The sequence below is a fragment of the Rutidosis leptorrhynchoides genome, chromosome 5 (genome assembly GCF_046630445.1).
Source record: "Rutidosis leptorrhynchoides isolate AG116_Rl617_1_P2 chromosome 5, CSIRO_AGI_Rlap_v1, whole genome shotgun sequence".
Lineage (NCBI taxonomy): Eukaryota > Viridiplantae > Streptophyta > Magnoliopsida > Asterales > Asteraceae > Rutidosis > Rutidosis leptorrhynchoides.
In genome coordinates, this window is record NC_092337.1 from 275,113,981 (window position 1) to 275,186,069 (window position 72,089).

Genomic DNA, 72,089 nt, shown 5'->3' on the forward strand with positions numbered 1-72,089 from the left:
TCAAAGATTATAGCTTGCAAGATACAATGTGTATGGATATATGGGATGAATACATATGGGAATCGTAAGTGTGAACTACGTTAATACATAGCAATGTTGATACAAACAGTTCACTCACCAACGTATAAACTTGTTTATTTGATATATTTTTTAACTTTCATGGTTTTGTGGATCGTTATATTTTGTACCCACTTATCGAATTTCCATCACTTTTAGGTGTCTGCCATGTTGTAACCAAGTATCTTGAGATTCCATAAAGATATATTTCAAAGTGGGCAGCTCCATATTTTTAGAGTTGAAGTTCAGTTTTACAAAAAACTTGCATCTCATACGGTCAATATTGAAGGGGAAAAGGTACATGCCTAAATATTTTGAAGTTGTGACCTAACATACCAAATTTCATTAACGCTTATGCAAATATAGTTAGAAGCATGATGTGTTGAACGATAATATTTGGTTCAGGGCTTTTAGTGTATAGGTTTGAGACAATCAAACTCACAAGACAATGGTAGTATCCAAAATTTTTGCAAAAAGCTAAAAGTTTAACCTTGTGTTCCTACATGTAGTATCTTTGATCGCGTTTTAGAAAATAAGGGTGTAGCTGTTGTTCTGGGTGGGTTAATGTTGAGTCCCCAAAATAATTAAGGATTTAATCATGACAAAACAGCAATTCTTTAAAGATTTGAGTTGATTAGCTTGTGTATAGAAACATGATTATTGTTGATCATATACATAGCGTTGTATATGTATATTTTATTTGCTACAGGCCAAGAGCAGAATTACGCGGACCCTAAAGCCAAGATATGCAATATTCGCTGAAAATAAAGTATAGCAGTTATGTTTCCGCGTTAATAAGAGACTGCGGTTTAATCTGCTGAGTTTCCGCGGATGGTTAGGTAATTCGCAGACCGCGGATATCTCGAACACTATAAATAGGGAGCATGGCCTCTCATTTATAGGTTGTTGATTCTCTACTATTTTTGCCCAGACCTTTGTAATTTCCACTTGTGATCTTGCCCAAGGGATTTTTACATCGCGCAAAGGTGAATTATGCTAAATAACAATCAAGACCGGGTCGGGGTGGTTGATCACTTGATAGTTAAAGTGAAAGACGATCATCGGGGCCCAAAATAATCATCAAACATTCCGTCCTCCATTATAATCTTATTGCACTCAATCCGTAATTAAGTAACATCGCTAATTAAGGATTGATCAATTGGCGCCATCCGTGGGACTCGTTTTACAAATTAAACTGAAATTTTTTTGTTTCGAGCCATCAAACAACTAATTCGTCGGTTTAATTTCAATCGTGTTTTTGTTGTGACGATTTACAGGTAATTTTTGAATACGCAATCAGTTGATCTGCTTGACAGTCACGATGACAAATGCAAAGCAAACTGGCATTTCTGCGAATGCTGATGAATTGCCCGGCGATTCGCAGAACGTCGTGATATTTCCGTTGCAAACAAATGCTAGTATAACAGCGGAAAAATCGGTTCAGGAACCGATTGCTAAAACATCCACTGTAAACAACGCTAGTGATTCGCAGCCAGAAATCGCTGCTGAGAAAATGATTGCGCGCAGAACTTTGCTGCAAAATCGCGATGAAACAATTACTGAAGGAAAGCGAATGAGGGATTTGGCTAGAAAATCTAGTCTGCGAACTGAAAAAATTGGTGGCACCGCCATTGAACAAGCTAAGAAAGATGCTAAATGTAGTCGCGAGTCCCGCATACCGCGAACTTACCTATGGCCGCTAAATGATTCAGGATCACAGGTCGATCGCCTAGTTATTGAGCGAAACGATAGTGATAGTGATAATGCAGAAGAGCGCGTTAATTTGAATTCTGCATATAACTCAAAAATGGCTAAGGCGCCAAGAGAGGAAAGCGAATTTTCTGATGATTCGGATAGTGTGGAAGAATTTGTTAAAGTTCCACATATTAAGCGAAAACGCCCACCAACACCTTTCCCTCGTTATGGAGAAGAAGGTGAAGCATATGATGCTGCCCGCAGAGAAAATGCTCAAAATTTTTTGGCGGATGCTTTCAGAAGTATTGCGCCAAAATCAACGCAACATAAGTTTGATCAGCCAAATTTTTTGCAAGACATGATTACCAAGTATTGTGCGGAGAACACAGATACTCGCACAAAGAAGGCAACAGAAATCACTACTGCTACGGACAAGTTTGCCCAGCATATTTCTGACTATCCAATTGTTTCTCCGCCGATCGTGCCGGCAACTCTGGGAGTTTATTTAGGTTTAACCGATCCCTTAGATTTTCTGCAACGCTTTGAAGGGGTGGTAAGCACCTATAATTGGGATGAACCAGTTGCATGTAGAGTGTTCCCCATGGCTTTGCAAGGGTCAGCAAGGGAGTGGTTTCATAGTCTGCAATCTCGCAGTATTATTGGCTTTGTTGATCTTCGCAAAAAAAATTTGTTACAATTCCAGAATCTACTACCGCAGAAAAAGACACATATCGAATGTCACGATATTAAACAAGGCAACAAGGAAACCTTGAATGCGTTACTTACGCGGTACATCTACGAATGTCAAAAGATTCCAAGCCTGCATGAAGATCAAAAAATCTCTGGATTTTTGCATGCTATTAATCCGCAGCGACATCCAACTCTGGTGCGAAGGCTGCGAAGAGATGTCCCGCACACTTTTGCTAAAGTTCAACAGGAAACATATGATTATCTCCGCGGAGGAGAGGATAGCACTATAACCCCTGCATGTGGGTGGGGTAGAGACAAAAGTTGGCGAGATGACAATGAGTCTTTTCGTGATGGTAACAGTGACAATTATCGTGGACCAAGTTTTCAGCGAAAAAACAGCTGCGGTGCATACCCGCGAAATGACAGGTTTCAAGGGCAAAATGATAACCATGGGTATGGCCGTCGTGATCGCTATTCTACGCGAAAGTGGAACAATGAATCTTTCAATATCATTCAGATGCTAACAAAAACGCCTAAGGAAATTTTGTTACAAGAAAGAGTCGATAAGTCTTTCCCTGATCCGCAGCCTTTGGGAGAGAATAGCAGGCGCGATCGGTCAAAGTTTTGTGTTTTTCATGATGATTATGGTCATGACACTAATCGCTGTAGAGATTTGGAGGAATTCATTGCAGAAGCATACGAGCAAGGCAAGCTGGACCATTTAATCGCACAGAACACTGCAAATGCGATTATAATGCCTACAGAAGCTAACACCTCAAATGCATCAAATGCGGTTGAGCGAAAGGCTCCCGCAGTGAGAAATCTGGGGGTAAAGATGGTGAATAAGAAAGAAAATCAGCGCGGAATTCAAGTAATTAATGTGGTGGAAGTGCAGGGCGAACTGTCAGTACTTCAAATTTCTGAGCAGATTGTAAGTTGGAGGTGCCCCTCCATTACTTTTCCTCCTAAAAGCTTAACCGTGGATGTTGATAAACCTGTGGTGGTTTCATGCCGCATTGCGAACACTGGTATAATGATAATGAAGGTACATGTGGATACTGGTAGCAGTGTCGATGTCATGTGAAATGTCCCGTTCTTATTGATTAAAAACGTTCCATATTAATTGATTTCGTTGCGAGGTTTTGACCTCTATATGAGACGTTTTTCAAAGACTGCATTCATTTTTAAAACAAACCATAACCTTTATTTCATAGATAAAGGTTTTAAAAAGCTTTACGTAGATTATCAAATAATGATAATCTAAAATATCCTGTTTACACACGACCATTACATAATGGTTTACAATACAAATATGTTACAACAAAATAAGTTTCTTGAATGCAGTTTTTACACAATATCATACAAGTATGGACTCCAAATCTCGTCCTTATTTAAGTATGCGACAGCGGAAGCTCTTAATAATCACCTGAGAATAAACATGCTTAAAACGTCAACAAAAATGTTGGTGAGTTATAGGTTTAACCTATATATATCAAATCATAATAATAGACCACAAGATTTCATATTTCAATACACATCCCATACATAGAGATAAAAATCATTCATATGGTGAACACCTGGTAACCGACATTAACAAGATGCATATATAAGAATATCCCCATCATTCCGGGACACCCTTCGGATATGATATAAATTTCGAAGTACTAAAGCATCCGGTTCTTTGGATGGGGTTTGTTAGGCCCAATAGATCTATCTTTAGGATTCGCGTCAATTAGGGTGTCTGTTCCCTAATTCTTAGATTACCAGACTTAATAAAAAGGGGCATATTCGATTTCGATAATTCAACCATAGAATGTAGTTTCACGTACTTGTGTCTATTTTGTAAATCATTTATAAAACCTGCATGTATTCTCATCCCAAAAATATTAGATTTTAAAAGTGGGACTATAACTCACTTTCACAGATTTTTACTTCGTCGGGAAGTAAGACTTGGCCACTGGTTGATTCACGAACCTATAACAATATATACATATATATCAAAGTATGTTCAAAATATATTTACAACACTTTTAATATATTTTGATGTTTTAAGTTTATTAAGTCAGCTGTCCTCGTTAGTAACCTACAACTAGTTGTCCACAGTTAGATGTACAGAAATAAATCGATAAATATTATCTTGAATCAATCCACGACCCAGTGTATACGTATCTCAGTATTGATCACAACTCAAACTATATATATTTTGGAATCAACCTCAACCCTGTATAGCTAACTCCAACATTCACATCTAGAGTGTCTATGGTTGTTCCGAAATATATATAGATGTGTCGACATGATAGGTCGAAACATTGTATACGTGTCTATGGTATCTCAAGATTACATAATATACAATACAAGTTGATTAAGTTTTGGTTGGAATAGATTTGTTACCAATTTTCACGTAGCTAAAATGAGAAAAATTATCCAATCTTGTTTTACCCATAACTTCTTCATTTTAAATCCGTTTTGAGTGAATCAAATTGCTATGGTTTCATATTGAACTCTATTTTATGAATCTAAACAGAAAAAGTATAGGTTTATAGTCGGAAAAATAAGTTACAAGTCGTTTTTGTAAAGGTAGTCATTTCAGTCGAAAGAACGACGTCTAGATGACCATTTTAGAAAACATACTTCCACTTTGAGTTTAACCATAATTTTTGGATATAGTTTCATGTTCATAATAAAAATCATTTTCTCAGAATAACAACTTTTAAATCAAAGTTTATCATAGTTTTTAATTAACTAACCCAAAACAGCCCGCGGTGTTACTACGACGGCGTAAACCGATTTTACTGTGTTTTTCGTGTTTCCAGGTTTTAAATCATTAAGTTAGCATATCATATAGATATAGAACATGTGTTTAGTTGATTTTAAAAGTCAAGTTAGAAGGATTAACTTTTGTTTGCGAACAAGTTTAGAATTAACTAAACTATGTTCTAGTGATTACAAGTTTAAACCTTCGAATAAGATAGCTTTATATGTATGAATCGAATGATGTTATGAACATCATTACTACCTTAAGTTCCTTGGATAAACCTACTGGAAAAGAGAAAAATGGATCTAGCTTCAACGGATCCTTGGATGGCTCGAAGTTCTTGAAGCAGAATCATGACACGAAAACAAGTTCAAGTAAGATCATCACTTGAAATAAGATTGTTATAGTTATAGAAATTGAACCAAAGTTTGAATATGATTATTACCTTGTATTAGAATGATAACCTACTGTAAGAAACAAAGATTTCTTGAGGTTGGATGATCACCTTACAAGATTGGAAGTGAGCTAGCAAACTTGAAAGTATTCTTGATTTTATGTAACTAGAACTTGTAAAATATATGAAGAACACTTAGAACTTGAAGATAGAACTTGAGAGAGATCAATTAGATAAAGAAAATTGAAGAATGAAAGTGTTTGTAGGTGTTTTTGGTCGTTGGTGTATGGATTAGATATAAAGGATATGTAATTTTGTTTTCATGTAAATAAGTCATGAATGATTACTCATATTTTTGTAATTTTATGAGATATTTCATGCTAGTTGCCAAATGATGGTTCCCACATGTGTTAGGTGACTCACATGGGCTGCTAAGAGCTGATCATTGGAGTGTATATACCAATAGTACATACATCTAAAAGCTGTGTATTGTACGAGTACGAATAACGGTTCATACGAGTAGAATTGTTGATGAAACTGAACGAGGATGTAATTGTAAGCATTTTTGTTAAGTAGAAGTATTTTGATAAGTGTCTTGAAGTCTTTCAAAAGTGTATGAATACATATTAAAACACTACATGTATATACATTTTAACTGAGTCGTTAAGTCATCGTTAGTCGTTACATGTAAATGTTGTTTTGAAACCTTTAGGTTAATGATCTTGTTGAATGTTGTTAACCCATTGTTTATTATAACAAATGAGATGTTAAATTGTTATATTATCATGATATTATGATATATAATATATCTCAGTATGATGTATATACAGTTAAATGTCGTTACAACGATAATCGTTACATATATGTCTCGTTTCGAAATCATTAAGTTAGTAGTCTTATTTTTACATATGTATTTCATTGTTAATACACTTAATAATATATTTACTTATCATTTAACATAATTAACCAAGTGTATCAATATCTTAATATGATTCATATGTACCTAGTAAGACGTTGTTATAACGATAATCGTTATATATATCGTTTTCGAGTTTCTTAAATTAATAGTCTCATTTTTATGTATATAACTCATTGTTAAAATACCTAATGAGATACATACTTATAATAAAAACATGTTAACTATATATATAACCATATATATTTCATCGTATAGTTTTTACAAGTTTTAACGTTCGTGAATCACCGGTCAACTTGGGTGGTCAATTGTCTATATGAAACATATTTCAATTAATCAAGTCTTAACAAGTTTGATTGCTTAACATGTTGGAAACATTTAATCATGTAAATATCAATCTCAATTAATATATATAAACATGGAAAAGTTCGGGTCACTACAGTACCTACCCGTTAAATAAATTTCGTCCCGAAATTTTAAGCTGTTGAAGGTGTTGACGAATCTTCTGGAAATAGATGCGGGTATTTCTTCTTCATCTGATCTTCACGCTCCCAGGTGAACTCGGGTCCTCTACGAGCATTCCATCGAACCTTAACAATTGGTATCTTGTTTTGCTTAAGTCTTTTAACCTCACGATCCATTATTTCGACGGGTTCTTCGATGAATTGAAGTTTTTCGTTGATTTGGATTTCATCTAACGGAATAGTGAGATCTTCTTTAGCAAAACATTTCTTCAAATTCGAGACGTGGAAAGTGTTATGTACAGCCGCGAGTTGTTGAGGTAACTCAAGTCGGTAAGCTACTGGTCCGACACGATCAATAATCTTGAATGGTCCAATATACCTTGGATTTAATTTTCCTCGTTTACCAAATCGAACAACGCCTTTCCAAGGTGCAACTTTAAGCATGACCATCTCTCCAATTTCAAATTCTATATCTTTTCTTTTAATGTCAGCGTAGCTCTTTTGTCGACTTTGGGCGGTTTTCAACCGTTGTTGAATTTGGATGATCTTCTCAGTAGTTTCTTGTATAATCTCCGGACCCGTAATCTGTCTATCCCCCACTTCACTCCAACAAATCGGAGACCTGCACTTTCTACCATAAAGTGCTTCAAACGGCGCCATCTCAATGCTTGAATGGTAGCTGTTGTTGTAGGAAAATTCTGCTAACGGTAGATGTCGATCCCAACTGTTTCCGAAATCAATAACACATGCTCGTAGCATGTCTTCAAGCGTTTGTATCGTCCTTTCACTCTGCCCATCAGTTTGTGGATGATAGGCAGTACTCATGTCTAGACGAGTTCCTAATGCTTGCTGTAATGTCTGCCAGAATCTTGAAATAAATCTACCATCCCTATCAGAGATAATAGAGATTGGTATTCCATGTCTGGAGACGACTTCCTTCAAATACAGTCGTGCTAACTTCTCCATCTTGTCATCTTCTCTTATTGGCAGGAAGTGTGCTGATTTGGTGAGACGATCAACTATTACCCAAATAGTATCAAAACCACTTGCAGTCCTTGGCAATTTAGTGATGAAATCCATGGTAATGTTTTCCCATTTCCATTCCGGGATTTCGGGTTGTTGAAGTAGACCTGATGGTTTCTGATGCTCAGCTTTGACCTTAGAACACGTCAAACATTCTCCTACGTATTTAGCAACATCGGCTTTCATACCCGGCCACCAAAAATGTTTCTTGAGATCCTTGTACATCTTCCCCGTTCCAGGATGTATTGAGTATCTGGTTTTATGAGCTTCTCTAAGTACCATTTCTCTCATATCTCCAAATTTTGGTACCCAAATCCTTTCAGCCCTATACCGGGTTCCGTCTTCTCGAATATTAAGATGCTTCTCCGATCCTTTGGGTATTTCATCCTTTAAATTTTCCTCTTTTAAAACTCCTTGTTGCGCCTCCTTTATTTGAGTAGTAAGGTTATTATGAATCATTATATTCATAGATTTTACTCGAATGGGTTCTCTGTCCTTCCTGCTCAAGGCATCGGCTACCACATTTGCCTTCCCCGGGTGGTAACGAATCTCAAAGTCGTAATCATTCATTAATTCAATCCACCTACGCTGCCTCATATTCAGTTGTTTCTGATTAAATATGTGTTGAAGACTTTTGTGGTCGGTATATATAATACTTTTGACCCCATATAAGTAGTGCCTCCAAGTCTTTAATGCAAAAACAACCGCGCCTAATTCCAAATCATGCGTCGTATAATTTTGTTCGTGAATCTTCAATTGTCTAGACGCATAAGCAATCACCTTCGTTCGTTGCATTAATACACAACCGAGACCTTGCTTTGATGCGTCACAATAAATCACAAAATCATCATTCCCTTCAGGCAATGACAATATAGGTGCCGTAGTTAGCTTTTTCTTCAATAACTGAAACGCTTTCTCTTGTTCATCATTCCATTCAAATTTCTTCCCTTTATGCGTTAATACAGTCAAGGGTTTTGCTATTCTGGAAAAGTCTTGGATGAACCTTCTGTAGTAACCAGCTAGTCCTAAAAACTGGCGTATGTGTTTCGGAGTTTTCGGGGTTTCCCACTTTTCAACAGTTTCTATCTTTGCCGGATCCACCTTAATACCTTCTTTGTTCACTATGTGACCGAGGAATTGAACTTCTTCCAATCAAAATGCACACTTTGAAAACTTAGCATACAATTCTTCCTTCCTCAATACTTCTAACACCTTTCTCAAATGTTCACAGTGTTCTTGGTCATTCTTTGATTAAATAAGTATGTCATCAATGAAAACAATGACAAACTTGTCAAGGTATGGTCCACACACTCGGTTCATAAGGTCCATGAACACAGCTGGTGCATTAGTTAAACCAAACGGCATGACCATAAACTCGTAATGACCGTAACGTGTTCTGAAAGCAGTCTTTGGAATATCATCTTCTTTCACCCGCATTTGATGATACCCGGAACGTAAGTCAATCTTTGAATAAACAGACGAGCCTTGTAGTTGATCAAATAAGTCGTCGATTCTCGGTAGTGGGTAGCGGTTCTTGATGGTAAGTTTGTTCAACTCTCGGTAGTCGATACACAACCTGAATGTACCATCTTTCTTCTTGACAAACAAAACAGGAGCTCCCCACGGTGATGTGCTTGGTCGAATGAAACCACGCTCTAAAAGTTCTTGTAATTGGCTTTGCAGTTCTTTCATCTCGTTGGGTGCGAGTCTGTAAGGAGCACGAGCTATTGGTGCAGCTCCTGGTACAAGATCTATTTGAAATTCAACGGATCGATGTGGGGGTAATCCCGGTAATTCTTTCGAAAATACATCGGGAAATTCTTTTGCAATGGGAACATCATTGATGCTCCTTTCTTCAGTTTGTACTTTCTCGACGTGTGCTAGAACAGCATAGCAACCTTTTCTTATTAGTTTTTGTGCCTTCAAATTACTAATAAGATGTAGCTTCGTGTTGCCCTTTTCTCCGTACACCATTAAGGGTTTTCCTTTTTCTCGTATAATGCGAATTGCATTTTTGTAACAAACGATCTCTGCTTTCACTTCTTTCAACCAGTCCATACCGATTATCACATCAAAACTCCCTAACTCTACTGGTATCAAATCAATCTTAAATGTTTCGCTAACCAGTTTAATTTCTCGATTCCGACATATATTATCTGCTGAAATTAATTTACCATTTGCTAATTCGAGTAAAAATTTACTATCCAAAGGCGTCAATGGACAACTTAATTTAGCACAAAAATCTCTACTCATATAGCTTCTATCCGCACCCGAATCAAATAAAACGTAAGCAGATTTATTGTCAATAAGAAACGTACCCGTAACAAGCTCCGGGTCTTCCTGTGCCTCTGCCGCATTAATATTGAAAACTCTTCCGCGGCCTTGTCCATTCGTGTTCTCCTGGTTCGGGCAATTTCTAATAATGTGGCCCAGTTTTCCACATTTATAACAAACTACATTGGCATAACTTGCTCCGACACTACTTGCTCCGCCATTACTCGTTCCGACACCATTTGTTCCTTTCGTTCTGTTAACCCCTGGTCCGTAGACATCACACTTCGCCGCGCTATGACCATTTCTTTTACACTTGTTGCAAAATTTGGTGCAGAACCCCGAGTGATACTTTTCACACCTTTGGCATAGCTGCTTCTGATTGTTGTTGTTGTTGCGGTTATTATTGTTGTTGGGATGATTGTTGTAGCTGCTGTTGTTGTTGTTGTTGTTGTTGTTGGGCCGTTTGTTGTAGTTGCGATTGATGTTGCGATTGTTGGGATAATTGTTGCGATTATTGTTGTAATTACTGTTGTTGTTGTATTGGTGATTCTTATCACCGTTTTCCTCCCACTTTCTTTTGACTTGCTTCACATTGGCCTCTTCAGCAGTCTGTTCTTTAATTCTTTCTTCAATCTGGTTCACTAGTTTGTGAGCCATTATACATGCCTGTTGTATGGAGGCGGGCTCGTGTGAACTTATATCTTCTTGGATTCTTTCCGGTAATCCTTTCACAAATGCGTCGATCTTCTCTTCCTCATCTTCGAATGCTCCCGGACACAATAGGCACAATTCTGTGAATCGTCTTTCGTACGTGGTAATATCAAATCCTTGGGTTCGTAACCCTCTAAGTTCTGTCTTGAGCTTATTGACCTCGGTTCTGGGACGGTACTTCTCGTTCATCAAGTGCTTGAATGCTGACCACGGTAGTGCGTACGCATCGTCTTGTCCCACTTGCTCTAGATAGGTATTCCACCATGTTAACGCAGAACCTGTGAAGGTATGCGTAGCGTACTTCACTTTGTCCTCTTCAGTACACTTACTTATGGCAAACACCGATTCGACCTTCTCGGTCCACCGTTTCAATCCGATCGGTCCTTCGGTTCCATCAAATTCCAAAGGTTTGCAGGCAGTGAATTCTTTGTAGGTGCATCCTACACGATTTCCTGTACTGCTAGATCCAAGGTTATTGTTGGTATGTAGCGCAGCCTGTACTGCGGCTATGTTTGAAGCTAGAAAAGTACGGAATTCCTCTTCATTCATATTCACGGTGTGTCGAGTAGTCGGTGCCATTTCCTTCAAAATAGTCAAATGGAACAAGTTAATCATACAGAATATTAAGAGTAGTTAATAGTATTTCGTAGCATAATATGAACTCATTTATAAAAGCTTTTTCTTCATATTAGCGTTTTATAAGTTTAAATTCGGGTAGTACCTACCCGTTAAGTTCATACTTAGTAGCTAATATACATTTCAACTACTACAATTCTATATGAAAAACTGATTATAATAATATTTCGCGTTCAAACTTTTATACAATATTTTACAAACTTACAATACCGCTTATTTTACATAAAGCTTGAAATATAGCACACAATAACTTTGATACAAGATAGTTGTGAAGATAATTCTAGCTAGTACACAAGTCGTTCAGCAAAAGCAATAAAGACACGTAATTCATACGTCCAGAAACAAGTCATGCATTCTGGTTTTACTAGGACTACTTCCCATCCTTGGTCTTGTGCAACATAACCGTTATGGCCGTTTATAAGACAGCGTGTTGTAACGTCGTCAAAGGGACGAGGGTTACGTAATGTCCAACAGTCCCGTAATAATCTAAAAACCTCATTTCTTACCCCAATTACCGACTCCGTCACTTGTGGAAACGTTTTGTTTAATAGTTGTAGCCCGATGTTCTTGTTCTCACTTTGGTGAGAAGCGAACATTACTAATCCGTAAGCATAACATGCTTCTTTATGTTGCATGTTAGCCGTTTTTTCTAAATCACGAAGTCCAATATTCGGATATATTGAGTCAAAATAATTTCTTAACCCGTTGCGTAAAATAGCATTTGGGTTCCCCGCAATATATGCGTCAAAGTAAACACATCGTAACTTATGGGTTTCCCAATGTGATATCCCCCATCTTTCAAATGAAAGTCTCTTATAAACCAAGACATTCTTGGAACGTTCTTCGAATGTCTTACAAACTGATCTCGCCTTAAATAGTTGTGCCGAAGAATTCTGACCGACTTTAGACAAGATTTCATCAATCATGTCTCCGGGTAGGTCTCTTAAAATATTGGGTTGTCTATCCATTTTGTGTTTTTATACTGTAAAATAGACAAGAGTTAGATTCATAAAAAAAAAATACTTATTAATACAAGCAATTTTTTTACATATATCATAAAGCATAAGCACACTATATTACATATATTACACCACACGAATACAACTATCTTATTCCGACTCGCTTGTTTCTTCTTCTTCGGTTTTGGTTCGTTTTGCCAAGTTTCTAGGGATATATGATGTTCCCCTAATACGAGCCGTCGTTATCCACATTGGTTTAGAAAAACCTGGTGGTTTAGAGGTTCCCGGGTCATTGTTACAACTTAAGGACTTCGGGGGTTGACGATACATATAAAGTTCATCGGGGTTGGAATTAGATTTCTCTATTTTTATGCCCTTTCCCTTATTATTTTCTTTTGCCTTTTTAAATTCAGTTGGGGTAATTTCTATAACATCATCGGAATTCTTGTCAGAATCCGATTCATCGGAGAATTGGTAATCCTCCCAATATTTTGCTTCCTTGGCGGAAACACCATTGACCATAATTAACCTTGGTCGGTTGGTAGAGGATTTTCTTTTACTTAACCGTTTTATTATTTCCCCCACCGGTTCTACTTCTTCATCCGGTTCCGATTCTTCTTCCGGTTCCGATTCTTCTTCCGGTTCCGACTCTTCTTCCGGTTCCTCTTCGGGAACTTGTGAATCAGTCCACGAATCATTCCAATTTACATTTGACTCTTCATTATTATTAGGTGAGTCAATGGGACTTGTTCTAGAGGTAGACATCTATCACATAATATCAAACGCTTTAAGAGATTAATATATCACATAATATTCACATGTTAAAAATATATAGTTTCCAACAAAATTTGTTAAGCAATCATTTTTCAAGTAAACACGGTCGAAGTCCAGACTTACTAATGCATCCTAACAAACTCGATAAGACACACTAATGCAAAATTCTGGTTCTCTAAGACCAACGCTCTGATACCAACTGAAATGTCCCGTTCTTATTGATTAAAAACGTTCCATATTAATTGATTTCGTTGCGAGGTTTTGACCTCTATATGAGACGTTTTTCAAAGACTGCATTCATTTTTAAAACAAACCATAACCTTTATTTCATAGATAAAGGTTTTAAAAAGCTTTACGTAGATTATCAAATAATGATAATCTAAAATATCCTGTTTACACACGACCATTACATAATGGTTTACAATACAAATATGTTACAACAAAATAAGTTTCTTGAATGCAGTTTTTACACAATATCATACAAGTATGGACTCCAAATCTCGTCCTTATTTAAGTATGCGACAGCGGAAGCTCTTAATAATCACCTGAGAATAAACATGCTTAAAACGTCAACAAAAATGTTGGTGAGTTATAGGTTTAACCTATATATATCAAATCATAATAATAGACCACAAGATTTCATATTTCAATACACATCCCATACATAGAGATAAAAATCATTCATATGGTGAACACCTGGTAACCGACATTAACAAGATGCATATATAAGAATATCCCCATCATTCCGGGACACCCTTCGGATATGATATAAATTTCGAAGTACTAAAGCATCCGGTTCTTTGGATGGGGTTTGTTAGGCCCAATAGATCTATCTTTAGGATTCGCGTCAATTAGGGTGTCTGTTCCCTAATTCTTAGATTACCAGACTTAATAAAAAGGGGCATATTCGATTTCGATAATTCAACCATAGAATGTAGTTTCACGTACTTGTGTCTATTTTGTAAATCATTTATAAAACCTGCATGTATTCTCATCCCAAAAATATTAGATTTTAAAAGTGGGACTATAACTCACTTTCACAGATTTTTACTTCGTCGGGAAGTAAGACTTGGCCACTGGTTGATTCACGAACCTATAACAATATATACATATATATCAAAGTATGTTCAAAATATATTTACAACACTTTTAATATATTTTGATGTTTTAAGTTTATTAAGTCAGCTGTCCTCGTTAGTAACCTACAACTAGTTGTCCACAGTTAGATGTACAGAAATAAATCGATAAATATTATCTTGAATCAATCCACGACCCAGTGTATACGTATCTCAGTATTGATCACAACTCAAACTATATATATTTTGGAATCAACCTCAACCCTGTATAGCTAACTCCAACATTCACATATAGAGTGTCTATGGTTGTTCCGAAATATATATAGATGTGTCGACATGATAGGTCGAAACATTGTATACGTGTCTATGGTATCTCAAGATTACATAATATACAATACAAGTTGATTAAGTTTTGGTTGGAATAGATTTGTTACCAATTTTCACGTAGCTAAAATGAGAAAAATTATCCAATCTTGTTTTACCCATAACTTCTTCATTTTAAATCCGTTTTGAGTGAATCAAATTGCTATGGTTTCATATTGAACTCTATTTTATGAATCTAAACAGAAAAAGTATAGGTTTATAGTCGGAAAAATAAGTTACAAGTCGTTTTTGTAAAGGTAGTCATTTCAGTCGAAAGAACGACGTCTAGATGACCATTTTAGAAAACATACTTCCACTTTGAGTTTAACCATAATTTTTGGATATAGTTTCATGTTCATAATAAAAATCATTTTCTCAGAATAACAACTTTTAAATCAAAGTTTATCATAGTTTTTAATTAACTAACCCAAAACAGCCCGCGGTGTTACTACGACGGCGTAAACCGATTTTACGGTGTTTTTCGTGTTTCCAGGTTTTAAATCATTAAGTTAGCATATCATATAGATATAGAACATGTGTTTAGTTGATTTTAAAAGTCAAGTTAGAAGGATTAACTTTTGTTTGCGAACAAGTTTAGAATTAACTAAACTATGTTCTAGTGATTACAAGTTTAAACCTTCGAATAAGATAGCTTTATATGTATGAATCGAATGATGTTATGAACATCATTACTACCTTAAGTTCCTTGGATAAACCTACTGGAAAAGAGAAAAATGGATCTAGCTTCAACGGATCCTTGGATGGCTCGAAGTTCTTGAAGCAGAATCATGACACGAAAACAAGTTCAAGTAAGATCATCACTTGAAATAAGATTGTTATAGTTATAGAAATTGAACCAAAGTTTGAATATGATTATTACCTTGTATTAGAATGATAACCTACTGTAAGAAACAAAGATTTCTTGAGGTTGGATGATCACCTTACAAGATTGGAAGTGAGCTAGCAAACTTGAAAGTATTCTTGATTTTATGTAACTAGAACTTGTAAAATATATGAAGAACACTTAGAACTTGAAGATAGAACTTGAGAGAGATCAATTAGATAAAGAAAATTGAAGAATGAAAGTGTTTGTAGGTGTTTTTGGTCGTTGGTGTATGGATTAGATATAAAGGATATGTAATTTTGTTTTCATGTAAATAAGTCATGAATGATTACTCATATTTTTGTAATTTTATGAGATATTTCATGCTAGTTGCCAAATGATGGTTCCCACATGTGTTAGGTGACTCACATGGGCTGCTAAGAGCTGATCATTGGAGTGTATATACCAATAGTACATACATCTAAAAGCTGTGTATTGTACGAGTACGAATACGGGTGCATACGAGTAGAATTGTTGATGAAACTGAACGAGGATGTAATTGTAAGCATTTTTGTTAAGTAGAAGTATTTTGATAAGTGTCTTGAAGTCTTTCAAAAGTGTATGAATACATATTAAAACACTACATGTATATACATTTTAACTGAGTCGTTAAGTCATCGTTAGTCGTTACATGTAAATGTTGTTTTGAAACCTTTAGGTTAATGATCTTGTTGAATGTTGTTAACCCATTGTTTATTATAACAAATGAGATGTTAAATTGTTATATTATCATGATATTATGATATATAATATATCTCAGTATGATGTATATACAGTTAAATGTCGTTACAACGATAATCGTTACATATATGTCTCGTTTCGAAATCATTAAGTTAGTAGTCTTATTTTTACATATGTATTTCATTGTTAATACACTTAATAATATATTTACTTATCATTTAACATAATTAACCAAGTGTATCAATATCTTAATATGATTCATATGTACCTAGTAAGACGTTGTTATAACGATAATCGTTATATATATCGTTTTCGAGTTTCTTAAATTAATAGTCTCATTTTTATGTATATAACTCATTGTTAAAATACCTAATGAGATACATACTTATAATAAAAACATGTTAACTATATATATAACCATATATATTTCATCGTATAGTTTTTACAAGTTTTAACGTTCGTGAATCACCGGTCAACTTGGGTGGTCAATTGTCTATATGAAACATATTTCAATTAATCAAGTCTTAACAAGTTTGATTGCTTAACATGTTGGAAACATTTAATCATGTAAATATCAATCTCAATTAATATATATAAACATGGAAAAGTTCGGGTCACTACATCATGTACGAACAATGTTTTAGCAAGTTGCCCGCGAACATTCAAGCTTTGATGAAACCTACTGCGGTTTCACTTGCTGGGTTCTCAGGAGAGTCATCCTGGCATGTTGGCCAGTTGGAATTGCAAATGGAGCTAGTTGATGACAGCGATGAGTCGCTAAGGCGCCAAGCTTTATTGAATCTGTACATAATGCGAAATCAATCGCGATTCAATATGATACTGGGGCGCACTGCTCTGCGCATGTTTGGCGCTATTCCTTCTACTATACATGGCATGGTTAAATTTTCTGCAAATAAAGGAATTGGCACGCTAATTTCTGCGGAGATGGAGCCATTCTGCGCTATGATCATGGCAAATGCGAATATGGGTCTTGAAGGACATTCAGTTAATCCTGAATAAGTGCGAAATCTTAAAAAGTTATAATGAGATGCTAAGGCAAACTTCATTAATGTATGATATAATAATGCGAATATGGTTGATGCGTTTATTTTTGAACCTTGTAATGCGAAACAATAATGAATGAGGCAAAGTTAATTTCAGTGTTAGTAGTTGTTTCTTTAACAAAGCGAATGCATTGCGTGTGGCCACACGTAGTGATAATTTCGCAGAATACAATTACTTATCTTTTATAACACTAAGTTAATGTTTGTTCTGCGGATACTTTAAGTAAGGTAGCATGGTTTTCGCTAAACATGACCTACTTAAATGTTACTATAATGCAGAAATGCATTGCGAAATAATTTGTTAAAAACAAAGTGATGAAATTGCCCACTTGTGTTACTAATTGCGAAAGGATAAAATTTCCTAAGTATTTGATCTTGCCAATACTTAGATGCTTCGCAATGCTAAATTTGCCTAAGGATCGATTTGTCGGACTTAGAAGATTCATAATGATTAAAAGATTGTTTCGTATAAAGTACGCTTTGTTATGTGCACAAGAGCGAATGCGGAAATTACAAAGGGCAAGTCTGAATTATGAATATGTGATAATGTAAAGCGCTATATAAATAAAAGAAGTTGCAACTGCGAATTGTTAGTAAGTCATTAATATTAAGCGTGTAAACAACGCGGGTCGTTACAAAAAACGCAATTCAAGATTGCGAGAATACATTCAAAAGCTAGCTAAGCCAAATTTAAAGCTCTAATGCTTCAATATCTGCGAATGAAACGCCCTCGCGCTGACTAAGTTCCTCCAGGGCAGGTATGCTAACTTTCTCGACCTCCTTCTTCGCTCTCTCGGGTGCTTCGCGAGCATCATCTGTGGCGCATATTTCTTTCGCCATGTCAGAAGGTAGAGGTTGAGAAAGATCGCCAAGCTTGCATAATAAATCATACCACTCACAGCGGGTAGCAAGTTTTGCTGCTTGGGCATACGCTTGAAATTTTTCAGTGACTGGATTGGAATCCATCACTATATCTTCGAAAGTTGGGAGATACTTGACCAGCTGTGCAAAATTTTGTTCCGCAGTTTCCGCCCTCTTTTTGAGAATGGCGTTCTCTTCCGCAGCCTTCTTTAACCGCGCCTCCGCCCTTTGCGCTTTTCTCTCGCTAGCGTTGGCAATCTTCACAACATTATCATATTCATCAGACATTTCGGTGTAACGCTCCATAGTTGATTGGCCAGTTCTGCTGCTGCGGTTTCTTCCGCATCATCTTCTCCTTCCTCTTCTCGATTAGATGCTTCTGCATCCGAAGGAAGTGATAAATTTTCGCGATCAGGCTCTTCAAGAACATCTGTAGGAATGCTTCCTCTGATGTTGTAGAGCGGGGTGGTTTCAGCGGATGACTCTGAAAGAACAACTATTACCAGATAAACAAATGTAGTGAATCTATGCGAAAATAACAAAGCGCATAATGAATGAATACTGCGAACTTAGCAATCGCTTACTTGTTTCTTGTTCAGAAAGAGACCGTAGTCGTCTTTTGCGTGGAGTGGGGGCACCTTCCACAACTTTTCGTTTGCCGCGGTCCTTGCCACCAGTAATATAACATGTATTGATGATTGGCTCATCAATAAGTATAATCTCGCCGTCGCCATTTTTTAGGCGACGAGCAGGGCTGATCCTGCTGATATCGGCAGACCTCATGACAAGGTCAAGAGCAATCACTGCGAAAATATAAACATATAGTGTTATGTGAAGCAAAAATATACTGCGAAAAGTATGAAAAGTATTATGCGATAAGTTTAAGCGAAATACCATTTTTTGCCTGGTCAACCAAAAGCGCGTCATAGTCGCTCCATGCCATTGAATTGAAACTCTGCCGATGTACAGCGGTACATTCGAATAAGCTCGCAGAATTAGGCCTACGTTTTTGAGTGTCTTGAGAATATCATGCTCAAGATCATCAAGTACAGGTTTCTCATTAAGATTGGGATCAAGTTCTGTACACCATGTTTTTGGTATGTTGCTGTCCACATTCGCGGTGTCGTTAATATAAAAGAAAGACCGCGCCAGTTGCCGATTGAGTCTTTTGGCGAAATCATTGTACCCAGTTTGCTGCGGAATGAAAACCATCCCACATCGTATAAAATTAGACTGTTACACGTGCGAAACACGTTTAGCAGCGGTTGTACGTTGGTGGCATTGCAGTACATCTCGAACAACACAATTTTATTAACCGCATTCGGATGCAATTGTGGCACAGCAATCTTATAATACTCACATACACTGCGGAAGAATTGCGTCAGTGGAAATCGTAGGTTGCCCTGTGAGATGGCAGCCTCATAAACAGAAATCATCCCCTTAGGGGGAGTGTCAGCCCGTTGTTCAGCTGCGGGTGCGGTAGGAACAAATTGGGCAAGTGGCGGATACCACTCTTGTAGGGTTCGGAGTTTTGATTCCGTCATATAGGAAACATAACCCCCAGGAGTATGCATAGATGAAGACGACGCCATTTGTAATAAGGAAAATAAATTAGAAGTTGGAATTGAAGAAATTAAAGGTTGGATTCGTTAATTGCTTGGTACGATTGTGATTAGATGAATTTGATTGAAAATGAAATCGAGCGAGAAAGCGTAAAGTTTTTATGCGGATTATTCAGCTATTTATAATTGGAATTAGGGCGAGCAAGTGGAAAGGGTAATCATTACATTTAAACGGCTGAAATTACCGCAACGTGTAAACGGTAAATTTCTAACCGTTACAGCGTATTGATTTGACAGAATGGCGAAAGTTACCGTTGTAATTACGCGTTGGGCCTAATAAAAACAACGGTAATAAATGAACGGTAAAAATTATAAAATATTGCTTGTGAAATATTTTAATAAGCACTTCTTTATTTTTAGAGTTTATCATGATACATTCGCTTCGCGAAAATGTATCATAATAAATTGGGGGGACTTGATCATATACATAGCGTTGTATATGTATATTTTATTTGCTACAGGCCAAGAGCAGAATTACGCGGACCCTAAAGCCAAGATATGCAATATTTGCTGAAAATAAAGTACAGCAGTTATGTTTCCGCATTAATAAGAGACTGCGGTTTAATCCGCTGAGTTTCCGCGGATGGTTAGGTAATTCGCAGACCGCGGATATCTCGAACACTATAAATAGGGAGCATGGCCTCTCATTTATAGGTTGTTGATTCTTTGCCATTTTTGCCCAGGCCTCTGTAATTTTCACTTGTGATCTTGCCCAAGGGATTTTTACATCGCGCAAAGGTGAATTATGCTAATTAACAATCAAGACCGGGTCGGGGTGGTTGATCACTTGATAGTTAAAGTGAAAGACGATCATCGGGGCCCAAAATAATCATCAAACATTCCGTCCTCCATTATAATCTTATTGCACTCAATCCGTAATTAAGTAACATCGCTAATTAAGGATTGATCAATTGTTATGTACATAATAATACATAAAAGTAATTCGAATTTGCTTCTCAACAGTAGACACTACCTTAAAGTCCTTGTTAATGAGTTCATAGATGCTTGTATTTCTTCTAGAGTCAGGCCCTTGGTTTCCGGAACTAACTTTGCGACGAACCAAACAGTTAAGCAGCATATGCTTGCGAACATGAAAAAGGTTCCTGCAGGCGAAGTAAGATATCCGTCAATTCTCTAAGTCCCCTTAGTCGTGTTCATGTGTATATTGTTTTAATGGTAAGACACGGTTCAACTAAAAATGAATTCCACCAAAACATTTTGTGGATAATTTATTATTCCAATGAGTAAAATAAGTTCAAGGAAATTCAGCAAAATAAGTAATCTATTATTTATTTGTTCTACTACCATATTGGCTTGATGATGTAACGACCCGACCAAAACCGTTATTGACGGCGCCGTTAACTTAGGTCCCGTTGCGTGGTCGTAGTCCCTATATGAGACTTGTTTGACCAAAATTATGTCGCATTCATTTGAAAGGTGCAAGACTTGCAAGTTTAGTTTACAAAAGTCATAAAGTATAAATGAAATAACTTGCGACATAATTTGTTTAAAAACACAGTTGCTATAAATAGAGTAAGTATGTAAACAAAAGTTTGAATCCAAAAGTGCTATCCCTAGCGTATGTATGTATGTATCTTGACTCCAAGCAAATGATCAGAGTGTATGCATGTATGCTTGACCCCAAGCAAGTATGAGTGAACGCGGAAGCATATATCAAATAGCCAAGTATGAACCTGAGAAACATATAGAAAACTGTCAACGAAAAACGTTGGTGAAATCATAGGTGTTTGTAAACGTTGTTTTTGAACCACAAGATTTAGTATTCCCATAGTTGATTATCAAAATCGTTTGCATTCCAAAAGTATTGTTCGCGAGCACCCAATTATCAAGACTTAACGTTTCCTTCCTTAGAACCCCATCACAATAGTGTTAGAACATACACTGTTTCTCGAAAATATATTTCATCCGTAGACGGTAGCGAACCGTCCGTAATGAGGGTTTGTCAAACCCGTATGGCCACACAATATAAGTTCTCGCTTACACCCTGCAAGTGTAACTAATGATAATCGAATTGAGGATTTTTGTTCTAACTCGCTGTGGAATGTTTGTTTCCTTGTACTTGTGTTCAAAGTAATAAAGTATGTAGTATAAAACTGTATATGTTTCTCATCCCATAATTTAAAAGTATAAAAGTTGTTGAAAGATGGGACTATGATCTCACCTCGAGTGCACGAGTATAAAAGTACTTCACAAAGTAACGTATGCACGAAAGTTGCTTAGCCTTGACCTAAACAAGTAAGTTGTATCAATTAACCGGTTACGACACAAGGTCAGGTGAAATGTGTTCAATTAGTCCTATGGCTCGTTACGACTCGATTAGTATAGCATGTGAATCATGTTGTCAAGTTTCATGCAAGAATCACGTATAAAAGCATGTTAGAACATTTGCATAAAAGTTTGGTTAAGTTTGACTAAAAGTCAAACTTGGTCAAAGTCAAAGTCAACGGGGTCGGGTCGGGTATCCGACAATTTTCCCCTGATGAGAAATCATATATGAACACAATAGCCGATTTTCATGTTAATCGGGGTTACGGTTAAGCGAGAAACATTTTGAGAACATTTAAAAACACAAGAGCCTGGCCTGGGGGTTTTGCGCGGCGCGCACCCAAGTGTAAAACCAGGTCAGAACTTGACTAAAAGGGCCATTCATCTGGGTTTTTGGATTCGCGCGGCGCGCGGTGGTATGCGCGGCGCGCATACCTGGGAAAAATGCTGTTTGCAGAAAATAGACTAAGTCTCGAACCAAAACACAATTTAACACATTTCATCCACCGAAAACATTTAAAATGCATACCATATATCGTTGGAAAGGTAATTTGACAAGGAAAACAACTAAGCACATTTCATCAAGCAATTCATCACTAACAATAACCAAAAACCGCATTAAACGTTCATAATCAAGGTTTCAAGTTCATCAAATGCATTTTGGGTTCCGGGAATCCAATTTACACATATGATATGCCGTTTTGAAGGTAATGAAGCATACATTACCACTAAACACTAACAATTACCATTTCATGGCATTTAAGCATCAAAAAGTTCATGTCAAGAACTATCAAACCCTAGTCAAACATCACAAAATCATTAATCGGGTTTTTGAAGTTTTCTAAATCAACCTATACATCAAAACGAAGCTAGTGATACTAGTAACACAATTAAAACATGAACTTTAACAATCTAACAACATTAACTCATCCAAAATCAAGGATTAAGCAAACCCATTTCAAAAACTCAAACTAGTTACTCAAAACAACAAATCGAGCAAGTAAATCATATATTCATGCTAGACACGAGCCATAGACACTAACTAACACCATTTCAAATCAAAAAACACGAATTTAGAGAAATCTAGAGTTTTAGAAATGTTACCCAAACGAGATGAAGTTGGTATCAAATTGTAGAGGATGAAGAGAGGATCACGAATATGTAATTTGTTTTGAAGTTTGCTTCCCGATCCGAATTTAGATGATGAATGTTTGAATTGGGTGTTTGTGTGTGTTCTTGCTAGAGAGAAAGAGAGAGAGATGGAGGTGATTGAATGGTGAGGAAGGTGGGGAGGTGGTGACTAGTTGCCCCAATTTGGCCAAGTGACGAGATTGGTCCCTCAAGTTTCAAAGCGGGTGCGGTAATTAACCAAAAGAATATTTTAAAACGCTCGAGTAAACGGGTGATGTCAAAATTAAATAGCGGGAATATAATGAACGTTACTCACGGAAACTATTAATTTAAATACGAAAGATTATGTTTTAAAAAAAAAAAGACGGTGTTAAAATTAAATTTAACGGAAAAACGCGGGATGTTACATTATCCACGCCTCAAAAGAAATTTCGTCCCGAAATTTAGTTGGAAGTAGTAGTTGTTGAATCTTACTCGAGATCTTGCGTTGTAAATTCTACGAATAAGTGAAGGTACGTCCTTGAGCATTTCAACGAACTTGAAGGTCGGGGTCGTATGTTGTTTTAAGGTTTGGCTTCACGATTCATGGTTTCAACCGGTCCTCCTAGGAAGTGAGGGTTATCGTCGATGGTGAGTTCATCAAAGGAGATAACAAGTTCTCGTTTCGCAAAACACGTCTTTAAGTTGATACATCGAATGTAGGATAAACGGAGACTCGAAATGAGCCGGAAAATCTAAACGGCTAGCAACGGGTCTAAAACGCCCCAAGATTTCAAAAGGATAAAATATCACGGATTTAGCTTCCTACGTTTTCCCGAAATGGATTGCACCTTTCCAAGGTGCGACTCTTAACGTGACGCGGTTTCCCACGTGGAATTTGAAATGTTTACGTCTAACATCGGCGTAGCTCTTGGTGATTACGAGTCGCGTAGGGTTTTACCTGAATATGAATAAATTTTCTCGGTTGCTCATAAATAACCTCGGCCCCGGTGAATTGATCATCGTTTACTTGGTTCGACAAAGGAGAATGACGTTTCCGGTCACATGTGGTTTCAAAAGGAGTGACGTTAAAACTCGAATGAAAATCATTGTAGTACGAGGATTCGGTTAAAGGAAAATACTTTTCTCAAGTAAATTTGAAGTTGGTAATACAAATTCGTATTATGGTTTTCAAGACTTAAATCGTATGTTTGTTCGGTCCGTCGGGTTGTGGATGGTACGCGGTACCCATGTTTAAACGTGGTCCCGAGGCTTTTTGTAAGGTACTCCAAAATCTAGAAGTGAAACGAGGATCTCGATCCGAAACGGGGTACATTTCCCTAAGGCATATTGAACAAGTTTGCTAGGAATTGAAAACGTTAGCTAGGACAAGTTTCTCAAGAAAATTCGCGTCGCGGAAGATTTATCGGTTTTCAAAAACGTTCGTCGGGGCAAGTTCTTATCGGGTTTTGAAAACGATTGTTAAGACTATCCACCCTCGCGGCGAATACTTGTATGACGTGAAGAGTCGCTCTCCATTGAGAATTTAGAATAAGGACCTCCTGAACCGGAAGTACGAGGGTGATGCAAGAGAAGTTTCCGCCCCGATGTGAGCATAACGAGTAAATTGTAGTTAGTCAATAAGACTGCGCGAGGACGAGCTAGTATACCCGTGCGACATACGGTTGAAGTCGAATGGAATCGGTAATTCATTCGGAAGCATAAATATAATTTGACAATAATTGAAGGTGTGTCCCCGGTATGGTTGTTATAAATATTCTCGGAGTTTTCGGATGTCCAAACATGAAAGGATGAAGTCATGTACATGGCACATGGTGGTGATTAGGTTGATCGAGTCTAACCACCATCACGTGTCATTAGAACTTTGGTATGTCTTACCGTAATATAACCACGTTGATCGAGTGTCATTATATTACGCTAACTCATACCTCCATTCCCACATCACTCTATAGATTCAAGTTCGTGTAATCGTGAAGTTTAAAATAAACAAAGTGTAACGACGTCTCTAACGTGACTCGTATTGAATCGAAAGAATTAGTGCAACTATAAAGAAGCGTTCCCCGAGGGAAGTGTATAAATGATTGTTCACGTCAATGTGGTTCGAGTCAGACAATAAGGTATTCAGGTATGAAAAGAGTAACGAGTCATGATAACGAGTAGCACGCAACCGTAGTGATAAATGTTGATGACGATACTCACCTAGAGTAGTGATGGTAGTAACACCAAAAAGTAGATAGTAAGAAACACTAGTGGGAAACCGATAGTAAGTTGAAACGGTGGCAAATAACAATCCGGGAGACAGAGTTCCCGAACAAGTGTGACTAATGAAGTCGTCGTCATCCATACGTGTATGAATCATGAATTTACGTGTGTTACCAAAAAGTGGCGGAATACGAGTTCGTATGATGAAGGTTAGGTACCATTAAAAAGTTTGCATAAGAATGATTCAAGTATAATGCACAAGTAGTCAAGTAAGTGCTATCTATAGCAAATGTATGTCAGAATGCAAATGCTAACTATCCGGTTGTAGTCTAGACTCACTAATGCGTCCTAACGACTCTGTTAGACACACTAATGCACGTCCTAGTTCCCTACAACCAACGCTCTGATACCACTTGTAACGACCCGACCAAAACCGTTATTGACGGCGCCGTTAACTTAGGTCCCGTTGCGTGGTCGTAGTCCCTATATGAGACTTGTTTGACCAAAATTATGTCGCATTCATTTGAAAGGTGCAAGACTTGCAAGTTTAGTTTACAAAAGTCATAAAGTATAAATGAAATAACTTGCGACATAATTTGTTTAAAAACACAGTTGCTATAAATAGAGTAAGTATGTAAACAAAAGTTTGAATCCAAAAGTGCTATCCCTAGCGTATGTATGTATGTATCTTGACTCCAAGCAAATGATCAGAGTGTATGCATGTATGCTTGACCCCAAGCAAGTATGAGTGAACGCGGAAGCATATATCAAATAGCCAAGTATGAACCTGAGAAACATATAGAAAACTGTCAACGAAAAACGTTGGTGAAATCATAGGTGTTTGTAAACGTTGTTTTTGAACCACAAGATTTAGTATTCCCATAGTTGATTATCAAAATCGTTTGCATTCCAAAAGTATTGTTCGCGAGCACCCAATTATCAAGACTTAACGTTTCCTTCCTTAGAACCCCATCACAATAGTGTTAGAACATACACTGTTTCTCGAAAATATATTTCATCCGTAGACGGTAGCGAACCGTCCGTAATGAGGGTTTGTCAAACCCGTATGGCCACACAATATAAGTTCTCGCTTACACCCTGCAAGTGTAACTAATGATAATCGAATTGAGGATTTTTGTTCTAACTCGCTGTGGAATGTTTGTTTCCTTGTACTTGTGTTCAAAGTAATAAAGTATGTAGTATAAAACTGTATATGTTTCTCATCCCATAATTTAAAAGTATAAAAGTTGTTGAAAGATGGGACTATGATCTCACCTCGAGTGCACGAGTATAAAAGTACTTCACAAAGTAACGTATGCACGAAAGTTGCTTAGCCTTGACCTAAACAAGTAAGTTGTATCAATTAACCGGTTACGACACAAGGTCGGGTGAAATGTGTTCAATTAGTCCTATGGCTCGTTACGACTCGATTAGTATAGCATGTGAATCATGTTGTCAAGTTTCATGCAAGAATCACGTATAAAAGCATGTTAGAACATTTGCATAAAAGTTTGGTTAAGTTTGACTAAAAGTCAAACTTGGTCAAAGTCAAAGTCAACGGGGTCGGGTCGGGTATCCGACAATTTTCCCCTGATGAGAAATCATATATGAACACAATAGCCGATTTTCATGTTAATCGGGGTTACGGTTAAGCGAGAAACATTTTGAGAACATTTAAAAACACAAGAGCCTGGCCTGGGGGTTTTGCGCGGCGCGCAATGGGTTGCGCGGCGCGCACCCAAGTGTAAAACCAGGTCAGAACTTGACTAAAAGGGCCATTCATCTGGGTTTTTGGATTCGCGCGGCGCGCGGTGGTATGCGCGGCGCGCATACCTGGGAAAAATGATGTTTGCAGAAAATAGACTAAGTCTCGAACCAAAACACAATTTAACACATTTCATCCACCGAAAACATTTAAAATGCATACCATATATCGTTGGAAAGGTAATTTGACAAGGAAAACAACTAAGCACATTTCATCAAGCAATTCATCACTAACAATAACCAAAAACCGCATTAAACGTTCATAATCAAGGTTTCAAGTTCATCAAATGCATTTTGGGTTCCGGGAATCCAATTTACACATATGATATGCCGTTTTGAAGGTAATGAAGCATACATTACCACTAAACACTAACAATTACCATTTCATGGCATTTAAGCATCAAAAAGTTCATGTCAAGAACTATTAAACCCTAGTCAAACATCATAAAATCATTAATCGGGTTTTTGAAGTTTTCTAAATCAACCTATACATCAAAACGAAGCTAGTGATGCTAGTAACACAATTAAAACATGAACTTTAACAATCTAACAACATTAACTCATCCAAAATCAAGGATTAAGCAAACCCATTTCAAAAACTCAAACTAGTTACTCAAAACAACAAATCGAGCAAGTAAATCATATATTCATGCTAGACACGAACCATAGACACTAACTAACACCATTTCAAATCAAAAAACACGAATTTAGAGAAATCTAGAGTTTTAGAAATGTTACCCAAACGAGATGAAGTTGGTATCAAATTGTAGAGGATGAAGAGAGGATCACGAATATGTAATTTGTTTTGAAGTTTGCTTCCCGATCCGAATTTAGATGATGAATGTTTGAATTGGGTGTTTGTGTGTGTTCTTGCTAGAGAGAAAGAGAGAGAGATGGAGGTGATTGAATGGTGAGGAAGGTGGGGAGGTGGTGACTAGTTGCCCCAATTTGGCCAAGTGACGAGATTGGTCCCTCAAGTTTCAAAGCAGGTGCGGTAATTAACCAAAAGAATATTTTAAAACGCTCGAGTAAACGGGTGATGTCAAAATTAAATAGCGGGAATATAATGAACGTTACTCACGGAAACTATTAATTTAAATACGAAAGATTATGTTTTAAAAAAAAAAAAGACAGTGTTAAAATTAAATTTAACGGAAAAACGCGGGATGTTACAGATGACATGAAACCACTATTGGAACCAATTTTATCAGAAAGAAAGAAAAGAACCTTCAGTAGTGAGCTCCATCAGGAAGTTAAAAGAATATGAAACGACCCAAGAACCAAACCAGTTAACTACTGTCACGAGGCTTCCGGCTGAACTCTTAATGTTTATAGGAAAAATCTGGAAAAATAAAATAAATAAAAAAGATAAATTTCTTAAGGCTGTTTGTAGAAAATAAAACATAACAAGTGTCAAGTAATACGCTTAATGAAAACCATACCTCAGACATGATGACCCATGGAACCCCTCCCATGCCCAATGAATAAGATCCCTTAAAAACCTGCATACAACACATCTTATAATCAATAATTATGTAGTTTACTTGATAAACATTAAGAATTTGACCATGAATTTTGTATGATATACAGACTTTTGACTTTTTTGCATCATTAAGAAAATGACATGTTGAAAGTGGACTTCACGGGAAAAACATAACGAATATTCAGAAAGATTGAGAATGATCCCACTGTTTTGTGTTTCATGACTACTAGTTGAAAACTTCTTACAGCAAGAGAGTTATTTAAGAGCAATAAGTTGTCAAAATGCATTACCAGTACTCCAATGAGTGCCAAAATGGGGCTTAATCCCTTGTACAGCTGAAGATCCTGCAGTGGAAAACTAAAAATATAATATGATTTTCAAGAAGGTATAATATTGAAGTGGAAACTCAGATTTATATAAATTAATATACCTGTAGCAAGAATGATATCCCTAATAGCAAACAACCAAGGCAGGTTCCAACTGCAGAAATCTTAACAATTAAAAAATTAATGTTCGGGTTAATGTCACATTTAAGTAATGCGTAAAAACTAATCTGTGATAAATGATTGAATTTTGGTCCGTACCATTAGCAGTGGTCGTCTACCGGATACATCCATCAAAACTACACCTAACATGGTGGAGGGAATCTGCAGAATGCAATCAATTAATCATAAAATTAAAAAAAAAAAAAAATATATATATATATATATATATATATATATATATATATATATATATATATATATATATATACAAAAAATAAATATAGTGACGTTTAGGGAGCATGAATGACCTGAACAATAACCAGTGCTATTGATCCAACGGTACTTGAAAAACCTGTTAAAAACAACATTAATTGATTAAGATATTTCCATAATCATGAAGTCCTTCAAATCAACAAGGATATCGAACAATTATGATTTACAAATTACTAAGGTTTCATTTTTTACACAATATTCCTGCATTCTACATTTTGCTTGTCCCATCTCCAAATTAATTCACTTTTTATTTATTATTCTAATAATATCTAAATAATACTTACCAGCAGAAATGAAGATGGAATTCGCATAAAATGCAATAGCATTCACACCTCCAAATTGCTGAAGTACCATTAATCCAATTCCAACCTATACAGATGTCATTATATGAATAATAAAAGCCATGAAATACAATAATAGAACACGATACTATTAGAGAAAATTAAGACTCACAATGAGAGATTTGGCATATTCCTGTTGAAACATATCGATAACTCTACTTTCTGACAGTTGATCGAGGGCTTCTGTATACTCCTGTACCACAAGATTAACCTCCCAATTTCAGCATTACTTTAAGAACGTAATACGTATAGAAAAATGCATTTTGTATGAATGAAATTCCTATGCCATTCATATCATCCATTTTTCATCCAACTGTAATAATTTATCTAGAGGTGACACGACGGGCTACCATTGAAATACGCAATCTAGTGGAAAAATTTTTAGGCTTTTAACTAGCGACACTACTGGATAGTGTAAATTTTTTTGAGCTTTTAACTAATGACACCTGTGACTACGATTTCCTAGATCCGCCACGGGCAATTTCGGATACAGGCTGTGTTGACCCAAAACCCATTTTTTTTTTTTTTTTTTTAACTATAAATCATTATTGTGTTGATTATGATTACAAAAAACATTGTTACTATGACAATAACTTAGATATTCGATTTGATTTTTCTAGAGGTGGCATGATTGGCAATATGGGTAACAGGCTGTGTTGACCCAAAACCCATTTTTTTTTCATTTTTATCGAACAATAAACCAATATTGTATTAATTATGATTACAAAAACATTGTTACTAGAATACTAACTTAGATATTTGAATTTCTTTTTTATAGAAAAGAAAATACTCACACACCCCAACATCTATCACGAATATATCTGTTCATCCTAGGACTTGAACCCCGACCTCACCTTGATACGGCTAGGTTAATGCCCCTTTGGTACTTAGATATTCTAATTAAATAGGCTTCAACTCCCTTGACTAATTCTCCACATAGTTTTTTTTTTTTTTTTTTTTTTTTTTTTTTTTTTTTTTTTTTTTTTGCAAGGCAAAGTAAATTTTTATTAATAACAAAAAGAAACAGAACAGAAGCAATTGGGGACATGCTTGTAGAGACTAAACTATATTAACTGTACTTCTAAAACCATCACAATAGTCATTAAAAGCCTAAGCTATGAATCAACCATGATCATCATATGTGCCCGGATTTAGAAGCCATTGGCTCCACATGAAATTTGACTTCCTCGAGCGCCTAGTGATCCATTCGAATGCCTTAATTTGGACTTCGCATAACGCCACTGGCCCGTTACCTTTCTTTTTTTGAAACACAGTAAGGTTCCGATTTCTCCAAATTATGTAGCCACAAACCCATTCTATTGCCTTCCATAGCGTAGAAGTCTTATGCGGCTGAGAAGGGTCGATAACTCCTTGAAATAGCTCGCCCATGTTCGAGTAAGGTTGCCTACTTGAATTCCACCATCGGAATATCCGAGACCATAAATCTTTTGCAAATGAGCAGTGTATGAAAACATGTTCAACTGTTTCTAGGTCGTTGTTACATACGGGACAACGTACCGAATCCAAGTCAATGCCTCTTTTATCAAGTTCGACTCTAACCGGGATTCGATTTTGTTTTACTCGCCAAACAAACACACCAAGTTTTTGAGGGAGAAGATGAAGTCGATCAGTATAACTTGAGCTGCTATTTGGAGGAAGAAGCTTTTCGTTGATTAGCTTTGCTAATGTGTATGTTGTGAAGCTACCATTTTGCAGTAAGTTCCATGACCATTTGTCTTGCGCACCATCCGAGAAAACGAAGCTGTCGATTAGAGCCACTAGTTCATGCAATTCTGTCTGAGTTCTGCCTGTTGGAGTTCTCAACCAATTCCACGAAGTTACATTGCCATTATTGACTCGATTGCATCTATCCATGATCATCACATCCTTGTTGCTCTCAAGATTATAGAGCCTGCCAAATTTTTCTTTGAGTGTGAAGTTGCCAATCCACTTATCTAGCCAAAAAGATGTATTGTCACCTTTGCAAACAAGCTTCACAAAAGAGTTAGAAAAGGGTATGCCAAGATTGTCAATGTACGTTCCAACTTTACAAATGTTTTTCCAAACTATGCCCTTTCCCGAACCAAGATTTGAGAGACCACCCAACCCCCCGTCCCGCCCATATAAGCTCGAAATAACCTTTGCCCAAAGTGATTGCTTTTCATTGTAGAAACGCCACCACCATTTTCCCATCAAGGCCAAGTTTTTCGCTTTCAAGGAACCGATGTTTAACCCCCCTCCCTCATAAGGTAATAATATGTTTTCCCATTTAACCCATGACATTTTGGTATTATCCCCCGACCCGCCCCAAAAAAACATACGACGCAAACCTTCGAGCTTGTTGATGACACCTGAGGGAGCACGGAATAGGGAGAAGGCATATAACGGAAGGCTACTAAGTACCGATTTAACCAGGGTTAATCGACCACCAAATGACATCGATTTCGCTTTCCAATCCGCGAGCCTAGCATGTAATTTTTCAATATATGGTTCCCAATCACGACTAGTATTCATTTTCCTCCCAATCGGTAAACCAAGATACATGAGGGGTAGGCTCCCGACTTGACAACCAAAACGACGAGCCATATCTTCAACCTCCTGCGCTTGAACCCCGATACCGAATAGACCACTCTTTGAGAAGTTCACCTTAAGACCCGAGAAAATTTCGAAGCACTTAAGAACTTTAAATAAATTACCAACGTTCCTTCTATTCCATTCACCAAAAACAATAGTATCATCGGCATATTGAAGATGCGAGATTGTTACCCGGTCTTTTCCCACTTCTATTCCTTTAAAAAGGTTCTGTTGGAGTGCTCTTTTGATGAACACGTTTAGTCCTTCCGATACAATAATAAATAGGTAGGGAGAGAGCGGGTCTCCTTGGCGGACACCTTTCTGCAGGGAGAATTCCTTGGTCGGTGATCCATTGACGAGAACTGAGACCGATGCCGAAGATAAGCATGCTTTAATCCAATTTCTCCATTTCAAGCCAAAACCCATTCTTTCGAGAATCTTAAGAAGGAAATCCCAATTGATGCTATCGAACGCCTTTTCGAAGTCGGCCTTAAATATCATACATTTCTTCTTTCTCTTCTTTACCTCATCAGTCAATTCATTAGCCACGAGTATTCCGTCTAAAATAGATCTACCTTTCATAAAAGCACTTTGCTCCACACTAATAATCTTTTGGATCACCGTTTGAAGTCTTTTCGAGAGAATCTTAGCAATTATCTTGTAAAAACTTCCGATAAGACTAATGGGGCGATAATCTCCGAGACTCATCGGTGTAGTTTTCTTTGGGATCAAGGATATGAAACTTGCATTGCAACCTCGAGAAATCGATTCGTTTGTCCAAAACCAATCTAAAGCTTTCTTCAACTCGTCCTTTATTAGCCAAAAGAAATTTTTGTAAAATTTTAGATTGAAACCGTCGGGCCCCGGGGCTTTTGAAGATTCGCAATCTTTGATTGCTTCCCACATCTCCTCGTCTGTGAAGGCTGACTCTAGCCTTTTGGATTCGTCCACAGAGATGTGATTGAAGGAAAGTGAGTTTAGAGATTCAAAAGCAGGATTGTCATTCTGTTTCACCTCAAATAAATTACTGTAATAATCGTGGATTTCCTTTTTTATATCAGATGGTCGCTCGTTCCACACGCCTTGAATGTGCAGACCACGAATACTAGAGTTGTTATGCTTCCTTCGAATTGAGGCATGAAAGAAAGCAGTATTATCATCTCCTTCAGCGTACCACTTGATTCGAGCTTTTTGTTTGAGCATCTCGACCTTATCTTGTTCCTTTTTTAACCATCGAACCCTTGTTTCAATCCACTTTTCTTTTTCCAGCTCATTGATGCTTCCGGCATCAGCTTTTGCCTCCAAAACAACGGTATCCTTTTTCAGAATTTCTATTTCCTCGTCTAATGTGCCATATTTTGTTTTACTCCATAGTCTTAATGCCTCTTTTACGTGTTTGAGTTTGTCCCGAAACCTGCAATCGTCCCGATTCCCTGAAACTGGTTTACTCCAGGCTTCGATTATTTTCTTTTCAGCCTCTTCTGAGTCCAGCCATATGTCAAAAAGTTTGAAGGGTTTGGGACCGAAGTCCACGTTTGTATCCCTCATAATAATCGGACAATGGTCCGATGTATCTCGGTCAAGAGCTATGGCCGAGACTTCACCCCAGGTTTGTATGAAACGATCATTTACCAAAAAACGATCCAACTTACTGAATTTTAAACCGTTGTCACAAATTCGCGTAAACCTTTTACCTAGGAGAGGAATCTCGATCAGATGCGAATTATCGATGAAATTGTTGAAACGTTTTGCTCGACTTTCATTGAATTGACAATTTTGCCTCTCGTCTTGGGTTCTAACTTCGTTGAAGTCACCCCCGAGTACCCATTCAACGTCCGGATAATTCATTAGCTCCTCTAGATTTTCCCACAACTTCTTTTTGTCTTCGTCTTTGTGCGGGCCGTACACGTTGACGATGATAGATTCGTTTACCTTACCGATCCACTTTCCTTTGATGGCCAAGAAGTGTTGTTTCTCAACCGCGTTATTTACCTCGAAGACGTTTGGGTCCCAGATAGTTAGCATCCCACCGGATTTACCAACCTTTGGTTTTTGAATATATTTGAAGTTTGGTGAGCCCCATATTTTCTCGACCCATTCATCGTTAACATTGTTGCATTTGGTTTCCTGTATTAAGACTATATCTGGTAGTTCTTTTGTGCGAATCTTTCTAAACCATCCGACTCTACTTTTTCCTTTATCCTTACCACTGAAACTACGTATATTTAAGGACAGAATCTTCATGATTAAACTTAAATAAACGAAAGGTAAGATGGTTTGGGTTTACTTTGTTGGTTCGCTCCAGTGGACCCCCAACTTAGACCCAAAATCTCTTAACCCTACACTGCTAGACGATGTTCGTGAGTTGCTAGTTGTACTTGGTTTATCTTTTAAAGATGATGAACGTGGTTTTTTCTTGGTTTTCTTGGGGGTCATTCTGGCCAAATTTTTGAATTGCATAATCTTGGAACCACCGAGAGTATTCTTTGATTTGGTGCTTGGGGGTTTGTCTTTGAGGGTTATTGGATTGGTGTTTTGTGAATTTGCGTTATTGGATTGAGAGGTGTTATTGCATTGTGGTTTGATTTTACTTGGGATGGTAGATTTCGAAGCGTCTTTTGTCAGGTTATGGTTTGGGGAAACAGTAGCGCAATGGTTTTGTTGAAGCTTGTCATGAAGGTTTTCAATTTGGGTATCCGCCTGGAAAAGGTTGCGTTTTTGGATTGGGCTGGTACAGTTTGGTTTCGGTATGGATTTGACCCAGATGAGATAAAACACAACCCACTTAACAGTTACACGTGTAAATGGGGTTTAAAGTGACACCTTTGACTAAACCACTAAAATAGATGAATAATTTCTTACCAAAAAGTGAAATTAAATGAACAAGGTGCATGAGTATTGAGTAACTTACTCTGATTTCGGAAGCTTCTTTGGAAATATCTGCAAGTTCTCCTCTCAGTAATTGTAGAGCAGACTCAGTGTCTTTCCATCGACCTTTTTTCGCCTGCAAAAAGCTACTTACCATCTATCTATCTATCTCATAGAAAACAAAACAAATTGTCTAGTAATTCTTTCGTTATGTACAAACAAGAAGCCAAATGTTATTAAACAGTTAATAATAATGGTACTTCAGTTTATTATACACCGATATCTTATCATTTTAAAAAGCAACTCTCTTGTATTAAAAGAATTTACTTATTTGGTCAGTAATTAAGTATAACAACTGGTATTGTAACTAACTCACCAGCCATCTAGGGAGACTCAGGAATGAAGAACAAGCCTATAAGCTGTAGTAAACATGGAATGACTCCTGAAAATACGTATAAACCAAACCATTTTTATAATTAACATGTCCTCAAGCTATGATGAAACCATTAAAATTCAATAAAAATAAAAACAAGTTACCGATAAGAGCTAGTCTTCGCCAAGAAATAAGAATTCCTACAAGCCACATTACAGATATGCCGACAGATATCATCAGCTGTATATAAGGGTGCTCAATCCAGTTAGACATCACTATTATCTTTTATCTAATCTTCTTAACGATTAATAATAATCGGTTGATATTACCTGGTTAACAAACGTGAATGCTCCACGGAGGTTTTTAGGTGTTATTTCTGCTACATAAACTGGTACCTGTTTGGTTATTTGAAGCTGAGACCTTAAAGATTTCAAACAACTAAGAATCGTGAATAAACAAAATGTAAAATACAAGTATTGCAACTACCACATAGGAGATAACTCCAATTCCATATCCTATCAGCAGTCTTCCAGCATCAAGTAACCAAGCAGCCTGTAACCGACAGTTATAAGTTTAATAGAAAAGGCCCAATTGCTGAACATGTGATTATCATGACGACGGTATATATCAGAATTATGAAAAAATATATATGTTAGGGATAGGAATTATTGCCTCTGAATATAAAATTGCCAACCACCCTAAGAAACAGAAGACTTGAGACAGTCCCATAGTCTGCATATTCATTCATATATATCAATATAAAACAATAAGCGAACTGAAGAAAACGAATATGAAACATGACTATTGTTAGATACGGTTAAAGAAAAATGGGATAATTAGTAGTGCTAGTGATAAGGAAATGAGAACTTACGCCTCTTCTTCCAAATCGATCGGCTATTTTCCCACTCATAACTGCACCTACCATTGCTCCAAGTGTCAATATTGAACCAAAAACTGAGTACTGCATGTAATCATTATATTTGATATGAGAATAAGGGGAAAGCTATAATTACTTTGATTGAACTATAAACGTTTAGGTTACCAGCGGCTCCAAATTAAAAAATCAGGTCATACAGAGCAACAATTTATTATTAATCGTGATTGTTCTTGAAAAAGAACATTGCAAATAAATGTTGCAAAATGGATTAGTTATACACTTGGGTTTAGTACACTGCTTTTATGTTAATGTATTTTGTTTTTGAAACAAACAGTGAACTTGAAACACAACATTTCAATAAAAGAATGCAAAATGATAACAACAAAAAGCTTTTGCGTAAACACGTCTTTACCTCCTCCAAAGACAATCCAAGATCATCCATTATTCCAGTTTGAGCAGGAGATGAAAAGCCAACCTGCAAATTAGCACAAATTGTGCATATAATATTATTATACTAACACATTGCTATATTTTTTAGAATGGCGATTGGGATCACTCCAGGGGGACTAAACCACCCGTTGCGATCATCTCCCGTTTCGACTATGCCGATGCAGCGATAATAACCCTGTCTCCATCGCTGCCCGAGTGGAAACCTTGAAACCGATCTAAAGGCACGTCCAAGTAACATTGCTATTAACTAAAGGTACACGAATTGTGAAGGGCAGATTGCCGAAAAGGTAACTTAAGGTACCTAAATTGACAATAAAAGTAACATGACTTTTTCAGATGCCCAAAAAGGTAATGTATTGGGGAACAACTTAAAAGATAAAAAAAAGTATCGTTAATTTTCAAGTTTGAAGTACCAATTGTACAAATTATAATTCACTTGGTACTTCCGCAGGAGCATAATCTATTTTCTGGTTAAATACATTACTAGATGTTTTTCAATACTTTTCAAATTCCATTTCACCGGGTCCATGTACCAGATAGGGGCAATCGTTACACCATTCGTGTAGGTTGCTATTTACACGAAAAGGAATTTTTCACTTTCCTTCCTCTAGAAAGACTCCGCGGGAGAATTCGCCTGGCTGCAAGTTGGCATCCACATCATCGCCAAGTAGACGCTACATTATCATCCTTTTTGACAATTATAAAAATTACATTACCTTTATTGGTCATTTTCGTACTTTATGTTAGTACCTTTTTAGGCAAACTGATATTTTAGCAACCCAGCGGAAATTGTTGCGGTCATAGTTATCATATGAACAATGAGCAGATACATAACATTATAAGAAATGATAATAATTTTTCCTTGAGAGAACGAATCAAAATTCATCTTTTGAGTTTAAATATTTAAACATAGCGATCTCTCATGTCACTGTAAACGGGTAACTCCAAATTATGATATTAGTGAGGTTTGAATATGAAACCTCTTGTGAGGATATTAGGACCCCAACCACCAGCCTATCTCGTGATGGTTAACCTCTCACATTATTGTATCACAAAAAGTTAAACACAAATGTTTTTGACACCTAAAAGAAAATCTTGTATTAACCTTTGCAGAAGTGAAGTAAATAAGTATGCTCAAATAACCAACGCACTTCGGCAGCTAATGGTACCCGTTGCCTTAGAATTCGGGGCCCACTATGTTGAAGCTCTTTGAAAATGTGGGCCCGGGTTCAACCCCAATCATGTCAAGAATTCGCACCTCTTCCTACAATGAGACTAGTCGCATTCCCGTCAAAAATGGTATATTCAGTGATGGAATTTCAAAGGCATTGGACTCTTAGTGTGGATTTAGTCGATTTTCATAGGAATTATAGGACACCTTTGCATAAGTATCCTCAAATTTATCAAACAAAAAATGAATTATGTCTCTAGCAGAGTTAATTGTCACTAAAATATAAAAATCAAAATATCAAGAATGGTCTTTGTGGTTTGTATCAAAAATCACTGGTGGTCCCTGAATTATATTTTTGTCAAGGATAGTCCCTGTAAAGATTTGCATTTGAATCACTCGTGGTCCACGTGCTTTGTATTTTGAATCACCGATGGTCCTTGTCGTTTGCGTTTTTACGTCAAAGATGGTTCTTGAGATATGCACCATATGGACCATCGGTGATTCAAAATGCAAACCATGTGGTCAAGGTATGGACCATCGGTGATTCAAAATGCAAACCATGGGATCATCTTTGACGAAAAAAAAAGTTCAAGGGACCATCAGTAATATTTCTGATACCATAGGGACCATTCTTCATATTTGGTCAAACATAAAATATCAAAGAGGGACCTTTTCTAGTTCAGATTACACATGGAGAACAAGTTTTTTGATTACATAGATTTACACGGCCTAATCGGTATCTCGTAGTTGTGTCCCACCCTTTTCAAAACCTCTTGTTAGAAAACAAGATCGACGCCTTATAACCAGGTCATTAAAGTGATGGTATTGAAATATAAAATAGCATGGTAACCAAATGGATTACGTAACTGAATGAATGAATTAAGTGTAAGGATACTAAATACTTATCCAATTCTAATCTAATATACACACACATCCAAAGTACAGGTTTACAAGTAAATATATCATTTAGGATTATTGTTATTATGGAAGAAGTTATAAACTTACAGCAGAGCCAAAAACAAAAGATCCACAAACAGCCACCAAAGTGCTCAACACAACCACATGACCTGGCGCCACCGGAGAACCAGCTGACCACTCATTGGTGGACACGTCATCAGTTGTGGTGGTGGCAGTTATAAGCAATAAAGCCTCGGAAGTAGTCCCTGTATATTCTTCTTTGTTTCTACGGTTGCTTCCCATATCACTATGTGCGAATGTTGAATGTTGTTGGCGCGCTGACTGCTTCTCTATGATTAATATTAACTACCTCTCCAAAAAAAAAAAAAAAAAAAAAAAAAAAAGAAAAATATGAGTTTGCAAATCCCCTTATACTATTGGAAGATTACAAGTTTGATACTCTAAGTATGTGTATGTTAACATAATAACCCCATCAAAATTGACTTTGCATTTTCCAATTATATTCTCACCATAAATTTTCCAAGATTTGTACACAACAAACGAAAACAAATTTTATATAAAGAAAAGAATAGAAAAGAATTGAGATTCTTGAGATTAATTGAGATGTAAAAGTACAATAAAATATTTATTCTCTTTCTTTCCATTCTTATATGTAATACTCCGTCAAAATATGGCATTGACGTGCTGTATTACTAGAGGTCAAAGTCTGATCGATGCAAGCTATATGCAACGTTTTAAAAGCAATAGTGACATTTATTCAAAAACCAAAGTGTTTACATAACTTAAAAAAAACTAACAAAGTACTAATCAAACCAAATGTATTTAAAATGAAAAGACATAATGCCACTATCAAAGTTTAAACAATTCTTCATTCCAAATGCATGACCTCTACTGCCTTACTAGCTAGAGCGGAAGCATTTCCTAATTACCTGAGAATAAATATGTAAAAAACGTCAACACAAAGGTTGAGTGAATCTGTAAGACCCGAATATTTATTTTGTATACTTGTTTATAAAAGACATACGAGAACGGGCTTCGTTTAATATTTATATGGAATTAATATGCAAAGGAATCTGGTTCAGCTGTGTTGCGCGCCGCGCAGGGTTGGGGCGCGCCGCGCCGATTGCTGCTGACAGAACCCTCTTTATTTTTAATTGCTTTAATGAGGGGTAAAAGGGTAAAATCACATGGGGCCGGATTTGTGAGGCTTATGAGCTAGTTTGGATCAGTTTTGGATCCCATTCACATTCACTCATCATCTTCATCCATTCTTAGAGAGAGAGAGAGAGACTTAGAGAGAGATTGAAGGTTTTGGCGAGGAAGAAGCTCGAATCGTTCAAAGTCTCGGGTTTTAAAGTTGTTCCTTTCGTTCCTAGCTACGTTGTGGTGGTATTGGTAAGCTCAAACTCTGAATTTCATTTATTTGATTTGATATTCAAGTTAGGGTTTTGAGTTAAATTGTTGTGTAACCCTTTTAGGTGATGAAATGGGTTTATGGTGACTAGTTATTCTTGTCACTTGGCGGGTTTTGGGTTGGATGACGATTTGGCCTTGATTAGGCTTTGGTTTGGAGTTTAATCACTAGGTATAGTGATTATTGAAGTATTGGAACCCATTTAGGGTATTATGGTTGACTAATTGTGACTTTGGGTCAAATTAGGGTTCGGTGGTAATTATGACCCAATTGGCGATTTAATGATGTTTATAAACTTAAAATGGATTAAGTTGAAGTATTAAACCAAGTTAAATGTGTTTTGGTGTCAAAACTTGTGAATGGTGAGATTTTGACCTTATGGGTCAAAATTAGGGTTTAAGTGTCAAAATGGGTATGACATGTGTTTAACACTTGAGTTCGGGTTTAATTGGCGTATTAGGACCATTCTCACTTGTGTTAGTGATTATTGGTTAGTTTTGGGCACGGTTTGTGCTTGGAAGTGCATTTGGGTCGAAATTGCACTAAGTGACGAATTGGGTTGATTTGTAAATCCACTCTAAGTGTAATGTTGTAATTGTGATAATGGATTAGGTATTTCCCATTGGCGACTTGCGGATTACTTGGAAGCATTCTTCAAGACTTCAAGGTGAGTGATAATATCCTATGTGCATATGTATGTGTAGGATGGGTGCGGGTCGGGTGAAGTGATTCTCGGCTATAGAGCTCACTTCACATATAGGTGGATTTGATAGACTTGTGTTTAGATCCAATTGGCACGGTTGTGCGTTTTGGTTGACCATATTTGGCGAGGTACACGTTTTGTGTGTACACTATCACACGTGGTTGTGATGTGGATGATATAACCCCAATGGCGAAGGGTTTTGAGTTGGAGAAGTGAATCACGTGTAGTTCGGATTCACGATGACGCGTGTGGTTTCGGTCATCTTATTGTATTGTGAAAATGAATCTCGTGTAGTTCGGATTCATGGTGACTCGTGTAGTTCGGTCATCTTATTGAGGTAGTAATCTCGTGTGGTTTCGGATTACTAAGGCTCGTGTAGTTCGGCCAACCTCGATGTTGTGAAGATAGTAATCTCGTGTGGTTTCGGATTGCTAAGGCTCGTGTAGTTCGGCCAATCTTCATTGTGGTACTTGGTTCTCGGTATTGGGTTAAGGTGTTAACCTTGTTCGTTTATATTGTTATATATTAATGTATTGTTGTGTTGTAGCTAACCCTCCGAGTGTAGCTATTTGGCGTTGTTCACATCGTCGTTGGTGAACTTATATTGTTGTTGTATCTTTAGCTCGTTGCTTAGAGATCGTACGGTATGATTAGTGTAGTGCTTTATATATGGATGCCTCGGTATGCGGTAATTGTTATTTTGTGGCGTGTCCATTTTATACATATATATGTATGTAGTATATTATCATTCACTAAGCGTTAGCTTACCCTCTCGTTGTTGACTCTTTTTATAGATTGCATGCGGATGGTGGCTCGGGTAAGCGCGAGGATTAGAGGACTTGCGTAGTTTGCGTAGAAGGCTTGCTTTTGGATTTATTAGGATTGGGTAGCGTATCCCCAATCGCCATGCTCGGCTTTGTTTTGTATTAAAAGTCTTATGGTCGAAAATTGTATTTTGGTACTTAAGGGGTAATTTGGGTCAATGTGGGCCCCGCTTCGTAAACATAATTTTATTAATAGAACGTGCTAGTTTTTATATATGGAACATGGGGTTAAAAGCGTTACGCCTAAATATGTCGGGAACTAGTCAAACATTTTCGCATTTAAAGACTTTCCGGACAGTCAGGTTTGGTGCGCCGCGCGGCCTATATGGCGCGCCGCGCCAGGTGGCAGTTCAGCAAATTTTATTTTTTATTGTTGTAATTTTACATGGTTTAATCGCGGGTTGGTTTGGGTTGTTACAAGTGGTATCAGAGCATGGTCTAAGGGATTTAGGTGACTTGAGATAGGTGCCTAGACTTAGACTTGTGTGTGCTTAAATTGTTGCGGGACTTGTAGGATTACGTGTCGGAATGGGTTTGGTTAGTGCCTTGGCTATAGGTTGACTAACGTTTATATTAGTAATGCGGATATTATTAATATGTTGTTGTGTTGTGATAATAATTCTCGCGTGTGTTTGTACCGCGTAGAATTTTGGTTGTGTTTGTGTATATCATCGAGCGAGACGGTCGTTGTACTAACGAGTCGATGCGGCATGTGTGCGTAATAAGAACTTGCAAACCTTATTACGGGTGCAAATCGTGTCTAACAAGTGATGTACGATGAGTGTTCTCAAGATGGGGCTGTGTCGTGCGTACGGTTTTACACGTTCGTGGACTAATCGTTTTGCATTCTTTAGAATGACGACGCGAAACGAGACCGAGGCGAATGACGTGGAGTTTAACGCTAGGGTTGCGGCCGCCGTTGCGGAGCAAATGGGTGCGTTAGAAGAAAGAATGGAAAGGAGGTATTCCGAACTTCAAAGTAGTGGTGAAATGGAGCGTTATCTTAAGAGCTTCATGAGGACTAAACCCCCGATGTATGATGGAAAGCCGGATCCTTTAGTAAGCACAACTTGGATTTCGGACGTCGAAGGGTGTTTCCGTACTATTGATTGCCCTCCCGAGAGAAAGACGAGACTCGCTACGAGTTTGTTGCGGAGTAGGGCAAGGGATTGGTTGGATGGTAAGATTGATCTTGTCGGTGGCGAGACGTTTATGGCTTTATCGTGGGACGACTTTAAGGAGGAATTCTTCGAGGAGTTCCGGACTTCGGCCAATTTGTGGGAATTGCGTAATGAGTTGCGAAATTTGCGACAAGGATCTATGGATTTGAGTACTCTCAAGACGACCTTTATGGCGAAGGCTCGTTTTTGTCCGGAGTATTTGGGGAATGATCGTTTGTTGATGGGAGATTTCTATCAGACCTTGAATGATGACTTGAAAAGTAAAATTAGCCGGGGTCAAGCGAAATCGTTTTCGGAATTATTCGACTTGGCTAGAGGTTTCGAGTCGTATTCACGATCGAAAAAGGGTGAACCTTCAAGTGAGCGAAGGGTCATTTCTTATGGTGCTCCGAGTAAGAGGGCTAAGGGTCCGAGTGTGAGCACGGGTGGTACGCGAGCGGGTATGTCAGATTCTAGTACGGCTAGATGTTACAATTGTGGCGTGAGGGGTCACAAGTCTTGGGAATTTTTGGTACCAAAGGGTGATGGTATGGTGTGCTTCAATTGCCAAAAAGAAGGACATCGTAAGTCGGGATGTCCCAAGTTAGCGGGGACGGGTGCGGCCAGGAGACGTTAAGGTACGTTTAATTTTGATAAATATGTCTTCTGATTATTTATCAAATGCCGTTTGAGTTTGAGTTGCGTGCCTTTGTTGTGCATGTTATGCTATGGGTGACGTTCCTAATGGAAGTACCCTATGTTGATGTTTGATTGACGGGCGAAGGGCGTAAGACTTGGTGTAACCAAGCATTCCTTAGTATTTGGGAAACGTTTCTACCAAGCCACAGAAATGGTTTTGGTGTTTGGTTGTTAAGCGCGTGTTCGCTTTTATGTTGAAGTGACGAATCATGAGGTTCGTCGGTTAGTTGGAACCCTTGAGATCGAGTGTTTTAAATCTCGATGTGTGTTGGTAATGGAGTCTTTATGACGCGACATTAGGTGCCTCTTTTATACCTACTAGCGTGGTGTTCGACTCCGATTGTGTTGCGGTACACTTTTCGTACAAAGTGTTTAAGGGTTAGTTAAAATCCTTCGTGTGCTCAAGGTTGGAGCAAGATGTGGTAATGGGTCGTGTGAGCCCAATTGTTGGTAAAGTCTACTTGTGGTAGCATTGTGCGGTTGTACGAGTTGTGGATATGGAACGTGGTTCTAAGTGGGGGAGTTACAGTCCCGCACGAGGAAGTTTTAGTGTGAGATTTCGGATGATGCTATTGGTAGATCCGGAAAATGCTGTCGAGACCTGGTTGGGTCGATTTGTGGTAGAGCACAATTTTGGATAAATTGTACTTATGATTTTGGATTTGAATTATCACCAAGGTGGTAATGTGGTAAATCTCGTTGAGGGATAATGGACGTATTTGGCGAGCAAGGTGAAATCCTCCGGTTAAGGGAGGTGTGTGTCGGGTTCTCTTGTGGAGAATTATTGTTTGGTACCTATGTTTGGTATAGGTGGTTCTTGCTCGATTATGGTATGGTTGTTTGATGAAGCATGATCTTTAGGGTCCGCTGACTTCATCATAGGAATACGTGATTGGTGGAGCATGACCTTCGGGGTCCGCTGACTTCATCATGAGCGTGGTGTTATATCGGTGAAGCATGATCTTCGGGTCCGCTGACTTCATCCGGTGTTGTGATCGGTGAAGCATGATCTTCGGGTCCGCTGACTTCATCCGGTGTTGTGATTGGTGGAGCATGACCTTCGGGGTCCGCTGACTTCATCAAGGGAGTAGTGTTATGTCGGTATGGTGTAACACTATCGGGAAATGCTAGTACCGGTGGGAAATGCGAGTACCATTCCTGTGTTGAGATTGTGGATCGCGTGTGTTTTCGGATTCACGATGACGCGTGTAGTTCGGTCATCTTATTGGAATGAATCTCGTGTAGTTCGGATTCATGGTGACTCGTGTAGTTCGGTCATCTTATTGAGGTAGTAATCTCGTGTGGTTTCGGATTACTAAGGCTCGTGTAGTTCGGCCAACCTCGATGTTGTGGAAGTGAATCTCGTGTAGTTCGGATTCACAAATGACTCGTGTGGTTTCGGTCATTGTATTGAGGAGTGAGTCTCGTGTAGTTCGGATTCACAAATGACTCGTGTAGTTCGGTCATTCCTCTGGGATAGTGACTCTCGTGTAGTTCGGATTCACTATGGCGCGTGTAGTTCGGCCATTCCCGATTGTGTTGTGGTGAAGGTAGTGAGTCGCGTGTAGTTCGGATTCACTAAGGCGCGTGTGTTTTCGGCCAGCCTTCATGTTGTGTGATCTGTCGGTTGTTTTATACACCGATGGTGGGGTCGTGAGGACCATGTTGTGAGATTAGTGATGCGATAGCCGTGTTTCACTCACATGTTGGTTACGGGTGTGACGATGGTTGATTTCGTACACCTTGGGATTTGCGTTTCCATAGTCGTTTGGGCGCTATCGGTTTTTAACCGTTGGATTATGATGTTACGGTAGTTGCGTATTGGTCGTATTGCGCACTACAAGGGATGTCTATTGAGTGGTGTTATCCGTAAGGATTCGTTTGGATCGGTCTTCATCGGTTCGGGTTTTTGACCATAGGTTGGGACTTGGGTGCTTTTAGCGTTGTACTCGGTAATAGTACGCTAAGGGATTTATATCTCGGTACGAGATTGGTTGAGTTTTCCCGATGTTAGGGAAGGAGCATGGTTTTAGTGCTCGGATTGTGGATTTGAGAAAATCGCGGATGACGATTTTAGTGTTAAAGGTGCTTCAATGAGAATAGTTGCCTAGGAAAGTCGGGTTGGAACTTATGTTTAGGACCGTAAGTGGGGTCTGTTTGGTTAAGTGACGAGGATCACGAGGACGTGATCGAGTTTAAGTGGGGGAGAGTTGTAAGACCCGAATATTTATTTTGTATACTTGTTTATAAAAGACATACGAGAACGGGCTTCGTTTAATATTTATATGGAATTAATATGCAAAGGAATCTGGTTCAGCTGTGTTGCGCGCCGCGCAGGGTTGGGGCTCGCCGCGCCGATTGCTGCTGACAGAACCCTCTTTATTTTTAATTGCTTTAATGAGGGGTAAAAGGGTAAAATCACATGGGGCCGGATTTGTGAGGCTTATGAGCTAGTTTGGATCAGTTTTGGATCCCATTCACATCCACTCATCATCTTCATCCATTCTTAGAGAGAGAGAGAGAGAGAGAGAGACTTAGAGAGAGATTGAAGGTTTTGGCGAGGAAGAAGCTCGAATCGTTCAAAGTCTTGGGTTTTAAAGTTGTTCCTTTCGTTCCTAGCTACGTTGTGGTGGTATTGGTAAGCTCAAACTCCGAATTTCATTTATTTGATTTGATATTCAAGTTAGGGTTTTGAGTTAAATTGTTGTGTAACCCTTTTAGGTGATGAAATGGGTTTATGGTGACTAGTTATTCTTGTCACTTGGCGGGTTTTGGGTTGGATGACGATTTGGCCTTGATTAGGCTTTGGTTTGGATTTTAATCACTAGGTATAGTGATTATTGAAGTATTGGAACCCATTTAGGGTATTATGGTTGACTAATTGTGACTTTGGGTCAAATTAGGGTTCGGTGGTAATTATGACCCAATTGGCGATTTAATGATGTTTATAAACTTAAAATGGATTAAGTTGAAGTATTAAACCAAGTTAAATGTGTTTTGGTGTCAAAACTTGTGAATGGTGAGATTTTGACCTTATGGGTCAAAATTAGGGTTTAAGTGTCAAAATGGGTATGACACGTGTTTAACACTTGAGTTCAGGTTTAATTGGCGTATTAGGACCATTCTCACTTGTGTTAGTGATTATTGGTTAGTTTTGGGCACGGTTTGTGCTTGGAAGTGCATTTGGGTCGAAATTGCACTAAGTGACGAATTGGGTTGATTTGTAAATCCACTCTAAGTGTAATGTTGTAATTGTGATAATGGATTAGGTATTTCCCATTGGCGACTTGCGGATTACTTGGAAGCATTCTTCAAGACTTCAAGGTGAGTGATAATATCCGATGTGCATATGTATGTGTAGGATGGGTGCGGGTCGGGTGAAGTGATTCTCGGCTATAGAGCTCACTTCACATATAGGTGGATTTGATAGACTTGCGTTTAGATCCAATTGGCACGGTTGTGCGTTTTGGTTGACCATATTTGGCGAGGTACACGTTTTGTGTGTACACTATCACACGTGGTTGTGATGTGGATGATATAACCCCAATGGCGAAGGGTTTTGAGTTGGAGAAGTGAATCACGTGTAGTTCGGATTCACGATGACGCGTGTGGTTTCGGTCATCTTATTGTATTGTGAAAATGAATCTCGTGTAGTTCGGATTCATCGTGACTCGTGTAGTTCGGTCATCTTATTGAGGTAGTAATCTCGTGTGGTTTCGGATTACTAAGGCTCGTGTAGTTCGGCCAACCTCGATGTTGTGAAGATAGTAATCTCGTGTGGTTTCGGATTGCTAAGGCTCGTGTAGTTCGGCCAATCTTCATTGTGGTACTTGGTTCTCGGTATTGGGTTAAGGTGTTAACCTTGTTCGTTTATATTGTTATATATTAATGTATTGTTGTGTTGTAGCTAACCCTCCGGGTGTAGCTATTTGGCGTTGTTCACATCGTCGTTGGTGAACTTATATTGTTGTTGTATCTTTAGCTCGTTGCTTAGAGATCGTACGGTATGCTTAGTGTAGTGCTTTATATATGGATGCCTCGGTATGCGGTACTTGTTATTTTGTGGCGTGTCCATTTTATACATATATATGTATGTAGTATATTATCATTCACTAAGCGTTAGCTTACCCTCTCGTTGTTGACTCTTTTTATAGATTGCATGCGGATGGTGGCTCGGGTAAGCGCGAGGATTAGAGGACTTGCGTAGTTTGCGTAGAAGGCTTGCTTTTGGATTTATTAGGATTGGGTAGCGTATCCCCAATCGCCATGCTCGGCTTTGTTTTGTATTAAAAGTCTTATGGTCGAAAATTGTATTTTGGTACTTAAGGGGTAATTTGGGTCAATGTGGGCCCCGCTTCGTAAACATAATTTTATTAATAGAACGTGCTAGTTTTTATATATGGAACATGGGGTTAAAAGCGTTACGCCTAAATATGTCGGGAACTAGTCAAACATTTTCGCATTTAAAGACTTTCCGGACAGTCAGGTTTGGCGCGCCGCGCGGCCTATATGGCGCGCCGCGCCAGGTGGCAGTTCAGCAAATTTTATTTTTTATTGTTGTAATTTTACATGGTTTAATCGCGGGTTGGTTTGGGTTGTTACAGTATAGGTTTAAGTAGCATAAAGTGTAGAGTATAAACCACAAGATTTCGTTTGCATGCTTTGCCGGCATCTTTAAAATATAAAAAGATTCTATAAGTTTTAGCACCCAGTAACTAAGCCTTAACGTTCGTTTAGTACCCCTGTTGTTATGTACACCTAACTAAAATGTACCACCTCAAATAGTATACGCCCGTTAAGTTTAGGTTAGTTTCTAACCCGGACGGACGTGGATGTCAAGCCCTATGGATCCATATACACCTATTCGCGCCCACCAGTTCTTAAACTGATAGTTACTAGTTACCAAGCTAAGGGATTTTCGGTTATAACTCAGCATAGAATGTAAGTTCAGTACTTGTGTCTACATTGTAAAACAGAAAAAGACATGTATTCTCACCCCGAAAACAGTTTATAAAATAGTTAAAATGTTGGGGCTATGACTCACCTTAGGAGCGCAGTAAACAGTATGATAGTAAATAGCAGCGGTAGTCCAAAATTGTCAACCTATCATCATTAGGTTTAAGTTAGTTGGATCATCATGGTCATCATCATCATCATTATAGTTATGTGTTTGATATATATGTTCATATATATTACCGGTGTCCTTTCTAGAGTTTACAATGTTAATCATTCCCATAGTTTAGATGTTGCATAACTCAAACGATCATCGTTGCTATCAAGTAAGTCAATGGACAGCCAGATGTAACCGGGGCCAGGACTCTTGATCCGACTTTAAGTCGTGACATTCGAGATCCACAACCTTATCCTAAACTGGCAACCTAGACATCATCCATGACAGTGAGTAGCGGTGAGTCTCGTGAAAGTCATACGTTATTTGTTTGTGATTTTTAATTCCACGTATGTTCTAGTGAGTATAGGAATAATTCACTTGATTATTTCTTTCCATGTATATACTTACACACATACACATATACTTCTAATTATGAGGTACGTATATATGTATCTACATTTATACATGTGTGCACTCATGTATTCATGTATATCTACATATACGCATGAACAAAATCTTTCATATATATCTATATGTTTCATATATACAATATCATATTCATGTTAGGGTTTTACGAATAAAATATATACATACATTTAATATTTTATACTTTTCACATAACACATAACTCATAGTCTTATATTTAAATAAGTATTATCGTAAAATATAAGTATTTATGTATCATACTTTGTTATCTTAATTCATAAAACATTATATATAAAATTTTAGCTATATACTTTATATAATAATATATAGTTCAGGGGTTAAATAGTAAATATATAATTTTTTAAACTATTTTGTAACTATTAACAAAGATCAGGGACCAAAGTGTAAAAATCCAATTTTTAATCACCATCTTCTTTTTCTCTTCCTGATCGAGCATCAGACTTCTTTTTTTTTTTCAATTCAAAATAATCTATATTATAATCTCTTAATTTTTATATCAATATTAGTGTTTCATATTCATAACCATAATAGTATAAGTATATAAATTTAAACAGTTGAGGTTATGATTCATACCGAACAAGAACGAGAGAGATGATGTTTGAAGGTGGTGGCGTGAACAACAGAAGATGAGCAGCAGAGGCAGCCCAAAACCTTCTGTTTTGGTGCTGTTTCACGAACAGAAACACAGCAGCAGCAGCTGCTGCAAACTGTGGTGGGCTCGGATGGTGATAAGTGGCGATAGTGTGGTGATGTTTAGCGGTCGGAAATAGCAACAAAAAGGCTGCTGCAGGTGGCGGTTTACAGCAGCAAACAGGTGGTGGTGGTGGCGGTTTGTGGCTGCAAAAGATAGCAGCAACTGGCGGTGATGGTGGTTGTTTTTGGTGGTCGGCGGTGGTGATGTGGGGGAAGTGATGGTTGCCGAGTTCAAGAGGAAGAGGAGGAGAGAGTTGTGAGTTTTTAGTGAATGAATTGTGAAGGGTTAAGGATTCTTTTATAGGCCAAATAGTTAGAGTTTGATCACAATCCAAATTACTCAAGGAATGATCTAGAATTGTGATTAGGATTAGGATGAACACAAAGAAGTTGGAGTTAGTTTAGGATTAGACTTTTATCCAAAGTTTGAAAAATTCAAATTTTATTTTATTTTCCCTAACAATTAAATAAATTTATTATTGTTATATTTATTTATTTATTACCGTATTTATTTATTAATTTAATTATTTTATTAAATTTTTTTTTTTGATGATGATGATCCATGATCGTTACTTTAAGTAACCTCATTACCCATTTCGTTACTTTCATTAGTTTCGGTTTTTTTAACCGAGTTCGTTTGTTTTGGACCACCTAAGTTTCTAATTCGTTCGTATTAAAATGATCAAAAAAGTTGGGGTGTTATAGTACCTACCCGTTATTAGAAATTTCGTCCCGAAATTTGGTCGTTACCGTCATCTGGCGTTTCGATTGCAAATAAATGAGGATATTTCACTTTCATGTGATCTTCACGTTCCCTTGTGGTCTCGGGTCCTCGAAGTGCGTTCCATCGAACTTTGACGATAGGTATTCTACTTTGACAAAGTCCTTTGACGTTTCGGTCAATGATTTTCGCAGGTTTTTCAATAAAGTTCAGTTTGTCGTCAACTTGGATTTCATCAAGTGGGATGATAAGGTCCTCCTCCTCTAAGCACTTTTTCAAATTCGACACATGAAATGTATCGTGTATTCCAGCGAGTTGTTCAGGTAATTCTAGTCGATAGGCCAGTGGCCCAATACGTTCGATGATCTTGAAAGGCCCTACATATCTTGGGCTCAACTTTCCTCGTTTACCAAAGCGTATCACACCTTTTCACGGTGACACCTTTAGCAGGACCATGTCATTTTCTTAGAATTCTAACGGTTTTCTTCTGACGTCAGCATAACTCTTTTGACGACTTCGGGCTGTCTCTAGCCTTTGCTTAATCTTTACAATGTGTTCGGTCGTCTCGTGGATGATCTCGGGACCAGTCAATTGTCGGTCACCCACTTCATCCCAACAGATTGGCGATCTACACTTACGCCCATAGAGTGTAGTGACCCGAACTTTTCCATATTTATATATATATTAAATGAAATTGATATTTACATGATTAAATGTTTCCAACATGTCAAGCAATCAAACTTTTTAAGACGTGATTAATTAAAGTGAGTTTCATTTGCTCCCTTTTTAAATGCTTTTGCAATATATATTTTTGGGACTGAGAATACATGCGCTGTTTTTACAACTGCTTTATTAAATGCTTTTGAAATATATTTTTGAACTGCTAATACATGAAGTGCATTTATAAATATTTGACGAGATAGAAACAAGTACTTAAAAACATTCTACGAATGAGTTATTATGAGTACACCGGATATCACCCCTTTTAGTCTGGTAATCAAAGAATTAGGAAACCGAGCTCCTAATTGACGCGAATCCTAAAGATAGATCTATGGGCACTAACAAGCCCCAGTCAGAGAATTTGAACTGCTTTAGTACTTCGATTTTATCATGTCCGAAGGGAATCCCGGAATGATGGGGATATTCTATATGCATCTTGTTAATGTCGGTTACCAGGTGTTCACCATATGAATGATTTTTATCTCTATGTAGGGGATGATGTTTATGAAAAATGAAAATATGAAATCTTGTGGTCTATTATTACGATTTGATAAATATATAGGTTAAACCGATAACTCACCAACATTTTTGTTGACATTTAAAGCATGCTTATTCTCAGGTGATTATTAAGAGCTTCCGCTGTTGCATGCTAATTTATGGACAAGAGTTTGAGTCAGCATGCTTGTATAATATTGTTTAAAAACTGCATTCGAAGATTTAAATTGATGTGTAATATTATTGTAAACCATTATGTAATAATCGTGTGAAAACGCTATATTTTAGATTATCATTATTTGATAATCGTCGTAATATTTTTAAACCTTTATCGATAAAATAAAGGTTATGGTTTGTTTTAAAATCAAATGCAGTCTTTGAAAAACGTCTCATATAGAGGTCAAAACCTCGCAACGAAATCAATTAATATGGAACGTTTATAATCGATATGAACGGGACATTTCAGTTGGTATCCGAGCGTTGATCTTAGAGAACTAGAAATTTGCATTAGTGTGTCTTACTGAGTTTGTTAGGATGCATTAGTGAGTCAGGACTTCGACCGTGTTTTCTTTAAAAACAATTGCTTAACACTTTTTGTTGGAAACTATATATTATTAACATGTAAATATTATGCGATATATTAATCTCTTAACGTGTTTGATATTGTGTGATAGATGTCTACCTCTAGTTCAAATCCCATCGACTCACCTAATAATAATGAAGAGCCGAATATATTTTGAGAAGATTCACAAATTCCCGAGGAGGAACCGGAAGAGGAGGAACCGGAAGAAGAGGAACCGGAAGAAGAAGAGGTTCCGGAGGAAGAAATATTAATAACTACAGAAAAACGGTTAAATAAAAGAAAATCCTCAACCAATGGACCAAAGTTAAAAATGGTCAATGGTGTTTCTGCCAAGGAAGCAAAATATTGGGAAAATTACCAATTTTCAGATGAATCGGATCCCGATGAGGATTCCAATGATGTTATAGAAATTACCTCGACCCAATTTGAAAAAGCAAAAGAAAACAATAAGGGAAAAGGCATTAAAATAGAAAAACCCGAGCCCAAAACCGATGAACTTTATGTTAACATGAAGTACCTTGATGGGGTGTACCGTAAACACCCGTATTTCTTAAACTTTCACTATAACCCGGGAACATCTAAGCCACCAGGTTTTTCTAGACCATTTGAGAAAAGAACGGCTCGTATTAGGGGAGCACCATATATCCCTAGGAAATTAGCGAAACGAACCAAGTCCGAAGAGGAAGAAATGAGTGAGTCGGAATAAAGAGTTGTAATCATGTTGTATAATATATGTATTGTAGTGTGCTTGTATTTTCATGTTATATGTAAAAATTATTTGTAGTGTTTGTTAATTATCTTTTATGAATCTAATCCTCGTCTATTTTACAGTATAAAAACACACAATGGACGTTAAGGATAGACAACCGAATATTTTAGAAGACCTACTGTAGTGACCCGAACTTTTCCATGTTTATATATATTAATTGAGATTGATATTTACATGATTAAATGTTTCCAACATGTTAAGCAATCAAACTTGTTAAGACTTGATTAATTGAAATATGTTTCATATAGACAATTGACCACCCAAGTTGACCGGCGATTCACGAACGTTAAAACTTGTAAAAATGACATGACGATATATATATAGATATACATATGGTTAACATGAGATTATGATAAGTAAGTATCTCCATAAGTATATTAACAATGAGTTATATACATATAAACAAGACTACTAACTTAAGGATTTCGAAACGAGACATATATGTAACGATTATCGTTGTAACGACATTTAAATGTATATATATCATATTAAGATATATTAATATATCATAATATCATGATAATATAATAATTTAACATCTCATTAGATATAATAAACAATGGGTTAACAACATTAATTGAGATCGTTAACTTAAAGGTTTCAAAACAACACTTACATGTAACGACTAACGATGACTTAACGACTCAGTTAAAATGTATATACATGTAGTGTATTTAGATGTATTAAAATACTTTTGGAAGACTTCAAGACATATATCAAAACACTCATACTTAACGAAAATGGTTACAGTTACTTTTCCATTCTTTTCTTTCATCAAGAATTCTAGTCGTATTCTTACCCGTATTATACACAGCTTCAAAACGTACTTACTATGAGTATATACCAATAGGAACTAGCATGGGATTCCAATCTTGATTATGTCATGTATTACTAATCAATTTTAACTTCTACCATGAGCTAGTCAACTAACTAGAACTCCTTTTAACCCCACTCACCACTCACCAATTACCACTCATCATTCACTCCATTTCACTTCCAATTCTCTTTCTAATTCTCTCTCAACACACACACACTATTATGAATGTATTTTTCCAGTAGTTAATCATCATCTTCATCAAAAATCACTTCAAGAATCAAGCTATAATCATCATAGGAAGAACACTTCAAGAACACTTCAAAAATCCCTTCAAGTTTACTAATTTACTTCCAAGCTTTCTAATCCATTCCAAGTAATCATCTAAGATCAAGAAACCTTTGTTATATACAGTAGGTTATATTTCTTATTCAAGGTAATATTCATATTCAAACTTTGATTCAATTTCTATAACTATAAACTATCTTAATTCGAGTAAAAATCTTACTTGAACTTGTTTTTGTGTCATGATCCTACTTCAAGAACTTTCAAGCCATCCAAGATCCTTTGAAGCTAGATCATTTCTTCTCACTTCCAGTAGGTTTACCTACTAAACTTGAGGTAGTAATGATATTCATAACATCATTCGATTCATATATATAAAACTATCTTATTCGAAGGTTTAAACTCGTAATCACTAGAACATAGTTTAGTTAATTCTAAACTTGTTCGCAAACAAAAGTTAATTCTTCTAACTTGACTTTTAAAATTAACTACACACATGTTCTATATCTATATGATATGCTAACTTAATGATTTAAAACCTGGAAACACGAAAAACACCGTAAAACCGGATTTACGCCGTCGTAGTAACACCGCGGGCTGTTTTGGGTTAGTTAATTAAAAACTATGATAAACTTTGATTTAAAAGTTTTTATTATGAGAAAATTATTTTTATTATGAACATGAAACTATATCCAAAAATTATGGTTAAACTCAAAGTGGAAGTATGTTTTCTAAAATGGTCATCTAGACGTCGTTCTTTCGACTGAAATGACTACCTTTACAAAAACGACTTGTAACTTATTTTTCCGACTATAAACCTATACTTTTTCTGTTTAGATTCATAAAATAGAGTTCAATATGAAACCATAGCAATTTGATTCACTCAAAACGGATTTAAAATGAAGAAGTTATGGGTAAAACAAGATTGGATAATTTTTCTCATTTTAGCTACGTGAAAATTGGTAACAAATCTATCCAACCATAACTTAATCAACTTGTATTGTATATTATGTAATCTTGAGATACCATAGACACGTATACAATGTTTCGACCTATCATTTCGACACATCTATATATATTTCGGAACAACCATAGACACTCTATATGTGAATGTTGGAGTTAGCTATACAGGGTTGAGGTTGATTCCAAAATATATATAGTTTGAGTTGTGATCAATACTGAGATACGTATACACTGGGTCGTGGATTGATTCAAGATAATATTTATCGATTTATTTCTGTACATCTAACTGTGGACAACTAGTTGTAGGTTACTAACGAGGACAGCTGACTTAATAAACTTAAAACATCAAAATATATTAAAAGTGTTGTAAATATATTTTAAACATACTTTGATATATATGTATATATTGTTATAGGTTCGTGAATCAACCAGTGGCCAAGTCTTACTTCCCGACGAAGTAAAAATCTGTGAAAGTGAGTTATAGTCCCACTTTTAAAATCTAATATTTTTGGGATGAGAATACATGCAGGTTTTATAAATGATTTACAAAATAGACACAAGTACGTGAAACTACATTCTATGGTTGAATTATCGAAATCGAATATGCCCCTTTTTATTAAGTCTGGTAATCTAAGAATTAGGGAACAGACACCCTAATTGACACGAATCCTAAAGATAGATCTATTGGGCCTAACAAACCCCATCCAAAGTACCGGATGCTTTAGTACTTCGAAATTTATATCATATCCGAAGGGTGTCCCGGAATGATGGGGATATTCTTATATATGCATCTTGTTAATGTCGGTTACCAGGTGTTCACCATATGAATGATTTTTATCTCTATGTATGGAATGTGTATTGAAATATGAAATCTTGTGGTCTATTGTTACGATTTGATATATATAGGTTAAACCTATAACTCACCAACATTTTTGTTGACGTTTAAAGCATGTTTATTCTCAGGTGAATACTAAGAGCTTCCGCTGTTGCATACTAAAATAAGGACAAGATTTGGAGTCCATGTTTGTATGATATTGTGTAAAAACTGCATTCAAGAAACTGATTTCGATGTAACATATTTGTATTGTAAACCATTATGTAATGGTCGTGTGTAAACAGGATATTTTAGATTATCATTATTTGATAATCTACGTAAAGCTTTTTAAACCTTTATTTATGAAATAAAGGTTATGGTTTGTTTTAAAAATGAATGCAGTCTTTGAAAAACGTCTCATATAGAGGTCAAAACCTCGCAACGAAATCTATTAATATGGAACGTTTTTAATCAATAAGAACGGGACATTTCAGTTGGTATCAGAGCGTTGGTCTTAGAGAACCAGAAAATTTGCATTAGTGTGTCTTATCGAGTTTGTTAGGATGCATTAGTGAGTCTGGACTTCGACCGTGTTTTCTTTAAAAATGATTGCTTAACATTTTTGTTGGAAACTATATATTTTTAACATATGAATATTATGTGATATATTAATCTCTTAACGTGTTTGATATTATGTGATAGATGTCTACCTCTAGAACAAGTCCCATTGACTCACCTAATAATAATGAAGAGTCAAATGTAAATTGGAATGATTCGTGGACTGATTCACAAGTTCCCGAAGAGGAACCGGAAGAAGAGTCGGAACCGGAAGAAGAATCGGAACCGGAAGAAGAATCGGAACCGGAAGAAGAAATAGAACCGGTGGGGGAAATAATAAAACGGTTAAGTAAAAGAGAATCCTCAACCAACCGACCAAAGTTAATTATGGTCAATGGTGTTTCCGCCAAGGAAGCAAAATATTGGGAGGATTACCAATTCTCCGATGAATCGGATTCCGACGAGAATTCCGATGATGTTATAGAAATTACCCCAACTGAATTTAAAAAGGCAAAAGAAAATAATAAGGGAAAGGGCATAAAAATAGAGAAATCTAATTCCAACCCCGATGAACTTTATATGTATCGTCAACCCCCGAAGTCCTTAAGTTGTAACAATGACCCGGGAACCTCTAAACCACCAGGTTTTTCTAAACCAATGTGGACAACGACGGCTCGTATTAGGGGAACATCATATATCCCTAGAAACTTGGCAAAACGAACCAAAACCGAACAAGAAGAAATGAGCGAGTCGGAATAAGATAGTTGTATTCGTGTGGTGTAATATATGTAATATAGTGTGCTTATGCTTTATGATATATGTAAAAATTGCTTGTATTAATAAGTATTTTTTTTATGAATCTAACTCTTGTCTATTTTACAGTATAAAAACACAAAATGGATAGACAACCCAATATTTTAAGAGACCTACCCGGAGACATGATTGATGAAATCTTGTCTAGAGTCGGTCCAAATTCCTCGGCACAACTATTTAAGGCGAGATCAGTTTGTAAGACATTCAAAGAACGTTCCAAGAATGCCTTGGTTTATAAAAGGCTTTCGTTCGAAAGATGGGGGATATCACATTGGGAAATCCATAAGTTACGATGTGTTTACTTTGACACATATATTGCGGGGAACCCAAATGCTATTTTACGCAACGGGTTAAGAAATTATTTTGACTCAGTATATCCGAATATAGGACTTCGTGATTTAGAAAAAGCGGCTAACATGCAACATAAAGAAGCATGTTATGCTTACGGGTTAGTAATGTTCGCTTCTCACCAAAGTGAGAACAAGAACATCGGACTACAACTATTAAACAAAACGTTCCCACAAGTGACGGAGTCGGTAATTGGGGTAAGAAATGAGGTTTTTAGGTTATTACGAGACTGTTGGTCATTACGTAACCCTCGTCCCTTTGACGATGTTACAACACGATGTCTTATCAACGGCCATAACGGTTATGTTCCACAAGACCAAGGATGGGAAGTAGTCCTAGTAAAACCAGAATGCATGACTTGTTTCTGGACGTATGAATTACATGTCTTTATTGCCTTTGCTGAACGACTTGTGTATTAGCTAGAATTATCTTCACAACTATCTTGTATCAAAGTTATTGTGTGCTATATTTCATGCTTTATGTAAAATAAGCGGTATTGTAAGTTTGTAAAATATTGTATAAAAGTTTGAACGCGAAATATTATTACAATCAGTTTTTCCATATAGAATTGTAGTAGTTGAATTGTATATTAGCTACTAAGTATGAACTTAACGGGTAGGTACTACCCGAATTTAAACTTATAAAACGCTAATATGAAGAAAAAGCTTTTATAAATGAGTTCATATTATGCTACGAAATACTATTAACTACTCCTAATATTCTGTATGATTAACTTGTTCCATTTGACTATTTTGAAGGAAATGGCACCGACTACTCGACACACCGTGAATATGAATGAAGAGGAATTCCGTACTTTTATAGCTTCAAACATAGCCGCAGTACAGGCTGCGCTACATACCAACAATAACCTTGGATCTGGCAGTACATGAAATCGTGTAGGATGCACCTACAAAGAATTCACTGCCTGCAAACATTTGGAATTTGATGGAACCGAAGGACCGATCGGATTGAAACGGTGGACCGAGAAGGTCGAATCGGTGTTTGCCATAAGTAAGTGTACTGAAGAGGACAAAGTGAAGTACGCTACGCATACCTTCACAGGTTCTGCGTTAACATGGTGGAATACCTATCTAGAGCAAGTGGGACAAGATGATGCGTACGCACTACCGTGGTCAGCATTCAAGCACTTGATGAACGAGAAGTACCGTCCCAGAACCGAGGTCAATAAGCTTAAGACAGAACTTAGAGGGTTACGAACCCAAGGATTTGATATTACCACGTACGAAAGACGATTCACAGAATTGTGCCTATTGTGTCCGGGAGCATTCGAAGATGAGGAAGAGAAGATCGACGCGTTTGTGAAAGGATTACCGGAAAGAATCCAAGAAGATATAAGTTCACACGAGCCCGCCTCCATACAACAGGCATGTAGAATCGCTCACAAACTAGTGAACCAGATTGAAGAAAGAATTAAAGAACAGACTGCTGAAGAGGCCAATAGGAAGCAAGTCAAAAGAAAGTGGGAGGAAAACGGTGATAAGAATCACCAATACAACAACAACAGCAATTACAACAATAATCGCAACAATTATCCCAACAATCGCAACATCAATCGCAACTACAACAAACGGCCCAACAACAACAACAACAACAACAGCAACTACAACAATCATCCCAACAACAATAATAACCACAACAACAACAACAATCAGAAGCAGCTATGCCAAAGGTGTGAAAAGTATCACTCGGGGTTCTGCACCAAATTTTGCAACAAGTGTAAAAGAAATGGTCATAGCGCGGCGAAGTGTGAGGTCTACAGACCAGGGGTTAATAGAACAAAAGGAACAAATGGTGTCGGGACGAGTAATGGCGGAGCAAGTAGTGTCGGAGCAAGTTATGCCAATGTAGTTTGTTATAAATGTGGAAAACCGGGCCACATTATTAGAAATTGCCCGAACCAGGAGAACACGAATGGACAAGGCCGCGGAAGAGTTTTCAATATTAATGCGGAAGAGGCACAGGAAGACCCGGAGCTTGTTACGGGTACGTTTCTTATTGACAATAAATCTGCTTACGTTTTATTTGATTCGAGTGCGGATAGAAGCTATATGAGTAGAGATTTTTTTGCTAAATTAAGTTGTCCATTGACGCCTTTGGATAGTAAATTTTTACTCGAATTAGCAAATGGTAAATTAATTTCAGCAGATAATATATGTCGGAATCGAGAAATTAAACTGGTTAGCGAAACATTTAAGATTGATTTGATACCAGTAGAGTTAAGGAGTTTTGATGTGATAATCGGTATGGACTGGTTGAAAGAAGTGAAAGCAGAGATCGTTTGTTACAAAAATGCAATTCGCATTATACGAGAAAAAGGAAAACCCTTAATGGTGTACGGAGAAAAGGGCAACACGAAGCTACATATTATTAGTAATTTGAAGGCACAAAAACTAATAAGAAAAGGTTGCTATGCTGTTCTAGCACACGTCGAGAAAGTACAAACTGAAGAAAAGAGCATCGATGATGTTCCCATTGCAAAAGAATTTTCCGATGTATTTCCGAAAGAATTACCGGGATTACCCCCACAGCGATCCGTTGAATTTCAAATAGATCTTGTACCAGGAGCTGCACCAATAGCTCGTGCTCCTTACAGACTCGCACCCAGCGAGATGAAAGAACTGCAAAGCCAATTACAAGAACTTTTAGAGCTTGGTTTCATTCGACCAAGCACATCACCGTGGGGAGCTCCTGTTTTGTTTGTCAAGAAGAAATATGGTACATTCAGGTTGTGTATCGACTACCGAGAGTTGAACAAACTTACCATCAAGAACCCGCTACCCACTACCGAGAATTGACGACTTATTTGATCAACTACAAGGCTCGTCTGTTTATTCAAAGATTGACTTACGTTCCGGGTATCATCAAATGCGGGTGAAAGAAGATGATATTCCAAAGACTGCTTTCAGAACACGTTACGGTCATTACGAGTTTATGGTCATGCCGTTTGGTTTAACTAATGCACCAGCTGTGTTCATGGACCTTATGAACCGAGTGTGTGGACCATACCTTGACAAGTTTGTCATTTTTTTCATTGATGACATACTTATTTACTCAAAGAATGACCAAGAACACGGTGAACATTTGAGAAAGGTGTTAGAAGTATTGAGGAAGGAAGAATTGTACGCTAAGTTTTCAAAGTGTGCATTTTGGTTGGAAGAAGTTCAATTCCTCGGTCACATAGTGAACAAAGAAGGTATTAAGGTGGATCCGGCAAAGATAGAAACTGTTGAAAAGTGGGAAACCCCGAAAACTCCGAAACACATACGCCAGTTTTTAGGACTAGCTGGTTACTACAGAAGGTTCATCCAAGACTTTTCCAGAATAGCAAAACCCTTGACTGCATTAATGCATAAAGGGAAGAAATTTGAATGGAATGATGAACAAGAGAAAGCGTTTCAGTTATTGAAGAAAAGGCTAACTACGGTACCTATATTGTCATTGCCTGAAAGGAATGATGATTTTGTGATTTATTGTGACGCATCAAAGCAAGGTCTCGGTTGTGTATTAATGTAACGAACGAAGGTGATTGCTTATGCGTCTAGACAATTGAAGATTCACGAACAAAATTATACGACGCATGATTTGGAATTAGGCGCGGTTGTTTTTGCATTAAAGAATTGGAGGCACTACTTATATGGGGTCAAAAGTATTATATATACCGACCACAAAAGTCTTCAACACATATTTAATCAGAAACAACTGAATATGAGGCAGCGTAGGTGGATTGAATTATTGAATGATTACGACTTTGAGATTCGTTACCACCCGGGGAAGGCAAATGTGGTAGCCGATGCCTTGAGCAGGAAGGACAGAGAACCCATTCGAGTAAAATCTATGAATATAATGATTCATAATAACCTTACTACTCAAATAAAGGAGGCGCAACAAGGAGTTTTAAAAGAGAGAAATTTAAAGGATGAAATACCCAAAGGATCAGAGAAACATCTTAATATTCGGGAAGACGGAACCCGGTATAGGGCTGAATGGATTTGGGTACCAAAATTTGGAGATATGAGAGAAATGGTACTTAGAGAAGCTCATAAAACCAGATACTCAATACATCCTGGAACGGGGAAGATGTACAAGGATCTCAGGAAATATTTTTGGTGGCTGGGTATGAAAGCCGATGTTGCTAAATACGTAGGAGAATGTTTGACGTGTTCTAAGGTCAAAGCTGAGCATCAGAAACCATCAGGTCTACTTCAACAACCCGAAATCCCGGAATGGAAATGGGAAAACATTACCATGGATTTCATCACTAAATTGCCAAGGACTGCAAGTGGTTTTGATACTATTTGGGTAATAGTTGATCGTCTCACCAAATCAGCACATTTCCTGCCAATAAGAGAAGATGACAAGATGGAGAAGTTAGCACGACTGTATTTGAAGGAAGTCATCTCCAGACATGGAATACCAATCTCTATTATCTCTGATAGGGATGGCAGATTTATTTCAAGATTCTGGCAGACATTACAGCAAGCATTAGGAACTCGTCTAGACATGAGTACTGCCTATCATCCACAAACTGATGGGCAGAGTGAAAGGACGATACAAACGCTTGAAGACATGCTACGAGCATGTGTTATTGATTTCGGAAACAGTTGGGATCGACATCTACCATTAGCAGAATTTTCCTACAACAACAGCTACCATTCAAGCATTGAGATGGCGCCGTTTGAAGCACTTTATGGTAGAAAGTGCAGGTCTCCAATTTGTTGGAGTGAAGTGGGGGATAGACAGATTACGGGTCCGGAGATTATACAAGAAACTACCGAGAAGATCATCCAAATTCAACAACGGTTGAAAACCGCCCAAAGTCGACAAAAGAGCTACGCTGACATTAAAAGAAAAGATATAGAATTTGAAATTGGAGAGATGGTCATGCTTAAAGTTGCACCTTGGAAAGGCGTTGTTCGATTTGGTAAATGAGGGAAATTAAATCCAAGGTATATTGGACCATTCAAGATTATTGATCGTGTCGGACCAGTAGCTTACCGACTTGAGTTACCTCAACAACTCGCGACTGTACATAACACTTTCCACGTCTCGAATTTGAAGAAATGTTTTGCTAAAGAAGATCTCACTATTCTGTTAGATGAAATCCAAATCAACGAAAAACTCCAATTCATCGAAGAACCCGTCGAAATAATGGATCGTGAGGTTAAAAGACTTAAGCAAAACAAGATACCAATTGTTAAGGTTCGATGGAATGCTCGTAGAGGACCCGAGTTCACCTGGGAGCGTGAAGATCAGATGAAGAAGAAATACCCGCATCTATTTCCAGAAGATTCGTCAATACCTTCAACAGCTTAAAATTTCGGGATGAAATTTATTTAACGAGTAGGTACTGTAGTGACCCGAACTTTTCCATGTTTATATATATTAATTGAGATTGATATTTACATGATTAAATGTTTCCAACATGTTAAGCAATCAAACTTGTTAAGACTTGATTAATTGAAATATGTTTCATATAGACAATTGACCACCCAAGTTGACCGGCGATTCACGAACGTTAAAAATTGTAAAAACGACATGACGATATATATATGGATATACATATGGTTAACATGATATTATGATAAGTAAGTATCTCCATAAGTATATTAACAATGAGTTATATACATATAAACAAGACTACTAACTTAAGGATTTCGAAACGAGACATATATGTAACGATTATCGTTGTAACGACATTTAAATGTATATATATCATATTAAGATATATTAATATATCATAATATCATGATAATATAATAATTTAACATCTCATTAGATATAATAAACAATGGGTTAACAACATTAATTGAGATCGTTAACTTAAAGGTTTCAAAACAACACTTACATGTAACGACTAACGATGACTTAACGACTCAGTTAAAATGTATATACATGTAGTGTATTTAGATGTATTAAAATACTTTTGGAAGACTTCAAGACATATATCAAAACACTCATACTTAACGAAAATGGTTACAGTTACTTTTCCATTCTTTTCTTTCATCAAGAATTCTAGTCGTATTCTTACCCGTATTATACACAGCTTCAAAACGTACTTACTATGAGTATATACCAATAGGAACTAGCATGGGATTCCACTCTTGATTATGTCATGTATGACTAATCAATTTTAACTTCTACCATGAGCTAGTCAACTAACTAGAACTCCTTTTAACCCCACTCACCACTCACCAATTACCACTCATCATTCACTCCATTTCACTTCCAATTCTCTTTCTAATTCTCTCTCAACACACACACACTATTATGAACGTATTTTTCCAGTAGTTAATCATCATCTTCATCAAAAATCACTTCAAGAATCAAGCTATAATCATCATAGGAAGAACACTTCAAGAACACTTCAAAAATCCCTTCAAGTTTACTAATTTACTTCCAAGCTTTCTAATCCATTCCAAGTAATCATCTAAGATCAAGAAACCTTTGTTATATACAGTAGGTTATCTTTCTTATTCAAGGTAATATTCATATTCAAACTTTGATTCAATTTCTATAACTATAAACTATCTTAAATCGAGTAAAAATCTTACTTGAACTTGTTTTTGTGTCATGATCCTACTTCAAGAACTTTCAAGCCATCCAAGATCCTTTGAAGCTAGATCATTTCTTGTCACTTCCAGTAGGTTTACCTACTAAACTTGAGGTAGTAATGATATTCATAACATCATTCGATTCATATATATAAAACTATCTTATTCGAAAGTTTAAACTCGTAATCACTAGAACATAGTTTAGTTAATTCTAAACTTGTTCGCAAACAAAAGTTAATCCTTCTAACTTGACTTTTAAAATTAACTACACACATGTTATATATCTATATGATATGCTAACTTAATGATTTAAAACCTAGAAACACGAAAAACACCGTAAAACCGGATTTACGCCGTCGTAGTAACACCGCGGGCTGTTTTGGGTTAGTTAATTAAAAACTATGATAAACTTTGATTTAAAAGTTGTTATTCTGAGAAAATGATTTTTATTATGAACATGAAACTATATCCAAAAATTATGGTTAAACTCAAAGTGGAAGTATGTTTTCTAAAATGGTCATCTAGACGTCGTTCTTTCGACTGAAATGACTACCTTTACAAAAACGACTTGTAACTTATTTTTCCGACTATAAACTTATACTTTTTCTGTTTAGATTCATAAAATAGAGTTCAATATGAAACCATAGCAATTTAATTCACTCAAAACGGATTTAAAATGAAGAAGTTATGGGTAAAACAAGATTGGATAATTTTTCTCATTTTAGCTACGTGAAAATTGGTAACAAATCTATCCAACCATAACTTAATCAACTTGTATTGTATATTATGTAATCTTGAGATACCATAAACACGTATACAATATTTCGACCTATCATGTCGACACATCTATATATATTTCGGAACAACCATAGACACTCTATATGTGAATGTTGGAGTTAGCTATACAGGGTTGAGGTTGATTCCAAAATATATATAGTTTGAGTTGTGATCAATACTGAGATACGTATACACTGGGTCGTGGATTGATTCAAGATAATATTTATTGATTTATTTCTGTACATCTAACTGTGGACAACTAGTTGTAGGTTACTAACGAGGACAGCTGACTTAATAAACTTAAAACATCAAAATATATTAAAAGTGTTGTAAATATATTTTAAACATACTTTGATATATATGTATATATTGTTATAGGTTCGTGAATCAACCAGTGGCCAAGTCTTACTTCCCGACGAAGTAAAAATCTGTGAAAGTGAGTTATAGTCCCACTTTTAAAATCTAATATTTTTGGGATGAGAATACATGCAGGTTTTATAAATGATTTACAAAATAGACACAAGTACGTGAAACTACATTCTATGGTTGAATTATCGAAATCGAATATGCCCCTTTTTATTAAGTCTGGTAATCTAAGAATTAGGGAACAGACACCCTAATTGACGCGAATCCTAAAGATAGATCTATTGGGCCTAACAAACCCCATCCAAAGTACCGGATGCTTTAGTACTTTGAAATTTATATCATATCCGAAGGGTGTCCCGGAATGATGGGGATATTTTTATATATGCATCTTGTTAATGTCGGTTACCAGGTGTTCACCATATGAATGATTTTTATCTCTATGTATGGGATGTGTATTGAAATATGAAATCTTGTGGTCTATTGTTACGATTTGATATATATAGGTTAAACCTATAACTCACCAACATTTTTGTTGACGTTTAAAGCATGTTTATTCTCAGGTGAATACTAAGAGCTTCCGCTGTTGCATACTAAAATAAGGACAAGATTTGGAGTCCATGTTTGTATGATATTGTGTAAAAACTGCATTCAAGAAACTGATTTTGATGTAACATATTTTTATTGTAAACCATTATGTAATGGTCGTGTGTAAACAGGATATTTTAGATTATCATTATTTGATAATCTACGTAAAGCTTTTTAAACCTTTATTTATGAAATAAAGGTTATGGTTTGTTTTAAAAATGAATGCAGTCTTTGAAAAACGTCTCATATAGAGGTCAAAACCTCGCAATGAAATCAATTAATATGGAACGTTTTTAATCAATAAGAACGGGACATTTCACCTACCCGGGGACATGATTGATGAAATCTTGTCTAGAGTCGGTCAGAGTTCATCGGCACAATTATTTATGGCGAAATTAGTTTGTCAAACATTTGAAAGACGTTCCAGGCATGCCTTAGTTTATAAAAGGCTTTCCTTTAATAGATGGGGTATATCACATTGGGGAGACCATAAGTTACGCCGTGTTTTCTTTAAAGCATTGAATGCGGGGAACCCAGATGCAATTTTTCGCTACTGGTTGAGAGCCTATTTTGACTCTACCTATCCCAACATAGGACTTCGTTCTTTAGAAAGAGCTTCAAACGTGCAACATAAAGAAGATGTTATGTCTACGGGTTAGTAATGTTTGCTTCTCACCAAATCGAGAAAAAGAACATAGGATTGCAACTACTAAATAAAACATTCCCACAAGTGACGGATTTAGTAGTTGGGGTGAGAAATAAGATTTTTAGATTATTACGGGGCTGTTGGGCATTACGTAACCCCCGTCCTTTTGAAAACGTTACAACATGCTTCCTAGCCAACGGTCACAACGGTTATTTTCCACAAGACCAAGGATGGGAAATAATACTAGTAAAACCTGAATGCATGACTTGTTTCTGGACTTATGAATTACGTGTCTTTATTGCCTTTGCTGAACGACTTGCGTATTAACTAGAATTGTCTTCGCAACTTCATTGTATTAAAGTTATTGTGTGCTATATTTCATACTATATGTAATATAGCGGTATTGTAAGTTTGTAAAATATTGTATAAAAGTTTGAACGCGAAATATTATTATCAGTTTTTCATATAGAATTGTAGTAGTTGAATTGTATAGTAGCTACTAAGTATGAACTTAACGGGTAGGTACTACCCGAATTAAAACTATAAAACGCTAATATGAATAAAAAGCTTTTATAAATAAGTTCATATTATGCTACAAAATACTATTGACTACTCTTAAATTCTATATGATTAAGTCAATACTTTTGGCTATTTTGAAGGAAATGACACCGACGACTCGTCAGAACTTAAACATGAGTGAGGAAGACTTCCGTGTTTTCCTTGCTGTGAACATAGCCGAAGTACAGGCCGTAATGCAAAATAACAACAATAACTCTGGTTCTAGCAGTGGAACTAATTCCACAAGAAATCGTGTAGGATGCTCCTACAAAGAATTCACTGCCTGTAAACCTTTGGAATTCGATGGAACTGAGGGTCCAATCGGATTGAAACAGTCGACCGAAAAGGTTGAATCGGTGTTTTCCATAAGTAAATGTACTGAAGAAGACAAAGTAAAGTACGCTACGCATACCTTCACAAGTACTGCGTTAACATGGTGGAATACCTATCTCGAGCAAGTGGGACAAGATGCTGCTTATACATTACCGTGCTCAGCATTCAAACACCTGATGACTGAGCAGTACCGTCCCAGAAACGAGGTCAATAAGCTCAAAGTAGAGCTTAAAGGATTACGAACACAAGGATTCGACATTACCACCTACGAACGATGATTCACAGAGTTGTGCCTATTGTGTCCAAGAGCGTTCGAGGATGAAGAAGAGAAGATCGACGCATTTGTAAAAGGGTTACCAGAAAGGATTCAAGAAGATGTGAGTTCACACGAGCCCGCCTCCATACAAAAGGCAAGTAGAATGGCTCACAAACTCATAAATTAAATTGAAGAAAGAATTAAAGAACAGGCGGCCGAAGAAGCCAACACGAAACAAGTCAAGAAAAAGTGGGAAGAAACCAGTGACAAGGGTCACCAATACAACAACAACAATAATTACAACCACAATCACAACAACTATCCCAACAACCGCAACATCAACTGCAACAACAACAAACATTCCAATAACAACTACAACAATCGTCCCAACAATAATAACAATCGTAACAACAACCATTTCAATTACAACAAACAACAGAAACAGCCATGCCAAAGGTGTGCAGAGTACCATCAGAATGTGTTCTGCACAACATTTTGCACCAAGTGTAAGAGAAATGGTCATAGCGCGGCAAAGTGTGAGATTTACGGACCGAAGAACAACATAATTAAAGGAACAAATAATTTCGGAACAAATAATGTCTCCGTAGTTTGTTATAAATGTGGAAAATCGGGCCACATTATTAGAAATTGCCCAAACCAAGGGAATACTAATGGGCAAGGCCGCGGAAGAGTTTTCAATATTAATGAGGTAGAAGTGCAGGAAGACCCGGAGCTTGTTACGGGTATGTTTCTTATTGACAATACATCTGTTTATGTTTTATTTGATTCGGGTGCGGATAGAAGCTATATGAGTAGAGATTTTTGTGCTAAATTAAGTTGTCCACTGACGCCTTTGGATAATAAATTTTTACTCGAATTAGCAAACAGTAAATTAATTACAGCAGATAATATATGTCGGAATCCAGAAATTAAACTGGTTAGCGAAAAATTTAAGATTGATTTGATACCAGTAGAGTTAGGAAGTTTTGATGTGATAATTGGCATGGACTGGTTGAAAAATGAGAGAGCAGAGATCATATGTTACAAAAAATTCAATTCGCATTGTACGGGAAAAAGGAAAACGCTTAATGGTGTACAGAGAAAAGAGCAACGCGAAGCTAAATCTTATTAGTAATTTGAAGGCGCAAAAGCTAATAAGAAAAGGTTGCTATGCTATTTTAGCACATGTCGAGAAAGTACAAACCGAAGAAAAGAACATCAATGATGTTCCCGTCGCAAAAGAATTTCCCGATGTATTTTCGAAAGAATTATCGGGACTACCTCCACACCGATCCGTTGAATTTCAAATAGATCTTGTACCAGGAGCTGCACCAATAGCTCGTGCTCCATACAGACTCGCACCCAGCGAAATGAAGGAACTCCAAAACCAATTACAAGAACTTTTAGAGCGTGGTTTCATTCGACCAAGCACATCACCGTGGGGAGCTCATGTTTTGTTTGTCAAAAAGAAGGATGGTACATTCAGATTGTGTATCTACCGAGAGTTGAACAAAGTTACCATCAAGAACCGTTATCCACTACCGAGAATCAACGACTTATTTGATCAACTACAAGGCTCGTCGGTTTATTCGAAGATCGATTTACGTTCCGGGTATCATCAAATGCGGGTGAAGGAGGATGATATTCCAAAGACTGCTTTCAGAACGCGTTACGGTCATTACGAGCTTATGGTTATGCCGTTTGGATTGACTAAAGCACCAGCTGTGTTCATGGACCTCATGAACCAAGTGTGTGGGCCATATCTTGACAAGTTTGTCATTGTTTTCATCGATGATGTACTCATTTACTCAAAGAATGATTAAGAGCATGAAGAACATTTGAGAAAAGTGCTAGAATTATTGAGGAAGTAACAACTGTACGCAAAATTTTTAAAGTGTGCATTTTGATTGGAAGAAGTTCAATTCATCGGTCACATAGTGAACAAAGAAGGTATTCAAGTAAATCCGGCAAAGATTGAAATCGTTGAAAAGTAGGAAACCCCGAAAATGTAGTGACCCGAACTTTTCCATGTTTATATATATATTAAATAAAATTGTTATTTACATGATTAAGTGTTTCCAACATGTTAAGCAATCAAACTTGTTAAGACTTGATTAATTGAAATTGGTTTCATATAGACAATTGACCACCCAAGTTGACCGGTGATTCACGAACGTTAAAACTTGTAAAAACTATATGATGACATATATATGGTTATATATATAGTTAACATGATATTATGATAAGTAAACATATCATTAAGTATATTAACAATGAACTTCATTTGTAAAAACAAGACTACTAACTTAATGATTTTGAAACGAGACATATATGTAATGATTATAGTTGTAACGACATTTAATGTATATATATATCATATTAAGAGATATTCGTACATCATAATATCATGATAATATAATAATTTAAAATCTCATTTGATATTATAAACATTGGGTTAACAACATTTAACAAGATCGTTAACCTAAAGGTTTCAAAACAACACTTACATGTAACGACTAACGATGACTTAACGACCCAGTTAAAATGTATATACATGTAGTGTTTTAATATGTATTCATACACTTTTTAAAGACTTAAAGACACTTATCAAAATACTTCTACTTAATAAAAATGCTTACAATTACATCCTCGTTCAGTTTCATCAACAATTCTACTCGTATGCACCCGTATTCGTACTCGTACAATACACAGCTTTTAGATGTATGTACTATTGGTATATACACTCCAATTATCAGCTCTTAGCAGCCCATGTGAGTCACCTAATACATGTGGGAACCATCATTTGGAAACTAGCATGAAATATCTCATAAAATTACAAAAATATGAGTAATAATTCATGACTTATTTACATGAAAACAAAATTACATATCCTTTATATCTAATCCATACAACAACGACCAAAAACACCTACAAACACTTTAATTCTTCAATTTTCTTCATCTAATTGATCTCTCTCAAGTTCTATCTTCAAGTTCTAAGTGTTCTTTATAAATTCTACAAGTTCTAGTTTCATAAAATCAAGAATACTTCCAAGTTTGCTAGCTTACTTCCAATCTTGTAGAGTGATCATCCAACCTCGAGAAATCTTTCTTATTTACAGTAAGATATCTTTCTAATATAAGGTAATACTCATATTCAAACTTTGATTCAATTTCTATAACTATAACAATCTTATTTCGAGTGGAAATCTTACTTGAACTTGTTTTTGTGTCATGATTCTACTTCAAGAACTTTCAAACCATCCAAGATCCTTTGAAGCTAGATCCATTTATCTCTTTTCTAGTAGGTTTATCCACAAAACTTGAGATAGTAATGATGTTCATAACATCATTTGATTCATACATATAAAGCTATCTTATTCGAAGGTTTAAAATTGAAATCACTAGAACATAGTTTAGTTAATTCTAAACTTGTTCACAAACAAAAGTTAATCCTTCTAACTTGACTTTTAAAATCAACTAAACACATGTTCTATATCTATATGATATGCTAACTTAATGATTTAAAACCTGGAAACACGAAAAACACCGTAAAACTGGACATACGCCGTCGTAGTAACACCGCGGGCTGTTTTGGGTTTGATAATTAAAAACTATGATAAACTTTGATTTATAAGTTGTTCTTTCTGGGATAATGATTTTTCTTATGAACATGAAACTATATCCAAAAATCATGGTTAAACTCAAAGTGAAAGTATGTTTTTCAAAATGGTCATCAAGACGTCGTTCTTTCGACTGAAATGACTACCTCTTACAAAAATGACTTGTAACTTATATTTTCAACTATAAACCTATACATTTTCTGTTTAGATTCATAAAATAGAGTTCAATATGAAATCATAGTAATTTGATTCACTCAAAACGGATTTAAAATGAAGAAGTTATGGGTAAAACAAGATTGGATATTTTTTATATTTGTAGCTACGGGAAATATTAATAATTATATACA

The 72,089-nt window shown here is 36.8% G+C and overlaps 1 long non-coding RNA gene and 1 pseudogene across 1 annotated transcript in view; one reads left to right on the forward strand and one right to left on the reverse strand.

The window, feature by feature from the left end:
* The window catches only part of LOC139849198 (uncharacterized), a 3,001-nt gene extending 2,498 nt beyond the window's left edge, over window positions 1–503 (forward strand). Inside the window, exon 3 of the long non-coding RNA XR_011759955.1 lies at window positions 217–503. This is a non-coding gene — a long non-coding RNA (uncharacterized lncRNA). The remainder of the gene's footprint in view (window positions 1–216) is intronic.
* Window positions 504–20,735: 20,232 nt separating this feature from the next.
* On the reverse strand, window positions 20,736–39,393 carry LOC139847620 (sugar transporter ERD6-like 5; annotated as a pseudogene).
* Between the last annotated feature and the right edge of the window lie 32,696 nt (window positions 39,394–72,089).